Source organism: Pelophylax lessonae (genome assembly GCF_965119305.1).
Source record: "Pelophylax lessonae genome assembly, chromosome: 2".
NCBI classification, from domain to species: Eukaryota; Metazoa; Chordata; class Amphibia; order Anura; family Ranidae; genus Pelophylax; species Pelophylax lessonae.
In genome coordinates, this window is record NC_138769.1 from 316,824,189 (window position 1) to 316,896,277 (window position 72,089).

General features: G+C 43.6%; 2 protein-coding genes across 2 annotated transcripts; one reads left to right on the top strand and one right to left on the bottom strand.

The window, feature by feature from the left end:
* The first annotated feature begins 13,500 nt into the window (after positions 1-13,500).
* On the top strand, positions 13,501-14,783 carry FAM110D (family with sequence similarity 110 member D). The gene has a single exon (XM_082248402.1). The coding sequence runs from the start codon at positions 13,559-13,561 to the stop codon at positions 14,696-14,698; it is 1,140 nt and encodes a 379-aa protein (XP_082104528.1). The 5' UTR covers positions 13,501-13,558; the 3' UTR covers positions 14,699-14,783.
* A 4,295-nt stretch (positions 14,784-19,078) lies between these two features.
* LOC309548606 (uncharacterized protein C1orf232) lies at positions 19,079-48,961 on the bottom strand. Its single transcript, XM_082248580.1, has 5 exons — positions 48,932-48,961; positions 48,354-48,436; positions 46,343-46,423; positions 30,573-30,679; positions 19,079-19,579 (listed from the first exon to the last, which is right to left on the bottom strand). The coding sequence occupies exons 1-5, from the start codon at positions 48,954-48,956 to the stop codon at positions 19,351-19,353; spliced, it is 525 nt and encodes a 174-aa protein (XP_082104706.1). The 5' UTR covers positions 48,957-48,961; the 3' UTR covers positions 19,079-19,350.
* Between the last annotated feature and the right edge of the window lie 23,128 nt (positions 48,962-72,089).

Consider the following 72,089-nt stretch of genomic DNA (forward strand, 5'->3'; position numbering starts at 1 on the left):
TCAGTGGGGAATCGATCTGCCAATCCCCTCTGAGCAGGCGGATGACAGGTCAGTCCCTGCTCACTGTGCAGAGACAGAGCTGTCAGAGCCTCGCTTTCCTCTATGGGAGATTGGATGAAAACGGACCGCCTGTCCATTTTCATCCGATCAGATCCTCCAGATAGATGGAAAATAGCGTTACCAACTGTCTGGATTTCACAGACAGGATCGGATCGGATAGCAGTGGGCGTCAGCGGACATGTCACCGCTGACATCTGCTGCTCCATAGGGGTGCATGGAGTGTCTGATCAGGTCCGCCTGAAAAACTGAGTTTCTTTAGTTTTGGAATGAGTTGAGATGGATTAGACTGCCTGTCAGCATTTATGTGCCCCGGTTAAGGAGATTTATCCTCTCTCTATATATGCGTTTATCGCTATCATTGAAAGTGAAAGTAAAAGAATATACCAACTTTTGGGTTGTCCCCAGAAAAGAATTAGAGGGGAAATCTTCCAATGGATAGCTGAACATCCGATCTGTCCTTCTGTCACATAGTCACCTCCCCCCCCCCACACGTCAGTAAGCACCAGGCATACATTAACCCCTCCCTCTCCAATAAAATTAACCCCTTCACTGCCAGTGTCATTTTTACAGTAACAGTGCATATTTATAGCACTGATTACTGCAGTAATGTCACTGGTACCCCCAAAAGTGTCAAAAATGTCAGTCAAGGGTCTGATCTGTCCGCCGCAATGTCGCAGTCCCGCAAAAAAAATCGCAGATCGCCGCCATTACGCGTTAAAAAAAAAAACACCAAAAATGACATAAATCTTTCCCTTAGTTAGTAAACGCAATAACTTTTGCGCAAACCAATCAAAATACGCTTATCGTGATTTTTTTTACCAAACATAGGTAGCAGAAAACAAATTGGCCAAAAATATTAAAAAAATTTGATTTTTACATTTTTTTGGGGGGAAATTTCATATAAAAAAATGTTAAAAATATTGTTATTTTTTCAAAATAAACGCTCTTTTTTTGTTTATAGCGCAAAAAGTAAAAAGCGCACAGATGATCAAATACCACCAAAAAAAGGCTCTGTTTGTGGGAAAAAAAGGACGTAAATTTTGTTTGGGTACGGCGTCGCACGACCGCGCAATTGTCAGTTAAAATCGTACAGTGCCGAATCGCAAAAAGTGGCCTGGACGTAAGACAGCAAAATCCTCCGGTGGTAAAGTGGTTAAACTGCATGCCTGGTGCACTGTTCACTCTACTTTACACTATTCTTCTCTTCCAGCAACTTCTCTTTTCCCCATTTGCCTCATCCTTTACCCCCTATTCTTCTTCTGCCTGCTCCTTCTTTTTATCACTTTCTAAATTCTTCCTCTTACTTCACAATTAGAAATGAGCCAATGGTTTGCTCCAAACGCTTGAACTTTTGCCTTGTGTGTGCCCCCTTTTTCCATGGAAGGTTTAAGCCCTGTGAGGTCTAAAATAAATTCCAGCTTCTCAGCCACCTCCAACACCCAAAGTTTTTCCTGTCCATTCCTAGGGTCAGCTCCACCCCTTCTAGGAAATCCAATTACAGAAAGGCAGTGCAAGTTCAGGCCCCAGACCCAGGCCTTTCTTGAACAGCACAAGTGGCCTCCTTAAGCAGCAGGCCTGGGAGGTCAGAAACAACAGTACACATACAGTATTGCCCAAGCAAAAGAGATTCTACAAGGTTCCTCAAAATATTTATGCCAGCCCCAGCATGCACCACTGGCAAGAATCCACCTGATATATAAAGCAGACTTTGCATTTGGCTGCAAGATCTGCCTTAAGCTATTGATGACATTAATAGTCAATGACCACAAGCTTGATGAAGATTTCTACTAACTACAACAATCCCCTTCTAACTTATGTTTATTTTTACTATATAACTCTTGAAAATCAATAAAGTATACTTGTTAAAATAAGGGGATTCCCAGATCATCAGACAATTGATAAAAGAAAGTGAGGTGGCTTTGTGAACAAGGGGCATTAAAGTCATACTGGGACTTTTGAGTTTAAATAATAAAACAACAAATTCAAGAAGTGGAAACTGCATTTATTTTTCGACATACTCCCCTGCTACACTTATACACTCACCCCAGCATTTAAGTAATGCCTGGAAAGCTTCAGCATAGAAAGATTTGTCAGTATGCTTGAACCATCCTAGGACAGCCTGCTTCACTTCGTCATCAGATAGATTAGTCCCTTGTGCAATTTCATGACAGGTTATGTGTCGATTATCCAGGATTAGGCGTTCCATGCGCTTAATGTTCTCAGGAATGACTGCTGTGGGTTGGGAACCACCATGGCTTTGACATACGGCCATCTTTGAAAGGTTTACAGCATTTAAATGTCTTACTGCGGCTGAGTGTCTCATCACAATACTGTGCTTGGAGTCTTCTGTAGACATCTACGGGTTTTATACCTTCATTCACAAGAAACTTGATCACCACACACTGTTCCATTCACGCACTAACATTGTTGTCTGCCAACTTAATTAACGGTCTCTAGACTGGCTTGCAACATGTGTGCCACCTATCAATAATAGGACACACTTGCCACTCACTACTGCATGTATTACTGCCACACTAGCATCCCTTTTTATACCTGTAAAAGTCTGAGAATGCCCCTTGTACTACAGCTGTGCATAGTTAAAAGTAGCCCGCACCCCATGTGCACATTTAAATCATTTTTTTTTATATTTTTCAATGTTGGTGGATCTTGGCTCCCATTCGTACCTTAGCAATTTGCCGCTACTTTTTCTGAAGCTCAAAAACACTCAACATGAAGATTTCCATTATATTCATTAGTTGCCTATTACCTCCCGAGCATTGTGCTGCTGCTTGTCACGCAAAAAAGTGAGCTTTCTTTGGGCAGAATTGCATATTTTTTACCCCTGGAGACTTCAACTGGAGCGCCTGAAAATGTGTGAAAATAATGTGCTTTATTATTTTTTTTTGCGCCTAACAACCGGTCTCCTCCTAGTAACCTCTGGCCTGGGAACAAAATTGAGGATTCAGGACTGCCCATGCTGTATGTGAAGACTTTCACCTGCTTGTTGAGCGCTCACAAGAACCTTTGCGACCCCACTGATGTCCATTACATGAACTGTGGCAAGTGGCACAAAGGGTTTGGGAAGAAATTGACATAGCAGACATGGCTCAAGAGCTCCAATAGCACAATACATCACAACACCACACAGAAAAAACAAGGAGTGGATAAAAGATGAAGACGGCATATGATGATACTGCTATTGGCCATAACTATATTCCTGACGCTTGCATGTGTAGCCCTGCCCCCTTGAGGGTGCCTGGATTTCTCACCTTTTCGGGTCCCCTTGGTTACTGATAGCAACTGCATGCAGAATTTTAGCACTTTACCTTCTTGGCTCAGTAAATGAACAGTCTAGGGGTTGTTGTTGTTTTATTTTATATGGGGATGGGAGAAGGGATGAATGGGATACTCCAACACTTGAACTATTCACAATGCTGAGGACTTCTATCTGAGAATGTGACAAGGCCGCAGCTTCCTCCTGCCACTAGATGGATCTGAAGTAATGTTCTTTAGCACTTATCTTCAGGGCACTTGCCTAGTACCCCCTTTCTATCCACCAGCTGACACCCGTCCTCTGACTACTCTACTCCGGAGTGGCCCCCTTCCTGGTCAGGCCCGTAAACACGATCCCCTGTACTCGTGATACTGCTTTTCAGGTTCTCCAGTGTCTCAACTCCTCCTAGTCAGCTCTCCTGGACCTCTGGGTTCAGCTCCACACTTCTGACTCACCAGGCCGACTGCCTGTGACCATACACCAACCACTGCAGAAGAGAAGGCAGCCGCCACCCCCCTTCCGGCACTCTGCTCACTAGCCAAAGACCTTGAGCACATGTGCTCCTGGCTTTTTATACTACACCCCACAATGCACCGAGACAGCAGTCTGTGCCAATCACTGGGGCTGTATCAAAGCCTGTGTGCCATTGGTCAGGTTTCCTCCACTATCCAATGTGCCTCCCCATTGGATCAGTGGGGACACTCCATCAGATTACATGAATCACACACTGAGCACATTGAGCAGACCTAACTCACAGATCCTGCTCCCTGTTAAGCAGAGAGAAATATAGTATTTACCTGCTGCTCCTCTGATAGGCAGACAGAGCCAAAAATTATACTTACTCTCTAGCACCTACCTAGGAGGGTACTACACGTGAAAAATACTTGGTATTTTCAGTAAGCTTCAAATCTTCTAAAAATGCTCATTCCTAATTGTGAATGAGGGCTTACCACTTCATACTGTGTGATCTACTAGCTGCAGCAGGCGCTTGCAGGCTGACACTATACCAGCGGCCACCAGCCAGTGGCCCTATGGACCATTGATGGTCCACGAGAAAATTGTAATGGTCCCCAGGGGTTCTGCTGCACATTAACATGGTGGCGGATGTATAGCGCCCAATGTTGTCTCCAGTGTTGTTCTCAATGCGTGCTGACTGTACCGTACTGATACCCGATGCCTGCTCTGTATTTCTAGCTCCTGTGAACTCAGATGGAGGCATTGTGAGTAGTGCAAAGAGCAGCAGATGAAAAAGGAGGAGACTTCCAATGGCAGTGCTGATCACAGACTGTGGGAGGGAGCATGGAGCGCAAGCACATGGCTGGATAAGGAGGTGAGATCTAATGATGAGTCTGTAATGCAGCAATGTAATGCAGAGTGTGGCAGAGAGCCAAAGCATTGTGTATATAAGGCAACAGTGTGAACCAGGAGGAGGAGAGAGGGGGGGGGGGGTGCAGAGGGCCAGAGCATTGAGTCTATAAGGCATGTAGAATTTATGTAAGTGGTCTATAGGTTTCAAAATTGTGAGTTCAGTGGTCAGTGAGGTCCAAAAGGTGGTGACCACTGCACTATATAACTTCACAGGATTAGCAGTCTGTTAAATGCTTTACAATACTCTTTGAGAAGATATGTATAAATGGCTTGAACTCATTGTACCACTTTATGACTATCAGATCAATATCAAAGTCCCTGAATAAAAATTTCCAGCACATTAGTCACATGTAAATAAGAGTCATACAAAACAACACTTCAGTTACAAGCAACCTTGAAAAGAACTATTTACTAGGTAAGAAAAAAAAGTTTGAAGGAAACAAATTTAGCAATCTTTCCCTGGAAACCTACACGCACAGTAAGAGCAACACCCAGGTTTGACTGACTGACTTTATATGTTTATTCATCTGTTTTGCCCTACCCTGAACAGACTTTGCCATCTGCTATCTGCAGTTGGGATATCATGAATCATCTGGTACGGCAATAACTGTAGTCTCACCCACAACAATGGCTTGACTTCCTCATCCTTCCACCATCCTCGAAATACTATAAATACTATTTAGCTAGCATTTTTCAAATGCATACAATGGAAGGACTATACCTACATTTAACCACAGGGATAATTTCAGTGTGGAAACGATAAACTTGCAACAAATAGTAGATGTATAGATAAGATTAAAGCCTAGTACACACAATGAGCTGATTGGACGAATGATTGTCTGTTTTTTTTTTTTTTTTTTGCACGCTAGTCCCATATGGAAAATGAAGAGGTTCCTAAAGTTACGAAAATTCTCGTAAGACAGAATAAAAATTTGGAAGTGTTGTAATGTATTGCATTGTAGTTGTATTGTATTTTTGTGCGAAAACTTTACTGAAAAACGTACAATCTGGTATCGTATGAGAAAAAATTTAATGTTTGACCCTTCGGATAATTTAGAATGAACTGTCGTGATTGGCTCTCGAAAGCTGTGTACAGATTATTGTACGATCGCTTCGAAAGCTGTGTTTTTCATCCGATTTTGTGATTGCGCATACATTTATGCATTTAATAAACAGTTGTGCAAGTATTTTGCAACATGAAAAAAATGCAACTACCATCATTTTACTCTAAAGAGTCTCTGCTTTCAGAAAAACTGAAAATTGTATACTCACCTTTCTGCAATTTTCCTTTCCTGGTGCATCTTCATGGCAGCATACAATGGGGGTTGTGGCTCCGCCCCCATTGTGTGTCGCCATGATGCATCAGGAAAACTGAAAATTGGATACTCACCTTTCCATATTTTCCTTTCCTGGTGCATCTTCATGGCAGCACACAATGGGGGTTGTGTCTCCGCCCCCATTGTGTGTTGGCATGCTGCGCCAGGAAAAAGGAAAATTGTATACTCACCTTTCCGTAATTTTCCTTTCCTGGTCCGTCTTCTTGGCAGCATACAATGGGGGTTGTGTCTCCGCCCCCATTGTGTGTTGGCATGCTGCGCCAGGAAAAAGGAAAATTGTATACTCGCCTTTCCGTAATTTTCCTTTCCTGGTCCGTCTTCTTGGCAGCATACAATGGGGGTTGTGTCTCCGCCCCCATTGTGTGTTGCCATGCTGCGCCAGGAAAAAGGAAAATTGTATACTCGCCTTTCCGTAATTTTCCTTTCCTGGTCCGTCTTCTTGGCAGCATACAATGAGGGTTGTGTCTCCGCCCCCATTGTGTGTTGCCATGCTGCGTCAGGAAAAAGGAAAATTGTATACTCGCCTTTCCGTAATTTTCCTTTCCTGGTGCATCTTCATGGCAGCATACAATGGGGGTGGGGCCACAATCCCCCTTGTATGCTATCATGATGCGCCAGGAAATATATACGGTATTTGTTTGGGGGTTTATGGTAATTTCCAGCACAAAATGCAAATTTTTACCATTTGTGCGAAAAATTGACCAGGTAGACAAGTGGTTAAAGTAGAACTAAAGCCAAAACTTTATTTTAGTTTTGGATACAGAGGGGAAGAGTTATAACCCCTGTCAGTTTTAATTTTGTCCCACTGGGGAGATTTCCCTTCACTTCCTATCCCATAGTCGCAAATAGTGAAATAGTGAGAGCAATTATATATAAAGTAAGGGAAAGTCCCTGGTTATCACCAGGCTTACCAGAACTAGTGTCTCCATTGGAGGATGCTACCTCTATTCCTGTTTTGGTGACAACTTATAATTTGGGCTTTTCCTTCACTTTCACTCTCCACCATGATAGGACAAATAGAGTTAATCTCCCAAACGGGGACACAGACAGCAATAAAAACTTCACATTGTATTCTAATCCCTCTCCACTCTATCCAAAACTAAAAAAAAAAAAAAAAAAAAATGCCTCTGGTTATACTTTAAGTTAGGCGTTAATACTGTTGTAGCTCGATTATTGTTAAAACAGGTGAGAGTAAAAAGACAAGAATAACAGCTGACAAGTTAATTGCAGAGGAGCGGAGCACGCGTGGATGGAAAATGAGGAGTTAATGTAAAGAACAGTCAGCAAATGGATAATGAGAAGGGAGACTGTCTGGAAAGGGTGGAGATTTCCTTGTTTGTCAAGCGCACACACTCACACTTTACACTGCACTGTGACACAGTTCCTTACTTATTGCACCATCTCACGCACTCATACTGTACGTACGGTTATCTTCTACACCCTCACCAGCAACCAGCATATTCTTCAATCTCGCACCTTTGCTCACTCTTATCACATACTTGCACTGATCCATACTTTGCCACATGTTGCACAATCGGATTCCTTGATGTTAAGACGCACACTACAGCAACTGGTTCAGGTAAGTTATATACAGTATATATACTGTATATATATATATATATATACACACACACAGTCTCAGTCTAGTTTATTGGTATGAAATAAATAGTATGTATCTTCTTATTTGTAGGGAAGATTTCTTACTTATGGTGACTGTTTTCTATAAAAAAAAAAAAAATGTAATTGTATTATATGCGTTATCTATTGCATACTATAGAATGAAATAATTGAAACATTTGCTTTATATTTACTCTTACATTCTTTACCTTACTACTGTGCGTTCTGTCATTTGTAATGAATATATTATGAATCTTATGAATTTTTATGCCTACCGGATTTAAATTGTATTTGTTTGTATACGTTTGTTTTTGCTGTCTCAAAAGTCTAATTTTTTTTTTGCATATTATCCTTTCTTTTCTCTTAAACTTAAACACAAATCTTTTCCTTTTTTTTTTTTCATTTCTTTCTCTCTAATCTTAGTTCCTCACTTATAATTAGCTGGTTTTGGTTTGGCTTCTTTTTTGTTTCTGAACTAAGTTACTGCCTTCTATGCAGACTGAGGCTATTTCAGGCTGGTCTCAGATGTCTGTATTTTTAGACTATTGGGTTGTCGGTTAGAAGAGGATGCAGACGGTATGTATGCACGTACAGTATGTATGTGTATTTCCAGCTCGCTAGAACATCCTAACAATTTAGAATACAATATAAGCTACAGACCTTTGCATCTGCATGTATTGATTTCTATTCTTTATTTCCCTTCTATGTAGTTTTAATACGTTTGGCTACTTGATAGGACAATATTCTATTATCAATAAAGAGGAAGCTCTGCTTTATCCCCCCCCCCCTTCTTTCTATTTTTGGAACTTTTTTTTGGATGGGAGGAGTGGGTACCTAGTTTTGGTGGGCACCCACTCACACTTCCGGTTGGATCGCCTAGGCTTCCACCAGACCTTCAGCACCCCCCTCCCTGCCTGTAGCCTTCTGGGAAGTGTCACAGGTCCCAGCAGGCTATGGACCTTTCACACGGTGCAGTGTGGCTCGCGCATGCGCAGTGTAAAGGCCCACATAGTCACAGCTGGCTTCCCACACTAAATATGCCAGCGAAGAACTAGCACGGGTGTGAGAACTGTGCTGGATCCTTGGACAGGGAAGTGTCCTTTTTATAAAAGTCAGCAGCTACAGTATCTGTAGCACTGTAGACATAAACAAAAAGAAAGGCGCACCAGCCTAGCGCATTATCCTCAGTAAGTTTTATATTGATAAAATATTTAAAAAATGGCTACTCACAAACATGCGACGTAAACCAGCATATCAACTCCATTGAACAACTTCCATGATGTAAGAGTCCAATATCTCATGAAAGTGAAAGAGCCATTTTTAAAATATTTTATCAATAAAAAGCTTACTGAGGATAATGCGCTAGGCTGGTGTGCCCCTCTTTTTGTTTATGTCTACAGTGCTTTGTCGACCACCCCAGGCGTAGAGGGCAGCAAGGCTTAGCCATTAGTGGAAGCCAAGTGAGAGTCCCGAGATAGAGGCCGTCTGAGAACCTGATTCTGAGCACAGGAGCAAGGCGCCAAGCATCGCAAATTTCTTTTTACAGTATCTCTAGCTGCTGACTTTTCATTTTTTCCAGAGTGAAGAACTGTTTAAGTCCCCGTTCACACTGGGGCGACCTGTGAGGCGACCTGGTCGCCTCACAGGTCACCGTAGGTCGCCTTCCATAGGGAAGCTGCGGACCCGTTCTAATAGGATCGACACAAGTGGCTCCGACTTAGAAAAAGGGTCCGGAGCTTCTTTGGGGCGACCCGGAGCGACCGTCATAGACTTCAATGTTATGAAGTCCGTGCCGGCCGCTCCGAGGTCGCGGCGCGCTGCTCGCACCGCGACCTCGGAGGTCGCCCCTGGAAGTCGGATCACCCCAGTGTGAACAGGGCCTTAAAGTGTATGTTTACTAAAAGAAAAATGTATCAGTACATTTATGTAATACATACATATTTCCCCAATGTTTTGTCTCTTTTAAAGCACTGCAAGCACATAAAATTACCAGTTGATCTGACAGATATCCAGTCAGTGTCTAACATCTTGTGGTGGGTTGACAACACTGTTTCTGCTGCACTGAAATCAGTGGCGGCTGGTGCTCAAAATTTTTGGGGGGGCGCAAAAAGAAAAATGTAATAGGTATTGCTTCGCGTCAAAAAACGCAGTAAAAAATTGCGTGACTTTGAAGTCATGGTACAGGCATGGCACAGGTGATGGTATAGGCATGGCACAGATATGGTATAGGCATGGCACAGGTCATGGTACAGGAGATGGTATATGCCCCCTTTCAATGCAGTGACCAGCGTACATGCCCCCTTTCAATGCAGAGACCAGTGTACATGCCCCCTTCAATGCAGAGTTCAGCGTGCGTGCCCCCTTCAATGCAATGAACATTGTGCTATGCCCCCTTCAATGCAATGAACACTGTGTTATGCCCCCTTCAATGCAATAAACACTGTGCTGTGCCCCCACAATGCAGAGTTCAGCGTGCATGCCCCCTTCAATGCAACTGTGCTGTGCCCCCTTCAATGCAATGAACAATGTGCTGTGCCCCCTTCAATGCAATAAACACTGTGCTGTGCCCCCTTCAATGCAATGAACACTGTGCTATGCCCCCTTCAATGCAATGAACACTGTGCTGTGCCCCAACAATGCAGAGTTCAGCGTGCATGCCCCCTTCAATGCAATAAACACTGTGCTGTGCCCCCTTCAATGCAATAAACACTGTGCTGTGCCCCCTTCAATGCAATAAACACTGTGCTGTGCCCCCTTCAATGCAATGAACACTGTGCTGTGCCCCCACAATGCAATGAACATAGTGCTGTGCCCCCTTCAATGCAATAAACACTGTGCTGTGCCCCCTTCAATGCAATAAACACTGTGCCCCCTTCAATGCAATGAACTCTGTACTGTGCCCCAACAATGCAGAGTTCATCGTGCATGCCCCCTTCAATGCAACTGTGCTGTGCCCCCTTCAATGCAATGAACACTGTGCTGTGCCCCCACAATGCAGAGTTCAGCGTGCATGCCCCCTTCAATGCAACTGTGCTGTGCCCCCTTCAATGCAATAAACACTGTGCAGAGTTCAGCGTGCGTGCCCCCTTCAATGCAACTGTTCCGTGCCCCCATCAATGCAGAGTTCAGCGTGCGAGCCCCTTTCAATGCAGAGCGCCACAGCATTGTCCCCAATCACTGCAGAGCGCCACAGCATTGTACCCCAATGATTGCAGAGCGCCACAGCATTGTCCCCCAATGATTGCAGAGCGCCACAGCATTGTCCCCCAATGATTGCAGAGTGCCACAGCATTGTCCCCCAATGATTGCAGAGCGCCACAGCATTGTACCCCAATGATTGCAGAGCGCCACAGCATTGTCCCCCAATGATTGCAGAGTGCCAGCATTGTCCCCCAATGATTGCAGAGCGCCACAGCATTGTCCCCCAATGATTGCAGAGCGCCACAGCATTGTCCCCCAATGATTGCAGAGCGCCACAGCATTGTCCCCAATGATTGCAGAGCGCCACAGCATTGTCCCACAATGATTGCAGAGCACCACAGCATTGTCCCCCAATGATTGCAGAGCGCCACAGCATTGTCCCCCAATGATTGCAGAGTGCCACAGCATTGTCCCCCAATGATTGCAGAGCGCCACAGCATTGTCCCCAATGATTGCAGAGCGCCACAGCATTGTCCCCCAATGATTGCAGAGCGCCACAGCATTGTCCCCCAATGATTGCAGAGCGCCAGCTTTGTCCCCCAATGATTGCAGAGTGCCACAGCATTGTCCCCCAATGTTTGCAGAGTGCCAGCATTGTCCCCCAATGATTGCAGAGTGCCAGCATTGTCCCCCAACGATTGCAGAGTGCCAGCATTGTCCCCCAATGATTGCAGAGCGCCAGCATTGTCCCCCAATGATTGCAGAGCGCCAGCATTGTCCCCCAATGATTGCAGAGTGCCAGCATTGTCCCCCAATGATTGCAGAGCGCCACAGCATTGTCCCCCAATGATTGCAGAGCGCGAGCATTGTCCCCCAATGATTGCAGAGTGCCAGCATTGTCCCCCAATGATTGCAGAGTGCCAGCATTGTCCCCCAATGATTGCAGAGCGCCACAGCATTGTCCCCCAATCGATGCAGAGTGCCAGCGTGCGTGCTCCGTTCAAACTTACCTGGCGGCGGGGCGGCTCAGCTTCCTCCTCTTCTGCGGCGGGTCCTTCTCCCTCGTCTCGGCGGCGGGAACCGGCGGGCGGCCTGCTCCGTTCAAACTTACCTGGCGGCGGCGCGGCTCAGCTTCTTCCTCCTCTTCTGCGGCGGGTCCTCCTCCCTCGTGTCGGCGGCGGGAACCGGGGGGCGGCCTCTCCTTTTCTCTGAGCGGCGGTGACGGTGAGTGACTGACGCACGCACCGGCACCGCCCCCATTGCAACGTCAGCGATATCCTGGATGATGATTGGTCCAGGCTGTAGACTGGACCAATCACAGCCAGGATATCAGAAAGTGGGGGTGTCCAACCGCAAAGACTTGCGCCCAGGATACCCCCCTACCCCCCCAGAAGGCAGCCAATCGGCGCCTCTTCTGGGACGTAACCCCACCCCCCCCTAGCCACCAGTTCCTTGGGTTCAGGCCGGCGAACCCAATTTTTTTTTTTATACAACTTTATTTGTTCGTTTTGTTTTTTTTGTTTTTTCATTTTTTTTAGGGGTAGGGGGGCGGCGCCCTGGCGCCCCCTATGCATGGGCCGCCACTGACTGAAATCCTAACCAGAGTTGTCAGCCTAGCCCGAGTTCTCTGTTGCTCAACTACAGAAAACCTCCCCCTAGTTTTCGTAACATACGGAGGAGATGTTTTGTAATCCAACAGGAGAGAACTCCAGGGCTCATAACACTTCTTGGGATTACAGTGCAGCAAAGGCAGAATTGACAGCACACAGCAGGAAAATAGGAGCTCACTGGATTTCTGCAGAATTTATAGACCACATATAGGGAAATGTGTTTGTAATGCAGAGATATAATTTTTTTACTTTGTCAAGACACACATTTAGTCCCAGTTCACACATATGCGATGCGGGAACCCTGCAAATCCACTGCGGGTTCCAGCATCGCATTCAACTCGCAGATAGTTCACACTGCCATATGCGAATCGCTGGGGATGTCAATACAAAGTTAACGACACCTCCAGATCAGTTTGCATTTGGCAGTGTGAACTGTTAGTTCGGACATGAATTGGATCGACAATCTGTATGGGTGAATTCGCATTGCATAGACATCGCATGTGATTTGCAGAGCAGTGCGCTGTGAATCACATGCGATGTCTGTCATCGCATATATGTGAACCGACACCTAAGCTATTATTTTTACCTTTTCCCCATTCCTATTTTTATTTCCTTCAAAATAGGTTATATTTTATTAACATTGTAACCTTTTTTCAGCCAGTTTCATGTATTAAAATTAGGTTTTTGCTAAATAAATGTGTTAATAATTTAATTTAGTTATTTTTACAATTTCTAATGGTTTCTGTGCCTCCTTTGGGAAGATTTCCCTTCCCTGTTGCTTCAGTGGCACAGGAAGTGAAGATAATCCCACCATTTGGGAATGAAACTGCAATAAAAGTTTATATTCATGTAGTGGAGAAGACTTGTAACTTCTCAAGAGATTTTATTACTTACTAGGTTTCACAGGACAGGAAGTAAGGGTAAACATCCCCAACCAGGAAACAGCAAAAATATAAAGCTGTGGTTCTAACCTTTCCACTCCTCCAAAAACCCCAAAAAAAAGTTTTAACCAGGTTCCGTTTTTACTAAATAATCAAATTTTCTAATTTATCCTCATTCTGTTTTGCAGCTACCGGTAATTTTACCCAGTGAAGTCCATCTTATAAATTGGACATGATCCTCTGGCATTCCCTGACAAGCTTATTGTTGCAATGACACCTATCAATCATCCTTTATCTCCTCTTATGAGCAGACCTAGGGTGACTGCATCTGATCGACTGGAGGCAGATAAGGCCAAGTATGTGAAATCTCCACAGGTTATCCATCGCAGGCAAAACCCAGCCATTGGTACCCTTCTGAGTCCTGTGTTAGCAAGGAAACAGAGCCCATCGCTTTACAGTGCTAGTTCACCAACTGAATCCAGCTCAACAACGGAGTATGATTTTACAAGTCAATTTAGCTCTGCAAAACGAGGGCTATCATCACAAAAAAATGACTTTAATGATTGTCTACATCTTGCAGCTGAAAAATCAGGTCCTCAGTCACCAGTATATACATTTCAACCAGCAACTATCTTCTCCCACTCTAGTAACCTCTCTCCCAGCCTAAGAAAGGAAGAAAATCACAGTGAAGGATACAAAGATAACACACTTACTCCCAGCAGGAAACAAGGCATATCCCACGGTTTCCTCACATCAAACCAAGGAAATGACCCACAGCCTCCCCCTAACTGCTCAACAGTCAGTCCCCTCTGTCGGAAGCGATTCAGCGGCAGAAGGTTGAACCGACCCGATTCTCTCATTATGTATAGACAAAAGCGGGATGGGGCATCAGCCAGCAAGGAAAATGATAACGTGGAAGCTGGCCTTGTGGTTCGATTTCTTCAAGGGACACCTCTATTAAGGAGAAGCACAAGATTTTCACAGAATCCACCTCAACCATGTACAGGGAATGTGCCAGTTTCACCTAAATTACAAAAAAGCATAGAGGAACCTGTGGTATGCCAGACCAACTACACCAGGGCCTCTGATGCACAGGAAATTGCAGTCAATGACAAACTGACTTTTGCTGATGCACAAAAATTTTTTGAGAGCTGTGGGCTTGAGGGCAGTTTGTTGAACTTGCTTGATATGTACCAAAAGGGAGAGGAGCACACACCATTTGGCAGCATGGAATCCATGGATAGAGTGAGCTGTGGGTTTGCTGCTGTTGAAGAAGAGAAAGCAGAAAGAATCCCAGTATCTGTAATTGAGAGGAATGCCCGTGTTATAAAATGGATTTATAGTTGTCAGCGAGCGCGGACCAATGGGAGCCATGAACATAAACAAACAACAAAGGAATCTACAGTATGACATGTAATCTATAAGGACCAATCACTGGGAAAATATGCATTGTCACAGTGAAAAAATGGCTAATGAATCCTTTTTTTTTTTTTTTTGCATAACGTTTTGTAAGATATCGGGAAAGCACTAATAAATCAGTTTTTTTTTTTTTCTTTTTAATTCTCCAAAATGATTTCTGAATACTTTGGGCAATGTTAGCCATTTATGGCTATTTATTTCATTGTTATAGCCACAGCATAGTGTTTGAGTAGTTGCTCAGGAACCACATTATCTTTTCAGGTCAGGTGTTGATTGAAATAACAGCTTTTTAGTATATACGGTATGTATCTGTATACCTGCTCCATTACAGACATCTAATAAGGCCGGCCATTGATAAAGCGAAATTTCTGTCCTGAAACCACTTGAATCCTCCATCAACACAGACAGTGTTGACAGGGAAATCCCTGCTGTGGAAACATTGTGTTCTCTCGGCGAGGGGGCGGGTAAAGCCATCCCTGCTGGGAGAACACAGCGATTATTGCTACTGCCTATAACAGCCGCTGGCAATTATTGCATGTAAAACCCAGCAGGCTGGTTGTACCCAAGCTGATCAATGGATGAACTTGGGTGCATTCAGCCTGCCCATACGTGGTTCTAATCACTGAACCAGCCGAGATCCGAACCGTCTATGGCCGGCCTAATAAACAAAGGGTAACTTAATTTATGTGATTCAATTAAATGTTCAGTATTGTTGCTCAAAAATGTTTTTTTGAAAGCTGCATTTAAATGAGCTCCACAAACAGAAAAAAGATAAGTAACTTGTGCTGTATCTAATGTCTGGTACACACATTCAGTTTTTTTTTTTTTTTTTAGAAATTGGGTGGAGAGTAATTATCTATCAAGGGAGAATACCAGCACAATCCCCTGTAAATGAAATCTCAAGAGTAAACCAAGTCTCAGAGGCAAAACCCTGTAGACAAGGAAGATGAGGATTTTTATGTGCTCAATAAAAACAGTTCAATAAAATAAAAATAAAAAATTATATGAATTTTATTAAAGACAATCTAGTAAAAACAGCACATGAAAATACAATATGTAAAAGGTGTATTGTAGCACATCCTATAATGAAATGGATCAATGCGTTTCACCCATACTTTGGGCTTCCTCAGGATCCTTATGTGTAGCACACTTTCTCAAAGAGTATGCATATACCCTCGGCCAACCAGCATGTTGTCAGCATGGATGCTGAAGGTTGGGATTTCTTTCCATAATGATATGTTTTTTTTCCTTCTATTGGACATGTAGTTTTAAACTACAGAGGATATTTGGTAGCTATAGATTCTCTGTACCCTGTGATACTCACACTTATGGTTGAATTGTATTATCTTTGTCTGGGTATTCCTGTTTGTAGGGGCCTGTGAGCTTCTTCTTACTGCGTACATGTTGTGTACACTCTTAAGCATATCATTATAGGTTCTGTGGCATGGCTGATGAATTTATACTTTGGTGTTTTTGTTAAGGGTGTATGTATACTCTTTGAGAAAGCGTGCTACACATCTATACCCTGAGGAAGCCCAAAGTATTGGTGAAACGCGTTGATCCATTACATTATAGGATGTGCTGCAATACACCTTTTACATTTTGTATTTTTAGGTGCTGTTTTTACTAGATTATCTTTAATAAAATTCATATCATTTTTATTTTTATTTTATTGAACTGTTATTATTGGGCATATGAAAATCCCCATCTTCCTTGTCTACAGGGTTTTGCCTGTGAGACTTGGTTTACTCTTGTCGGTTTTTTTTGTTTAATCCAGCGGCTGAATGAAAAAAAAAAAAACATTGCTTGTGTACCAACACAAGCAATGTTAGTGCAGCGATCTCTACTGCTGTGAATTTGTGTTCTGACAGAGGGACTCCCCCCTTGCCAAAACACACTAATCCAATGGCTGCCAGCGCTGATCAGAGGCTGGTTTTCCAGCATGTCCTTTCAACAAAAGCTGGTCCTTAGCCTGGCTTTTGTCGGAAAGGACAGCTGTCCACATGGTTCAAATGTCGGCTGGTTTCTGCTAAACCGGGCAATATTCATACCGTGTGTACCCAGCTAAAGCTATACACAATTTTGGCTTGAATGCAAATTGTACCATCTATAACAGATTTTAATGCCAGTGATTGCATTCAATGCCCAACCAAGCTTCTGGATCAAATGGCAAAAAATGTTGACCACGTATATACAGAGGTGCAGTCATCCAAAAACCGTATAGTTCATCCTATTTATTCAGGATTTATGTGAGTTTATCTTCTAGCCTTCTAAGACATCAGTGCTTCATACACAACCCAATTATTAGCAGCAACCTAATCTATCTCATAATGGTTTCATGTACACATGAATTTATTTAACAACAATGCAAACATGTACATTCCATGTAATTAAAAATTAAATCAACATCAACAACCTCAGTGAACAAAACTGTGTGTTTATATCCCTTTCACATGAACTATATGCTGGTTTTTGTTATCAGATACTGGGAACTATTAAGAATTACAATATTTATAACATACAAAGACACAACCCAGAATAATTTTACTAATTGGAATATCATATAAAGTTAGATAGAAACGTAATTCCCATTATCTAATAGCTGCTATTTTATCAGGTTTAAATAATAGCAAGTTTGTTAGGGACAGTGAATGAGCGTCCTTGTAGATCAATAGTTTAATCACCCAGGCTGGAATTTGACAGCTAATAACATGTTGTTTTTATTTCCATTTAAGGCTGAAGTCTACTGAAAATAATTTTTATTTATAAGTTCCATGTACACTGGCTTAAAAAACGCCAGTGCTCTTGGTAGAAAAAAATGCAAATTTTGAGCAATTTTTGTACCAGTGTTTAGCATCGTTTAGTGTTTTTTTTTTTCTGCCAGAAAACCACTTTTAGAAATGCAAACCAGCAGGGTTTTTTTTTTCCTAGCTCTAAGCGCTGAGCTTAAAATATGCCTCTAAACGACCTAATATGCATAGACACATAGGATAACAGTAGGTGCTTCTACAGGCATGGACCCAAAAACAGCACTAGGGGCAGTACTTACAATGAATGCCCCTTGTTCTGATGGCTGCTGTGCTCGGTTGAAAAATCGGAGGTCCTCTGCCCCTGGATAGCTGTGATTTTCTAGTGCTGTCAGGGTTAATATGAGTGTCTGCATCTGTGACCGACACATCTCAAGTACCAACTATGCATGCCACCTTCGCTCCTGTGCTCTAATCTTTTAAATGTGATAGTACAGCTTCTATGAATGGAGTACAAGGGTGGAAAGAGTGGCCAGAATCGGCACTTGACTAGTACCTATCACAGGTACAGCTTCTCATATATAACCCTGCAGAAGAAGAAGATCAAAGGGTATCTGGGGCAGAGGAATTCCAAGCAAACACAACAGACACCAACACGAGACACTTTTAATTTTTAGTAAGCGCAGTTGCCGGTGCTGCTTTTTTTTGTTTTTTTTTCATCTCCAGCTTTAAAGTGTTTGTAAACCCTTATATATACCCAGTGAAAAGAATGTCCTCAGGTGATACACAGATATTAAACATTACATCTGTAATATCTGATATCTGTCTATCTGCAATCTTCTCTTCTCTACATCTGTTCAAACTCCAGAATTTATAAGCTTGTCAGAGTGTTCAGAAAAAAGGGGGCATGGAGCTGAAGTTACACTCTGCAGAGCTCAGTGAGGAGAGCTCGGAGAGCTGATTGGAGATAAGAGACAAACCCCCTTCACACAGCACACAGGAACAGAACTGAGGCTGTGCATCTGCTGGAGGTCCCTCCCCGTTACCATGTTTCTCTTGGAGTCAGGAAAATGTGACACTTACTGCTCTTAAATGAGACATGTGCACACTATAGAAGGATATGCAGAGTGCCCAGTTCCCCATACCTTTCACATCAGAGTTCTCAATCCACCCTTCCACATTTCATGTCTAAGGTTTACAACCACTGTAAGCCATACTTGTTAAAGTACATTAAAATGATGTAGGATAGGCCAGGATCATGTTGGTTTAGCCAAGTCAAAAAAGCTTTCACTATTTAATTCTTAAAAAAATTTTATCTGCTGCCTAAGGTGTATGAATATTTTAGAAATGAGAAATGTATGCAAGGGAAGATGGATATTGTGTAATATGGGGTTCTGGCTTTGGGCTAGTAATGTTTCTGTATCCCTGTCCATTTCAGATTGCCAAGAGAACTGAAACCAGTTTGCATTACACCACAGCTGTGTGACTTTTTGATAGAACTGTCTGAGGTCATTGGGGGGTTGTCATTTGCATCTCTTCCTATTATTTTTACTTTTAAATCCAGTCTAACATTTTCTTTTTTTTTATATTGGTGTCACCTTTCCTATAGGTAGAGGCCTAATGTGTATACAGCAGTACATCTATTCATGGCATGAACTATATACCATTTATATTACAACAGAAGCCTAGGATAAACAATAAATTAACCTCCAGGAGATGAAAACTAGAGTTTTAACAGAATCTTTACCCGCTTGATATTTATGTCACATATATATGGACTATTGGTAGTTTCCAGTTGTGCTTGTGTCCAACATTTTCACTAAGGCACAAGGTTGCTTGGTCACACAGTTCCTTGGAGAAACTGCCTTCAGTCATTTTCTTACTAGGGTGTAGTCTTTAATCACTCTTGCTTCTCAGCTCTGCTAATTTGGTGGTGAGAAAACTCCATTTGAAGGGTGTCTCCTCAACATGATGGGCTTCATTTTCCTCTGCTGGAGGATCTGCCAGCACCCCTTTTGCCTCAGAGTGCTCAGCAGTTTTTTGCTGCCACCGGCTACTAAAGACATCCCAGAGAGCGGATGATCGCTTTTCCGAAGGGTGATCTAAAGAGCGTGATGGAGGAGCTCTACGGAAAAAAAAAAAGACTGTAAGTTTTTTATTTTCTCATGAAAAGAGTGGTGTTTGAAGGTCATGTTTGTACAAAGCACTGTTTCACTGGTAAAGACCAAAGAGAGAATGCAGTTTATCATATAACTTCATATTTGGTGAGACTAGAACATTTCCCTTTGGGTTGCCTACAGTATATACTTTGCTAGGATTTTTATAAACCTTTCTGTAGATTGATACCTTTCCGTGTGACTAATTGGGTGGTTCAGCCTTCGACTGTTGCAATCCCAGTGTTGAAATGAGAAAAGGTGTAGAGCAGGGTTCCTCAAACTACAGCTCTCCAGCTGTTGAGGAACTACACATCCCATGAGGCATTGTAAAACTCTGACATTCACAGACATGACTAGGCATGGGAATTGTAGTTCCTGAACAACTGGAGGGCCATAGTTTGAAGACCCCTGGTGTAGAGTCTGCATCTTTTTAGGAGAGACTTGAGAGTATCTCAGTAAATAAAAAAACTCCTATTGCACGGGATGCCAGAAATGTAATTTTTTATGTCAAAGTAGATGTCTAAGAAAAGAAATGAGTCAATCACTCAAGCAACAATGACATTTCTTAACGCTCCTCTTATGTTAGCTTTCTGTTACTATCCATGATGTTAACGGGTCGGTTTTGACCCGTGTCTTAAATCAGCCATAAAATACCCTCTGAACAATTATTTATCATCCAATTTGTTTCTTACCTCTTGGTTACCTTGTTAGGCTTCTTTATCCTTGAAAAGATTGGTTTTAATATTTTTGGTGTGACCCCTTAGACTTTTTTTTTGATAGCATACCTCTCATTTTCAAATTTAAAAAATAGTAAAATAAACCAGCAACTCTGAAATGTATTGGTCCTATGTTTCTTTACTTTATTTAGAGAAGCAGACAAGCAGGCAAAGAGATAGGCCCATCCCTAACTACAGCTCACAGGGTTAAGAGATGATTGGCTGTCAGTGTTACTAAGCAGAGAGAGTGTTTATGATTTCAGTTTTGGCACTTATTAGTGTCCTAAAATACTATATTATAACTGGGTCAGAATTGACCCTAACACCATGAACGTCTTAATTTTCACCACAGTATTTTATAATTTAGTGAAAAGGATTATTTTTCTATTACATTGTTTAAATAGAGGTTCCTGACAAAGTAAAAAAATCTTGATGCAATAAACAAATTTATGTGATACTTATAGACATTCAAAACCTGAAAACAGATCGGTTCTGACCCTAACACAAGAGGAGGGTTAAAGGTTTCTGTATAGTAATGGTTTACAGAGCACCTCCAGATTGCCATATTAAAAAGAGAGTGCCATTTGAGTGGTTTGTATTACCATTAATTGCTGTATATGTTATATAATCGTTTTAGGGAAGTACAGTGTTCTTTGAAATATGTGTGTGCTACTGTTTCTCCTTTTTTTTTCCAACAGAGAAAGGAAGAGTAAAAACAGAATGGTAACAGGAATGGCAGCGGAAAAAGGGTAGAATCTTCTAGGCATTAATTGCTATAAATTATAAATAAACCTCGTGCTAGATGATGTTGAAATAGGACTGCTGCAACTAAATTCTGAATACTGGATTAAAGTCACAGTGAAAAAAAAGAGTGTGCTATCCCTTTATATCTGATAACTAAACCAGTGCAACAAAATATTATATATATAAATTGTATACAAAAATATACATAAGTTCATGTGCATTACTAAAATTCATATACGTGCAAAATAAACAGCAATACAATGAATAAAAGTCCATTATTGGTGAGTTCATATTAAATCATGATATATCCAAGTGCTTTCAAAGTGCTCAGTGCTCCAAACATATGTGAAGTGCTCCAGTGCAAATAAGGTGCTTTTTAAAAACGTATGTTTGGCCTCTTACCAGACAGGGGGGATCTCAAATTATGGAAGCCAGCAGCGCTAAAACATCACTCCTGGATAGCCAACGCTCTCACTATCAGGCATCCGGTTAGTTAAGTCACCCTGTCAATAAGATATAACTACAGTGTCTCCACTGCTGGAGTGTATGCCTGGTATCTTACTCGACATCCACACAATCAGTAGCCATGCACTGATCCTGGGATACAGAAGATGAGGACAGAGCTCTGGATCCTGGGATCAGTGGATGGCTACTGATTGTCCAATTTATATGGGTCTAGCACGTTGCTCTTTTACAAGTCTAACACCTGTATATTGAACCAGGAAGTGTGTTACAGGTCATATGGTGATAAGTTATATGTGTGCGGTTCACATTAGGACTCTCACACATAGATTTTTCACAATAAAACGGATGTGCTTTTCTGCAGCAAAATCCATTTTATGTGTTTCCATCATCGCACTGTATTCCAGCATTTTCCAAAACTTTGTGTGTTTAATTTTATACTGAAGTAAAACTGTGGGAATAAAAATACGGTAGCAGACACTGGTGACATATTGTTTTAAAGAACCAGGCTTTGAGGTACCACCCTGTTCCTCGCTTCACTATCTAGTGAGTCACATTGGTGAGTTCATATTAAATCATGAAATATCCAAGTGCTTCCAAAGTGCTCAGTGCTCCAAACATATGTTCAATTAGGCTACATTCACACCTGAGCGTAGCGTTTTTCGCGCGGTTTTTACCGCGATTTTACCGCGATTTTTGCGGCGTTTTTTACCGCGATTTTACCGCGATTTTTACCGCGATTTTTGTGCAGGCGTTTTTAGATTGAATAGAGATCAATGGAAAACGCCTGTAATCTGCCCAAAAAGAAGCTCATGTACTTTTTTGAGCGTTGGGCGTTTTGTATACAGCGTCAAAACGCTCAGATGTGAACAGGGGCCATTGAAATGAATAGGATTTGTCTTGTTGGGCGTTTTGAGAGCTGATCCTAGAGCAGAAAAACGCCCCAAAAACGCCCCAAAACGCCTAGATGTGAACGGAGCCATAAGTTCAAATAAGGTGCTCTTTAAAAACGTATATTTGGCCTCTTACCAGACAGAGGGATCTCAAATTATAGAAACCAACAGCGCTAAAACATCACTCCTGAATAGCCGTTGCTCTCACCATCAGGCATCTGGTTAGTTAAGTCACCCTGTCAATAAGATATAGCTCCACCCTGATCCTCGCTTCACTATCCTATCTAGTGAGTCCCTTACCATGAACAAGCTTGCAGCCTCTGAAGTCTTAACCGCTGTCCTGCATATACTGGTTTTGTGTAGCCAAGGCAGCAATCCCTTCTCCCTTGTATGTCTAGCCTCAACAGTTCTCTTTACCCACTTGACCTCCAGAAGATTTACTCACCTTCATAACCAGGCCATTTTTTGTGATACAGCACTGCGTTACTTTAAAGTGATTGCAAAAGTCTAATTTTTTTGTGTTTTTTTTAACCACTTAAGCCCCGTAGGATTTGGCTGCTCAAAGACCAGGGCCTATTTTGCGATTCGGCACTGCGTGATTTTAACGGACAATTGCGCGGTCGTGCGACGCTGTACCCAAATGAAATTGATGTCCTTTTTTTTCCCCACAAACAGGGCTTTCTTTTGGTGGTATTTGATCACCTGTGCAATTTTTATTTTTTGCGTTATAAACAAAAAAAGAGCGTTCATTTTGAAAAAATAACAATATTTTTCACATTTTTTATATGAAATTATATAAAAAAAAATGTAAAAATCTAAATTTTTTAACATTTTAGGCCAATTTGTTTTCTGCTACATATTTTTGGTAAAAAAAAAATCAAAATAAGCGTATTTTGATTGGTTTGTGCAAACGTTATTGCGTTTACTAACTAAGGGAAAGATTTATGTAATTTTTATTGTTTTTTTTTTAAACTAATAATGGCGGCGATCTGCGATTTTTTTTTTTTGCGGGACTGTGACATTGCGGCTGACAGATCGGACCCCTGACTAACATTTTTGACACTTTTGGGGGTACCAGTGACATTACTACAGTAATCAGTGCTATACATATGCACTGTTACTGTAAAAATGACACTGGCAGGGAAGGGGCATGGCTTTTGATGTAACCACAGAAACATACCATCCTACATAGCAGGATCGTATGATCTCTGCAGTTACACCAGGGAGAATGACAGGCGGCTTTGTTTACATTAGCCGCCTGCCTTTCTCCCTCTCCAGCGGGAGATCGCGAGTGGCTGGCAGACATCGGAGTCGCCGGTCACTCGCGCGGGGATCCCAGTGAACAAGCGGGGGACTGATGATCAGTGCCCTGATTACTTGTCCTGGACTCCCCTTCGAGGAGGAGCCGCTGATTGGCTTTCCTTGCCAAACACTCTGACACTGACTGAGGCGAGGAGCGCCGATAAACGGCACTTCCACATTTACTTGTTACTGGCTGGGATTGGACACAGCCAATCACATGGGTAAAGAGCCACTTCATTGGCTCTTTACCAAGACCGGGGTCGCGCCATGTCCTAGGCACATGGTGCAGCCGTAATCGGCGCGCAAGAGCGGCCATTCTAGGGCGCCGTCATATGACGTCTTCCCAGAACGAGAGCCGCATTGCTCCACCGTCATTTGACGGTGGGCGGGCGGCAAGTGGTTAAATAACAAACATGTTATACTTACCTCCTCTCTGCAGTGGTTTTGCACAGAGCAGCCTGGATCCTCCTCCTCTCAGGTCCCTCTTTGCTGCTCCTGGCCTCTCCCTCCTGTCGAGTGCCCCTACAGCAAGCAGCTTGCTATGGAGGCACCCGAGTCTACCCACAGCTCTGTGAGTCTATTCAGACACAGAGCTGTGGTTTGGCCCCGCACCCTCTCTCTCCTGATTGGCTAACTGATGTTGATTGACAGCCGCGGGAGCCAATGGCACTGTGGCTGTGTCTCAACCAATCAGGAGGGATAGTTCCGGATGGCTGAGGAACTCATGGACATTGCTTGACAGAGATGGGGCTCAGGAAGTATTAGGGCGTGCTGCTTTACACAGAAGACTTTTTATCTTAATGTATTAAATGCATTAAGATAAAAAACCTTCTGCATTTACAACTCCTTTAACTGACAATTGTGATGCTATACCCAAATAAAATTGATGTCCTTTTTTTCCCACAAGTGGAGCTTTCTTTTGGTGGTATTTGATCATCACTGTGTTTTTTATTTTTTGCACTATAAATTTAAAAAAAGACCGACAATTAAAAAAAAAAATAATAATAATAATAATTTTTTTATTTGCTGTGTTAAAACCTATCCAATAAAAAAATGCGGGAAAAAAAATCAAATTTATACATCAATTTAGGCCAATATGTATTCTGCTACATAGTTTTGGTAAAAAAAAATCCCAAAAAGGGTATATTGATTGTTTTGCGCAAAGGTTTTAGCATCTACAAACTCTGGAATAGTTATATTCATATTTATTTATATTTACTAGTAATGGCCGCAATCAGCGACTTATAGCTGGACTGCGATATTGCAATGGACATTTGGACACTAACTGACAATTTTTGAGGACCAGTGACACTAATGCAGTGGTTAATGCTAAAAAACATGCACTGTCACTATACTAATGACACTGGCAGGGGAGGGGTTAACTGTGTGTCTAGCCTGTGTTTTACTACAGTGTGGGAGGTGATTTTACTAGGGGAAGACATGGATCTTTGTCCCTGCTTAGCAAAGACACAGGATACATGCCTTCCCTCCTGTCAAAATGGCAATCTGCCTTCTTTACATAGGCAAACCGCATTTCTGCAGAATGATCGGTGGGTGTCGGCGGACATCGAGTCCGCGGTACCTGCTGATCGGCTCCTGTTGTGTATAATCACAGCTGGAGCAAGCCGCCGGCAGCGTGCATTCGCACCCACTACTATATATATATATATATATATATATATATATATATATACATATATGGGTATACCCACATATATATATATATATATATATATATATATATATATATATATATATATATATATATACATATATATATATATATATATATATATATATATATATATATACATATATGGGTATACCCACATATATATATATATATATATATATATATATATGTGTGTATACCCATATATATATATATATATAAATATATTGTGTATACCCACACATATATATGTGATCTATCGCACAGCTGCTGCCCTGTAGCAGTAAAACTGCTTTAAAGCAGTCAGCAAGTGGTTAAGGAAGGCTCAATACCCCCTTTTTATGCTGACCCCATTTTGTTGGGCAATCCTTCCTTTTTTGCCCTGGAGAAATTAGATAAAACATCTCTCCTTTTCCATAGTTGTTACTTTAACAAGTGTCCCCAGTGTTCAACTGACAACTGTAAAATGCTGCATTTCTCTTCTCTTTCTGTCACAGTGACAATGGTCCCCTGAACCTATAGGGAAGTGCACCCCCCCCCCCCCCCCCAGCAGCAACAGAGAATTATAAAAACCTTCTACATTCTATCCAAAACTATAAAAAGTTTGGGATTTACAAATAAATACATGGTTATACTTTCTCATTTGGCTCCAAGCTCTACTTTATAGAAGCCATTGCTTCCATACGCTGCACTGCTAATGGCCCAAAAAAAGGCCTGAAACAGCTGTATGCAGTTTGAATTTGTTGGTTATGTATTATGAGGCTATACTGTATATGCACTATACCCTGGCGGTTCATAATCCACATTTGGCCATTGCAGCATAAAGGAATGATTTTCATGGCTTGACACTCTATCCTAAACTGAGACATAGTCCTATTTTTGGGATATGTGATAAAATTAGATATGTGAATACCCTCAATTCTAAGAAGGCTCTACTGTGGTATGCACTGATTTGGTTGGAGAGCTTTTTACTTTCTTTAGTCCCTTTTCCAAACTTTATTTAGGTAAAGGAAGAAAAGATACAATTAACTAAAAGGCAAGTATAACCTTTGCTTCAACAGGCCAGGATATTAAGTGATGGTTACACTTAGGCAATATATCAAGCTTCTTTTGAAATTTTTAGTTGAGGAAGATTCAACAATAAGTGAAAAAGAGGATCAGTAGGCTCACAGTAATGTCAATGGTCCTAACTTGGGTTTGTACAATAAAGTGAGGGAGGATCTAGGTAAAGAGGATAAGGCAGGATTTGGATAGAATATTTTTTTAGAGATAGTTAAAAAAGGAGGGAGGAGAAAAGGGTAAAAATGGTTTGAGGAAAGGGAGGGATAGAGCAGGTCTAGGGTAGGGGGGCAGAAGTGATGAGGGTACGATTTATAGAGGGGGGGGGGACTTGATGTATGGGGGGAATTACAGGTAGACCATTTAAAGTAGAGAGATATTGCTTTATCAATGCTTTTATGTGTAGAGGTATGTTTTTTCTATTTGCTCTCTCCCTGCACAACTCTCAACCCCTGCTCTGCAAGAAAAATTTCTACTGGGCCAAAGGTTCCCAAAAATAGGCCAATCCGAACTAAATACATAGGTGTATCAGAAAAGTTGATAAAACAAAAATCTTGTGAGCAACCTTCAAGTAATATACTGTATATATTTCAACATCGGCTGCAAGCACTTCTCACATTCCCATAAATGTGTTTACAACATATTATCCATCAATGTGCCATGCTAACTAATCAAAACAAATCCACAGTGATGTGCCAATAATAAATAAACTTTCCTTCAAAATTACATTTGTGCAAAATAATATAAGCAAATTATCACTATCCCTGCAAATAATGATATTACTGCCAGTACAAAATAAAAAATAAATAAAAGCTACATTAGAAATATAAAAAACAGGTGCAGTCCATTATTGTGCTTGTGTGAAAAAATCACCGCCCTGTAGCTTTGCTGGTGATCACCACCACTCCTCTTAGAGTTGCTTAAAGTTCTCAAAGGTTACCCCCTACTTGTGTTCGTTCCCCTGTTGGGTGTATTATCACCTAAATTCCAGTGACCTCACAGTTAAGTTTGGTCAAATTGCGATCTTAAGTCTCATCCAGACTTTGTAATGTGTGTGTCCTGATCTTCTTGTGTCTCCTTCATAGCATCACTCCCTGAGAATTCTTCCCACCCGTGTATATAAAAAGGAAATTTCCAGTAGTGTTTTATCTTTAAAACCAGATGACGTTTATTAAAAATGTAACAATTGGGTTCTGAGAATTCCCCCTGAGGAAGCCACATCACTCTGTGGCGTAACGCGTAGGGGAGGAACAAGAGGATGACACAGCGGCTATTCCTGTAGATAGACACCTTGTATGCCTAGTGGCTAATGCTCGATCAGGGAGACAGGAGACTAAACTTATTTTAAAAGCAGTAAGTGTGTGGTGCACTACAAGCACCCTATAAATTGAGTACACAATTGTTATATTTTTAATAAACGTCACCTGGTTTTTTCGTTCCAATAGTTTTTTATTACAAATTTAAAGCATTATACAGAAGTTTATGCTTAAACAATTATCAGAAAGTTATCATAACAAGGATGCATTTTCCAATATGATTAGAGGCATTGACCAGTTAAACATAGAAAAACGACATAAAAAAAGATTTAGGCCCAACAATCTGGCTCTATTCATTAGCATGACCATTTGTCTATGGGCTATGAGCCCATATGTCTCAGCAACTAGGCATCAAGAAACATCAACAGGTAATAATAATAATAAAGTAACAGTACAGTAAACTGGTGATCACCCATAGCTCCAGAATATGGGAGATGTAAAAGCAATGTCAACTAGAGCTGGTCCTGGTGCCTAAAATCACGTGGTCTTGATCTTGAAAAAATAGAACAATTGGGGAGACTATGGTGTTCTAGCAGCATCCTACCAAAAATGATTATTATGGTATAACAGAACCAATAACAGGAAAAATGAAGGATGAAAAAGAAAAAGAGAAAAAAGGATCAGAATAGAGTAGAGTAGGTCCCATCAGCCCGGGCCTCCCCTCACAAAATGGTTCAGGGAACCTGAAGATAAATAATCTAGGGATTCCATACTTTTTCAAACCTAGCTTGCTTATCTCTTTGAATACTGGTCAGTTTTTCATTAATCATAATTCAGGATATTTTATGTTTCACCAACATAACATTGATCATGGGTGATTTCCTTGCACATGCTATGGTTATTTTAGCTGCTAAATATGAGAGCTCGTAGATGCCTAGGGATCAGTAAACAGCACAGTTTTGGTGCCTGTGGGTGCATTCTGTCCCGTGTAGATCATGTTGAACATCCTGATCCAGAAGCACCGGACCTTCGGGCAGGACCACCAGACATCATGCATATCACCTTCCTGTCCACATCCCTGAAAACATAGGGGTGAGGTACCAGGGTAAATATTTGCCAGCCTTGTCGGGTTGCCTCCACCAAGGAAGTGTTAAGTATGCCCTTGTGCACCATGGTCAACCTATTTGTCCACACCTCCTCCTCAACTCTCTCCCCCTGAGGTCTGATTCCCATGCTGTTTGGTAGGAAGGCTTGTTTCCTCCCCGTGGTTTGGGCCCACATGTGCACCTGTTCTCAAATAGGGTCCTCGTAGTTATGTCAACCTGATCCCTTATTAGGATTTGCATGAAAAGGATATTTTGGCATGGACAATACGCCTCCGCAGGGGGCATTTGTATTGTGTCCCTGAAGTAGCTGGGTTGTCTTATCCCCTTATAGTCTATAAAGTGTGCTATTCTGTAAAGACCCTTGTTGCCCCCCATGTGAATTGATTAATCTGTTGAAATAGGGATTATTGAAAAGGGGAGCCACCGGTGAGCGGGGGGATTTGAAAGGGTACAACTTGCATGCCATGTCCCAACAACGCGGAGTGGGATAAGGAAGGGCTCAATACTGACGTTCCTTCGCAGGGAGCCACATTAGGGGATTGAGGGGGAGAGTTGGGCAAGCCTGCGCCTCGAAGTAGAAAGGTCACCTAGTTTAAAGATAAAACACTATCGGAGATATACCTTTTCATATACAAGGATTGGGAGGAGATCACGGAATTCTCAGGCAGTGATACTATGAAGGAGACACAAGGAGATCAGGACACACACAGCACAAAGTCTGGATGAGACTTAAGAGCGCAATTTGACCCAACTTAACTGTGAGGTCACTAGTATTGAGGTGAGAATACACCCAAAAGGGGAGCATGAGTGGGGTGTATACTTTTAGCACTTTAAGCAACTCTAAGAGTAGTGGTGGCGATCACCAGCAAAGCTTTAAGGCAGTGATATTTTCACAGAAGCACATTAATGGACTGCACCTGTTTTTTATATTTCTAATGTATCTTTTTTTTATTTTTAATTGTGCACTGGCAGTAATATCATTATTTGCGCAAGTGATAATTTGCTTATATTTTGCACAAATGTAATTTTGAAGGAACGTTTATTTATTATTGGCATATTACTGTGGATTTATTTAGATTATTTAGCGTGGCACATGGATTGGATTATATCAGAAATACGTTTCCATTACTGTAGGATAATTAGTTAAATTAGTGGAACTTCCGCTCATCTGTTTCCTCCCCCCATCTGGTGCCACATTTGGCGCCTTTCAGGGGGGAGGGGGAGAACGGGTACCTGTTTTTGATAAGTATCCTTCCTCACTTCCGGAAGACAGCGACCTGCTACTGAGCCAATTAGAATGCATAGCGCGCTTCGCGCATGCGCAGCAGGGAACCGGCTCTGAAGCCGAAAGGCTTCATTGCCGGTTTTCCGTAGAACGAATGGCGGCGGCAGCACCTGGCAGCCGATCCGAAAATCGGCTGTGATGCTCACATTGCGGGCTCCATGGACAGCTAAATATCTATATATTAAAAATCAGCAGCTACAGTATTTGTAGCTGTTGACTTTAATTTTTTTTTTTCCCAGCTGGAACAACGCTTTAACTATTGGGTTTCCAGGGCTTATTGGAAAGTATGCCATTTAAACACTTTCCAGTTAGCCCATGTAGCTATATTTTGATCTTTGCTGTTAAGTTTTCCTCCCCTATTCTGTATAATGTATGAGTAGAAATTTTGCATTACACATATAAGTTCAGGCAAAATCACAAGAAATGCAAATATGTATGAAATTACTCTTGTGCAAATTCCTACTTACTGTTCTGGCGCCTGCTCTGCCATTTGCTCAACATCCTGATCTGTTCTGTGGTCTTCATCTTTAGAGAACAATGAGGTAACACTTCTCCAACCAAAAGCTCCTTGGACCTGTGAATAGGTAACATATGAACACTCAAACACAGTTAAAATGGAGAGGAAGCATTCATCTATAGAAGTACACTATTACTTTTTTAAGACTTAAAGCAGTATTAAAATCAAAACAAAAGAACCATATATTGCAGCTTGCAAAATCTTAGATGTGTTGGCTAGGTTTGTTTTCCTTTTTTTTTTTTTTAGGAATTATTTCTTTAATTTTACCTGGTGATCTGGCCAAAAAGGCTGTTGTTTTTCAAAAGAACAAGCTGTACTGCAGATGTAGCAGTCAGAAGGTTGAGACAAACCATTTAACATGGGACAGAGGTGTTTACAATATAATCAGCTTTTATTCATTTATGTAAAATCTTTATGCCAAAAGAAACAAAGCTGTTGTTGTAACTACAGTATAAATTATTATAAAGTGTTAGTTTTACTTAAATTCGTATATGTATCTGAATCTGCTAGTGCATCCAACACTACCCTCCCCCAGACTGACAATGCTGCTGTCCAAAGGTGTCCCTGTTGCTCCTCCATTCAGAGTACAGCCACCCCAAGACAAGAAGTGTGTAAAAAGAAAACTAATGCAGGCACTACATTTATAGATTGGTAAGCTGCAATATATTGCATTTTTGTTTTCAAGTTTAATAATGCTTTTAATGTCTTAGAGCAGGGATGTCAAATTTTAATTTTACCACAGGCAGCATCGGCATTATGGTTGCCCTCAAGGGGCTGGTTGTATCAGCAGGACTATATACATTTACCTAGGGCTTTTTTCCTCATTGAATAGGAGCAGAAACTCAATGCCCCCCCCCCCTCCCCACCACCACCACCACCAAACTGCATCTAATAGTGGGTGTGGCCAAATTGCACTGGCAGTGGGGGAATCTAAAAGGGGCAATAAACTCTATGAGTACATTATGTGTGACGTACAGAGTTTAGTGGTGCGCTGTGTACAGACTGCAGGGTTTAGGAGTGCACTACATACAGAGTGCAGGGTTTAGGGGTGTGCTGTGCACAGTGTGCAGGGTTCAGCTGTCCAAATCTCACTTCCACCTCTCCTCAAGCCCTGTTGTCTACAGCATCCCCCTCCTCTGCAAACATCTCCTTCGACAGGCCTCATCTCTACCCCTCCCCAAAAGTTTCCTCTCATCTCACCTACCTAGCCCGGCTCTAGTACCTCCTGGCAGTGTAGGCAGCTTCGCCTTTCTCTCACCTGTAGGGAGATCATTGGTTGGCATTTGTGCACCTGAGCACAGATGGTGATCACAGTGCAGCTTACCACATAAGGCCTCATCCCACACCGCACTTGCATTTCTCTTGTCTCCAATGTGAGTGCAGGGCAGGCAGGGATCTGTGAGAGACGCCGAGAGGAAAGCTATTCCACAGAAGGCCTATTTGTTTACAAGTGACAGTGGTGAGCGGAGGGCTCCAGCTGAGAAAAGCCCTGAGTGCGAGGACCACATGAAGTGGCCTGGAGACCTAGATTTGGCCTGTCGGCCCTGTGTTTGACAAATGTGGCTTAGCGCGAAGTAGCCAAACTTTCAAACAAAACTCTACTCGTAACAATTGATAAAAAAAATAAAGTTCTTTAGGAAGGAACATACATTCCACATTTATAATTATGCAACCAAAATTAGCGTGTGCTGTAAATTGCTTCCAGCATTGCTCCTGTTTCTTCTTGCCGGAGGCTGCCATTTTGTTGAAGCCCAGAGTCCTGAACAGCATTTAAAACAGAACTAAGCCCTCTTATCCTTTTCAGCCAAGGAAGCTGCCCCCAACTGCCATGATGCCGCACATGTGATGAGTTATGACTCCAGCCATTTGATGGTTTGACAGTTTGGTTGCGAACACAAGCAAATGTGACAGCATTTACATCCTGGCATGCTGGGAATGTAACAGTTTTTTTTTTAAACTGTTAAATTGATGGGTTTAGTTCTGCTTTAATCTTAGGCTGTCAGCAGATCGTCCTCTACAAATTCGGCATTGTCGAAAAAAAGAGAGCAACTGAGCATGTGCAGAGCAGGGTGAGACAGTGTATTACTGGATTTTTAATGTTTTACAAAGCTATACCTGCAAAAGGGGCCAGCCTTAAGGGATCTATCAAGAATACATTTCCTGACAGACTCCATGGCAGCATACGTTCGGGTAGGCTCCGCCTCCTCTCCTACCTCATAGGACCCCACTCCCATAAATCTTTGCTCCCTTTCAGCATCAGTGTTCCTTTTTCGTCCTCCTCATACATATGTCTGATGTTCCTACTATCTGGTCCTGTATATCGGTGGCAGACTGAGTTTCGGAGTCTCCGATAAGCCCTGGCTCTTAGCGGGGTATGGAGGGGGCAATGGAAGAGACCCTTAGCTGGAGCTATGTGGTTTGACCGAGAGAGCCCTGCTGCTGCGGGAGGCCCTTTATTGCCTGAAGACACAAGCCGGTGTTGTGTCTCCTGGACTCGGTTATGCTATCGGAGGGTGGTAAGCCCTTATATGGGACCATTTCTTTTTCCTCATTTTCATGCTTATCTTCCTTGTATATTGCCCTTTTTATCTATGCTCGTGTCTAGGGTGTTTTCTTATCGGTTATCGCTCTAGTGTTGCTAAGTTTTTCGGTTTAAACTTACTTGCGGTGCTTCATGGCCGCCGCCACGGTCCTTTCCGCTACTTCCGGGTTGTCCGGCGCGTCTGGGCATGCGCAGTACACCGCCGAGTATTGGAATCATTGCGCATGCGCAGTAGTGCGGTTGACGTCACGCGCGGTTGCTCAATACGGCGCGTCGCGGTCCGGCGCTCTATTTAAGCCTGCGATCAGACCGGAGCTGGTGGGAAGGTCGGTATATCGGTAGCCTCCCCCAGACTCCGGTCCTGTGGTTAAGGTAAGAAGATTCCTTCTCCTGGGGGTCTTGTGTTTAGGTAATGGGACTGATGGTTATATCCTCTTCCTATTAGATTACTTATCCCTACCTTGTTGCACCATTGAGATTTCTCCAGCTATGGAATCATCGCCGCCCCCTAGTGGCCAGCCTGCTCTTTCTAGGTATGTGCTGGTTCTGACAGTTTTATGCCTTGTGTCTCTTTCATCTTTTCTTATGGCTTGCCTGTATGTGTCTGTCTCAGCTCCCTTAGGTCTAATCAACAGCCCCGCACACGCAGCGAAGACAGTCATTCAAATACGCAGCACCAGCGCTCCTCATCTAAATCTAAGCGCAGCTCCTCTCATGGCAGGGGACGTGAGGGCCAGTCTTCCTCGCACCATGGCAGCTCAGAACGCCCGCAGGGGAAAAAATGCTGGGGTTGCCGTACCCTAATACCAGATGGTTCCTCCTTGTGCAAACCCTGTTATACCCAAGCTACGGGTGAAAGGGAAAAAACGGACCAACATATTGAGGAGGTGGTGCGTAGAGTTTTAAAGGACTCTCTTGCTGAGTTGCATAAGCCAAGCACTTCTGCAGGTCCGTCACGCTCTCCTGACAGAGATTTGTCGGTTCAGGATCCGTTTGAGTCTTCCCAACCCAGCCATCCATCTATTCTCCCGTCAGAGTCCGATTCCGATTCGGATGACTCCGGTACTGGATTCGAGTTTGCCCTCGTATCTTCGTTAGTTAAAGCGGTAAGAGAGGCCCTTGATTGGGAGGATCCTGCTGTCTCTTCTCCTAAGCAGAAGAAATATTTCAAGCAATTATGCAAAGAGCGCTTGAATTTCCCATTTCTAGAGGAACTGGAAGACATAATGTCTGAAGAGTGGAGCAAAGTGGAAAGGAAAAATTCCATGACCACTAAAGTATCGAAGCTCTATCCTTTTAAACAAGAAAAGGTGAAATATTTGGAGTCATCTCCTAGTGTGGATGCCGCAGTGATGCGTCTGGCGAAACACGTCACTCTCCCAATGGAGGATACAGCATCATTTAGAGATCCTTTGGATCGGAGGATTGACGCTGATCTTAAGTGAGCATACCTATCAGCTGGCATGGCCTGTAAGCCAGCAATGGCTTTGGCTACAATTTCCAAGGCCATGGAGGTTTGGGTTAATGCCCTCGAAGATACTCTTGGAGGAGTTTCGGAGGAAGTGCTCCAAAGTTCTCCTATTCAGGAGCTGAAGATGGTTGCGGGCTTCTTGGGGGAGGCTTCTTTGGACACCATTCGCCTCTTGGCCCGGGTTATGCTGGCCTCCGTTACGGCCAAACGTGCCCTTTGGCTTCGGCCTTGGGTTGCTGATGCTGCCTCTAAACAGGCTTGGTGTAGGATTCCCTTTGAGGGTTCTTCCCTCTTTGGGAATAAACTAGATGCAGCCATAGCCACGGGCGGAAAATCTGGGTTCCTTCCTCAGGACAAACGCCCAAGCGCTCAGAAGCGCTCTTTCCCAAGGAGACAAAATGCTAATCGCTCTAGGGAAGAGCGCAGCTACAGACCAGGGAAATCCTATGGGAGAAGCTGGAAGTCAAGACAGTCCTCTTTTCAGAAAGGTCCTAAGGGCCCTTCGTCAGGTGACCGGGAGGCCACCAAATCCTTTTGAGGTTGGGCCCGTCCAGTCGGTTCCGGTAGGGGCCAGGTTGCTCCAATTTCGGGACGTCTGGGCGGCCTCGATCCAGGATCCCTGGGTTCTAAATGTTGTGTCCCGAGGGCACTCCTGGGCGTTCAACAACGTTCCCAAGCCCAGGTTCATTGCAACTTCCCTTCCTCCTACAGCAGAAAAGAAGAAGGTTCTTCTCAGTTATGTGGATACCCTACTGGATCAACGAGCTGTAGTACTAGTTCCCGAAGAGGAAAGGGGTCAGGGAGTGTATTCACCTCTCTTCCTCGTTCAGAAAAAGAACGGCACATGGCGCCCGGTAATAGATCTCACTTATCTAAACAGATCTATTCGTCGAGAGAGGTTCAAGATGGAGTCCCTAATTACAATACAACATTCGGTTCTCCCAGGAGATTGGTTGGCATCAATAGACCTAAAAGATGCGTACTTCCACGTTCCAGTGGCAAAAGAGTATCATCAATTCCTCCGGTTTGCTGTCAATCATGTCCACATGCAATTTACATGTCTTCCCTTTGGGCTCTCGACTTCGCCTCGCACCTTCTCCAAGACGTTGTTGGCAATCGTGGCTCTCATCAGAACCAGAGGTATCAGATTACATCATTACCTGGACGATCTCCTTCTTCTGTCCCAGGACAGGGCCCAGTTACTGATACATCTGGAGCAGGTGATCCTTACTCTTCAGGAGTTCGGGTGGATTCTCAATTTGGAGAAGAGCCATCTGGTGCCCACGCAGTCCCTGGTATTTCTCGGAGCACTGTTCAACACGTTGAATTGCACCATATCTCTACCAGAGAAAATTCCTGTAGTCCAGAGCAGGGTGGCTCTCGCTCTCGCTGCCACCCATCTCACTGCTTGTCAGTGTCTAAAGGTGGTAGGGACTCTAGTGGCTACCTCGCCCATGGTGAAGTGGGCTCCGTGGAGGCTGAGGCCCTTTCAGAAGGGGTTTCTCCATCAGTGGACGACAGAGAACCTGTCTCAGATTATTTATCTAACACCATTCATGAAAGGGTGTCTTCCTTGGTGGTTACGCCGTGCGAACCTAACCAACTGCCACTCAATTGCTCCAATTTCCTGGGTGACGATAACCTCCGACGCCAGCAGTACCGGCTGGGGAGCTCACTGCCGGTCAGAAGTGGCACAAGGCAGGTGGAACTTCTCCAGTCACGGAGTGGTGTCCAACATCCTAGATCTACGAGCCGCCTTCAAAGCCCTCCAGGCTTTTCACCATCTGACTCAAGGGGCCTCAGTGTTACTCAGGATGGACAACACCACGGCAGTGGCATACGTCAAGAGGCAGGGTGGAACCCGCAGCATGACTCTTCTCCAGGAAACAGATCCAATAATGTCTTGGGCCCAGCAACACCTGGCCAACCTCCCAGCGGTCTTTGTTACGGGGGTGCTGAATACGGAAGCAGACTTCCTGTCCAGATTTCAATTGGACAACAACGAGTGGTTCCTCCATCAGGAGGTGTTCAATTGGGTTCTGTCTCTGGGAGTCTCACCGGAGGTGGATCTCTTTGCGAGTCCACACAACAAAAAACTTTGAAAGTATTATACGAGGTTCAGGGATCCTCGAGCCTTCGGAGTGGATGCCCTCACGGACATATGGAACTTCCAGGTTGCCTATGCCTTTCCACCGGTGCCTATAGTACTCCAATTCCTTCGGAGACTGAAGATGGAGGAAGTAGAGGTCATTGCGATAATTCCCTTCTGGCCCAACAGGCCTTGGTTTCCTCTGCTGTCCCTTCTCAGCTTCAGGGATCCAATCCCTCTGCCTCTCAGGCCAGACCTTCTATCGCAGGGGCCTACTCTACATCTATGCCCTGCGCGTCTACACCTCAAGGTCTGGTTCTTGAGAGGGAGAGGCTGGAGGCATTCAGATGTCCAGAAGAAGTGATTCCCACTCTTATGAGCTCAAGAAGAGCTGGTACCAACAGAGTGTATGAGAGAATCTGGGCAAGGTTTTTGAGTCATCAAGTCCAGGGTTTGGGTCCGGCAGGTGCGCCTACCATTCAACAAATCTTGAGTTTCTTGCAGTCTGGTTTAGATCTGTCCCTCTCGGTTAGTTCTCTCCGAGTGCAAGTTTCTGCCATCTCAGCTTTCACCGGAATTCAGTGGGCAAGACATCAACTGATCCAACAGTTTTTTAAGGGCGCAGTCAGGCTCAGGCCTCAGAGGAAACCTAGATTCCCGAAATGGGATCTTCTGTTGGTCCTAGACTTCTTTGCTTCAAAAGAGGTTGCTTCCATGTCCATCAGGGAGCTTACGTTGAAGACGGTATTTCTGGTGGCTATCACTTCTGCTAAAAGGGTCTCGGAGATACACAATTTGGGCTGCAAAGAGCCTTTTCTGACCTTCTTTCAGGACAGAGTGGTCCTAATCCCTATGTTGGGGTCAAACCCTAAAGTAACATCTGTCTTCCACGAAAATTCTGAGATAGTTCTGCCCACCTTCAGAACAAATGAAGAATCCTTAGTCCATCCTTTAGATGTGGGTGACACTTTGAGTAAATACTTAGAAGCCACATCCTCCTTCCGTCAATCGGATTTCCTGTTTGTTCTTCTCCATGGGAATAAGAAAGGAATGCGTGCTTCTTCAAGAGCGGTGGCTGCATGGATTGTCCAGGCTATACAATGGGCATATAGAGCAAAAGGCTTGGCTCCTCCAGAGGCGATTACAGCTCATTCTACCAGAAGCATTGCTACATCCTGGGCAGTGTCTAAACACGTCGCGCCTAATGTGATCTGCAAAGCAGCTGCTTGGTCATCTGTGAATACCTTTCTTACACATTACTGTGTTGAACCTGCTGCTTTATCTTCAGTTAACTTTGGCGTTCAAGTTTTGTCAGTTGACAGTGCCAATTAAAGTTTTCTTTGTTCAGCATCTTCCCACCCGGGAGTGTATAGCGAGTTATTTCCCGAACGTATGCTGCCATGGAGTCTGTCAGGAAAACGGAAAATTGATATCAAATACTTACCTTAATTTTCCTTTCCTGATGGACTCCATGGCAGCAGGAGTCCCCTCCGAATTCCTGAGTAGGCTATTTACAGAACACTGATGCTGAAAGGGAGCAAAGATTTATGGGAGTGGGGTCCTATGAGGTAGGAGAGGAGGCGGAGCCTACCCGAACGTATGCTGCCATGGAGTCCATCAGGAAAGGAAAATTACGGTAAGTATTTGATATCAATTTTCCATTTTTCTGGCTAAAGCTACACTTTAACCACTTTTGGACTGGAAGGTTTTACCCCCTTAATGACCAGGCCATTTTTTGCGATACAGCACTGCGGTATTTTAACTGACAATTGCGCGGCCATGCAATGATGTACACAAATAAAAAGTATGTCCTTTTTTTTCCCCACAAATTATTATTATTATTATACAGGATTTATATAGCGCCAACAGTTTGCGCAGCGCTTTACAATGTGAGGGAAGACAATATAGGTACAATACAATTCAAAACAGGAGGAACTAGAGAGCCCTGCTCGTTAGAGCTTACAATCTAGAAGTTGGTGGTATTTGATCACCTCTGCGGTTTTTATTTTCTGCACTATGAACAAAAAAAGACAGACAATTCTGAAAAAAGATATATATTTTTTACTTTCTGCTATAAAACATTGCCAATAAAGAAATTTAAAAAATATATTTTTTTCATCAGTTTAGGCCAATATGTATTCTGCTACATGTTTTTGGTAAAATAAAAAAAAAAAAAAATCCCAATAAGTGTATATTGATTGGTTTGTGCAAAATGTTTAGCTTCTACAAACGATGCAATATTTTTATGGAATTTTTATTTTTTTTACGAGTGTAGTACCCTCCAAGGTAGGTGCTAGGTAAAATATAGTGGGGCCTTGTCTGCTTATCAGCAGGGCCATGTTTTCAGCTAGGCTGGCATGTGTTCCCAGGTGTGCCTGTTGTGTTGGGGAGTCTCCCCACTGTATCCCAATGAGGGCTCTCATTGGGCAGTGGAGGAAACCTGACCAATAGCACACCAGGGCTTGTATCCATCCTTGAAGGGCAGATTCTGCCACACAGCACTCTGGGAGAGGATATAAGTCTGTGGGGAGCACATGACAGGGTGTCTTTGGTGGGAAGCAGAGTCCCAGGGGGGAGGTCTCCTCTTGTCAGGAAGAATCAGGAAGAATCAGGTGTCCCAGGCGGCTGGCCTGAGTAGATTCAGGGCTGAGCTGAGCTGCAGAGAAGGATCCAGGTGTGCTGAGGACCAGTGGAGCGTTGGGGTCGAGTTTCAGGAAAGCATTCTGAGTCGTGAGTACTGCAAACTGCCCCTGTGGGTCTGCCTAGCAGAGGGGACAACTCTAGAGAAGGTCAAAGGGATCCAGGAGTTAGCTAGCCGGTACAGGAACATAGTAAAGGGGGTGCCAGAGATTATCCTGAAGAGTAAAGGGGGTGCCAGCGGTTGGGCCCTGAAGTGTAAAGTGTTAAGTGTTGCAGCATCATTGCTAGTGGCTACCTTAGTCAGAGAAGACTACAGGGAGCAGTGTACAGGACTTTTGAGCTGTGAGGAAGCATCAGAAGTCAAGTTTCAGTTCACAGACAGCAAGTCAGATTTACAAGCGCCAGTAAGCGTTGGTCGTCATTCAGCCGGCGCTAAGACAATTCTGTAACTAGTTGAGCCAGAGGAGTATCCCACTCATTCCCTTCTCTTATCCAAGTTCCTACAATAAAACTAAAAACCAAAGATGCCGGACTGTTGATTGTCTCAGATCTCACACTTGGGCAACAAGCTTAAATGTGCTGTTGGTGTTAACGGTAACCATGGCAGACCCATATCCAGCACTGATGCTGGAAACACTGCTACACAAATAATGGCAGCGATCAGTGATTTTTAGCAGAACTGCGACATTGGGGTGGATAAATTGGACACCTAACTGACACTTTTGACACTTTTTGGGACAAGTGACACCAATACAGTGATCAGTGCTAAACAAAATGTACTGTTCCTGTACTAATGACACTGGCAGGGAAGGGGTAACATCAGCGACAATCAAAGGGTTAAGTGTGTCAAAAGGGAGTGCTTACTAACTGATTGGGGGAAGACAGAGATCTGGGTTCCTGCTTAGCAGGAACACAAGATCTCCATCTTGTCCCCTTGCAGAACAGCGACCTGCCTTGTTTACATAGGCACAGGGGAGGACTAAGCCAGGGAGCAGGGGGGCAATTGCCCCCTGGGCCGTTCTGATGCCTCGTAAAAAAGGTTGCACCACTTCTGCCACAGACATGCCTAAAGGATTCCTGGTGAAGAAAAGTAAAAAGTCCCCACCGCTGACCTACTGAGTGCTGGATGAAGACAAGAACAGAGCGCAGACCACCCCCCTAACATGGATGGTGTAAACTGTGTCTGAGCTGAGGCCGGTTTAATGCCCCACTGGAGACTCTCCTCCCCCAGGCAGCCCCGACTGAGCTGTCCCAGCTCCACCCTGGTAGCCAGGTCAGGAACCTGGATTTGGCCAGTGAGTAGAGAGTACCTGGAGTGGAACTTCAGCCTGGAATGGGGGTCAGGAGTAGGCCAGGAAGAGGGAGAGTGGGAAGAGGCACCATGGGCCTCTGGTTTGTACTTGCCCCCTGGGCCAAAAGTTGCCAGTCAGCTCCTGCATAGGCAGATTGCCTTTTTGCCTCTCCCGGGGATGATCGCAAGAGACCGGCGGACAAACCAGTCTGCTGGCCCTGTTGATTGACTTCCCCGCTAGCCAATCACGACACGATCATGCCTCCGGCGGTGCGATGGCACCATCTAGTGGCTATTGAACGAAACAACCTACAGGTGCATCATTTCGCGCAATAACACCAATTTGCCGCAGTATATACACAGCAGCTGGTCAGCAAGTGGTAAATGTCAGTATCATTTTGGTAAGTATACTACTCAAAAATGGATGTAAAGATACTAGAATTATTATAGAGGTAATGTATACATCATATGGCTGTTGCGGTTGTGCATACTTGCCTATGAAATATTTCTATTTGTTTTCTTATTTCGTTTTAAATAATTTTGAGCAGGGCACCTAAGGGGGTCAGAGGTCCTGTAAAGTCTGAATATTCACACTTTGTCAACTGTTTGAACTCACTTAAATTTTCAAAAGCTGGGAAAACAGTGTGCAAAACAGTGTGTGAACTGAAGCAATTGACAGGCAGCAACTCGGGTGACTTTGGATGCCTGAATTGCAAGCTAATGTGTAAGACTTTAGAGTAAGAAAAGATTTAAAAAAATCTTCCTTTGTTAACCTGACAAATTATAATAAGCTAAGATTAACATTTACATTTTTTTCATAAACCCAATCATCTATATGTATTTCTATTATTATTATTATTATTATTAATAGGTGTTGTCAAGTCAATGTCAGTCTCCTGATAGCTGTATGGCTAGTTTCTCCAGAAGGATTCATCCTCTGTTTGGGTCTTAGGTTTTATATAGTTTTTATTAATTATGTTAAAGGATAGTAAAGACAGAAGGTTTTTTTTTATCTTGAAGGAGATCTATGGGATTCAGTTTTTTCCCCTAATTATACTTACCTAGGTGGATGCAGCATCGGTTCGATGCTGCATCTGTCCTCTGGTGCCTCTGAACTGAGAACCGAGTGATCAAACACTGCTGATCGCTCAGTTCTGACAGCTCCACAAGCAGAGAGCTGCTGACTGACAGTCAGCAGCTCTCTGGTCTGCCCCCTCCTCGCTCATTGGAGCCGTGGGCTGTGGAGGGACGGAGAGCGGCCAGCTCAGGCTCTCAGAGGCTAGCTGAGAGGATGAGTGGGGTGTTGGTCCAGGCACCTGGCGGATCCCGACTCCGTGGCCATGAAGAGGCGGTGCCTAAACCGACTTCTGCGACGTCAGAAGAGAGCGGACTTTAGCTCGCTCTCTGCTGAAAATGGGTCACAAGAGCGCATAACGAACTCCACTCCTGTGATACATAGGAGATTTACAGCCAAATGAGCTTTGGCTGTACATCTCCTTTAATGCATTCTATGCATTAAGATAAAAAAACTTCTGTGTGCAGCAGCCCCCCTAAGCAACAATACTTTCCTGAGAGCCATCTCTATCCAGTGATGTTGCAAAAGAGACTCCGCTGCCCGGGACTCTCCTCCTCATTGGCTGAGACAGCAATGAAGTGCCATTGGCTCCCACTGCTGTCCATCAAAGTAAGTGAGCCAATGAGAAGAGAGAGGGGGCAGGGCCTAGCCGGGGCTCCATGTCTGAATGGACACACAGAGCTTTGGCTCGGCTCGGGTGCAAGCTGCTTGCTGTGTGGGCACTCGGCAGGAGAGAGGGGCTAGGAGAGCTGAAGAGAGACCCGGGAAGAGGAGGATCTGGGCTGCTCTATTCAAAACCACTACACAGAGCAGGTAAGTATAACATATTTGTTATTTTTAACAAAGTCCAGGAGGCGGGACTCTGTTTGACAGCAGCTGGCATTTTTAGATCCAAGCTGTGTCACAGAAGGATTTCCCCTCTCTGTGTGATCTGGCCGGCTCTCCTCCTTTTCTCTTCTCCACAGATCCCTGGCCGATTACTGTTGGCAGAAGCGGTGCAGCCTTTTTATGGGGCATCAGAGACTGGGGCGGAGGCTGGGAGGAGAATCGGCTCCTGTTCAACTCTGCCTGCCCCCCTCCAATGCGGCTCCACACTCTCCCTCAGCTTTATTTCCATTTGCCTGTGAGCAGGAGAGTGGACATTTTGAGGGCTGTACTAGTCCATGCACTTGCAGGTACAGAGTGTCATTGTTCAGTACTTTTCTCTTAATTGTACTACTGTGCTGTCACCCTGTCACATGTGTTCCTCATAGAGACTGCTAGAGGTCATGCCAACAAACATTGTGTGGTTCACCATTGTCACTTTTAGGAAGTCAGCCCAAAGCAATGATGTGCAGTCAATGCTGAAGTAAGCACATGAATACAAGAAGTGACTGGAGGAGATCAGCACTGATTGCACTGAGATCCAAAAAAAGGGTGAAAAAACAGTGAATGCAGTACTTTAGGGGAAAAAATGGCAATTGATACACAAGGCTTTAGCAACTTGTTACCCAGTTAGGATTTACATATGCAGCTTTTAAAAAATAAACATGCAAAAGTAGCATATATATTAATAAAAAAGAAAGTTTGGTCATGTGTTACATTTAGTGAGCAGCAAATCTAACAAAAGGTGATTCCTAAAATATACATTTTCGGAAATCAAAATGCAGGAAAAGTTTTGAGTTTCCTTTATATTGGTGTTGCAGTATGATACTCAATAGGCAAAGGTTAGGATCGAGGGGAAAATATATACAGAGTACAAAAAAAAAAAGGAAAGAGGAGGACTGGCAATTTTTTAACATTCCTAAGATGGCTGGAAGGTTGTATCCCTCCTGTGGGAGAATGTCTTGGGTACTCTTCTCCCGTAGTGGTAAAAAATGTCCTTCAACAGGAGGCTGATCAGCAAGAGACTGTGTTTAATTTCATGGCATTCAGCTACCTAGGTGGTAGGATTAGATTATCACAGTGTTAATACTTTCCTGGCAACCCCTGCGTAGGAAACAGTTGGTACCAGTCCAGTCTGAGAGTGTTGGAAATTATTCAAACATTTTTATGTTAAGAAAGTCTTTGTGAAAGATTTTGCTGATCCTAAATATGAAAACTCTCAACCAATTGATCTGCCTCAAGTAGTTTGTATGGATTCCATGATTTTAGCAATATCCCCACTGGTGTCCCAATGGCTTGCATCAATCTCTGGGGCACATAACTTTAGTCAAAATCATTGTGTACTTCCCACTCATAGCAGTTGATTTACTTCCACATCTTATGGAGGAGTACAAGTCTTTCTTTCCAACATTTTAATAACCTGCTTTCTAGTCACTAAACCATTAATTAATTCATTTTCTTTTCATCTTGCATGTGAAAAAACAATAAGAATAGTCCATATGTTCCATCAGTGTTTGGCACAAAAGACTAATGCCTTGTACACACGTGCAGATTGTCGGCCGAAAAGATTCGGCCGCCGAACGATCGGCCGATTGTAGGCTTGTTAGTATGATGCTTCCGACAGCCGACAGCGCACTTTCGGCCGAAAATAATCTGTCGTGCAAGCATTAAAATTTTTGTATGCCGACACCAGAGCGGCCGATTGTTCGCCAGTCAATACAGAATTCGGCCGACAGACAGCAGATTTGCAAGACTGAGCATGCTCAGAAAAGAAAAAGCACACGGAAAGTTAACCATCACATGACATCACTTCTGCAGTTGGCTGTAGTCGGCGGACAAAATTTGTGTGCAGTCTTTTGCACTTTTCAGCGGACACGACAGCCCGGGGACAAAAGACGGCCGATCGGTCGGCCAACAATCTGCACGTGTGTACGGGGCATAACAGAACCACTGTCCAGAACTAATAGTTCAGTCCAGTATTATCAATGAATACTAATCTGCTTGTTCACCCCTAGGTTTCTAGGTTTGTGTAGTTGTTTTATTCCAGACCTATGCCTCTATTCCTAAACTTCTCTTTTTAGTGGAATTTTATAGATAGGTTCTATAGGTTTGTTTCCTAAGTTGAATTTGTATGTAAGTTAGAACATGTACATTTCTAAATGTAACTCCTCCAAAAAAAAAAAAAAAGTTAGTTTTTTGACAGCATAAGGAAGAGTTAACACCCCCTGTGATATTTGTTTTGCTGTCTGTGCCCCTGTTCAGAGGATTTCACTTTACTTTCTGTCTCAGTGACAATTGTGAATTTGAAAAATTTGGGTTGATGTGGAAACAAGGATTGGTTATAAAACTTCAGTTGATAACTCTTACAGGGGTGAATTTCCCTTCCTAGGGGTAGACTTCCTCTTACTTCCTGTTGTCTCTCTCCATTTGTAAGTATGAGTTGCATGTAAGGTGGATGTTTGGAACTCAGGGACTGCCTGTACTGGTTATCAAGGTTTGACAAGTCTCTATTTAAAAAAACAACAATATCTCTCCTGCGCTCAAGTGGTATGCGGGAAGGGGAATCTTTGAGGCAGTTTTATGACACAAAAGAAGTGGTCTTGCTGCCCCCCCTCAGGACCAAGGGTATCCAAAAGGCACTACAAGAAAACAACAAGAGAAGGGCGCACCGACCTTGTGCATTACCACTTAAAAGTTTATTTTTACTTTTGCAGTATGAATGCTGCATACTCACATCCAAATGTGTGCACGGTGCATCAGTGCACCACAGAAGCCCATAGGAAAAGGTACTCACAAGGGAGCCTTGGATGCTGCTGGGTGAGGATTTCCCTGACATCGGTGGGTACTTGAGAATCAAGGAGCGAATTCAGGAGGGTCTATATAACTTCCTAGGAGTGCATGGTGGGTCAGTGGCGATTTTGGCTCTGAGGAAGAGGGTCCTCCCTCGAAACGCGTAAGCGACATCAGGTTTTGAGGACACCATCATGCTATCCAGCAGTAGAGAAGTGTCCTGGAAGCGAGCGGTGCCCATTTCCTATATGCTTGTTCATATGCTACGTTTGTGAGTATATTGTACGCTACCCTTCTTTGATTTTAATAAACTTTTAAGTGGTAATGCACAAGGTCGGTGCGCCCTTCTCTTGTTGTTTTCTTGAAGTCTCTATTTAAACCTTTTTTGTCTTTGCCTTGAAAGAAATTACCGGGACACCCTCACTTTCATGGGCTGGTCTAGAAGGTCCCTGGGCACAAAATTCCCCACTATCTCCATAGACATGTCATCATGTCATTACGCACCCAATGAACACTAAACACAGTTCAATGTTTTTACTGTCATAGGACAGCACTCACAATGTGGAACAGTGGGGAAAGAGGATGAGCATTCCCAGTCTTGCCAACTGTCTTTAAGTTAATATTTGTTTTCCTTCAGAAATCATCCCCTACTATTTTTTTCTGACATGAAACTGGAAACTGTGATAAAAAAGGACAAATATTCCAACAGACATAGGAAAGTGTTGTATGAGTGGCGCCTAAAATTGAGTTTTTTCTTACTTCTACCTCACTTCACAAAGTAAAGCTTTTCTAGCTGAAAGTCATCTGATCTATATGGGTAAGGGAACTTTGTGGTAAAGTTAATGCAAATCACATAAACTTGCCTGCAAAATTAGCTGGAACAGCCCTGTGCCTTATACCTGCACACATGAACTTATACAAAATGTTTCTTTTTATGAGTCTGTACTGAAATTTGTACCTTTCTTGCGAGCTGTGACATATTTAGCCCATCTTCTTCATCTTCCTGGTTTTCAGTTTCAAGTACCTCTGAAGTGTTGCTCTGTAATAAACAATACAAATATAACCTTGTTTTACATCTGTAAGCTCCAAGATACCAGAGTTTTCTCTAAATTGAGTAATTAAATAAAATTAATTAAATAAAAACTATTAAGCATCTATCTGATATTAAAGAGAGGACAATAACACTTAACACTAGTTTTTCTCAGGAGTGCAATGCTCAATGTACATAATGGGGCATATAAAAGGCTCCCAATACGGCCAATCATTAAACCACTGCATCTTCAGCTTCTTTACCATACCAGCTTCACAGCAAAGACTGTCTCCCGGTCAAAAAATACTTTCCCACTGTAAGAACAGTTTAAAAAAAACAATTAGAGGTCCTGTTTTTACCAATATATTATTGCAATACACATAGTTTTTATTAAGTTGGAAAATATATTAAAATTAATCTACATGAAAATATAAGAATTTTGCCCACAATTCCATAGGTTGCTACACTGATTTGGTGGCTCATTTCTCAATTTGGGTCACAGTGCAACATTATAATCCACCCTTTGACACACCAGGTAACAGCCTACCTGTTTCAACCACCTATTTTGATCTATAATGGCCGAGGTGGTCATCGGATCCCTGGTTCCTTCTTCTGTTACAATTTTCTTTGTTTCATGGTTCTACATCAATGTATATATTTCCCAAAAACCTCAACGCAAATCGTTAGAAACATAATGCTTTATAACGGTGTGGTTGATGGCCTCTACTCTGTCACAGTTTATTCTCATCTGGGGTGGAATGGTAGATTTGGTCATTGACCTTCACCTAATGCCTAATTTGCGGAATAGACATAATCTAATAAGTGTTTATATAATAGGAATATTTTTGTTGTATCTCCCCTCTCCCCTGATTACTCCTCTCCTAGTTTTTTCTTTTTACAAAATTTTGTTTTTATTGTTTATTCGGACTTCTTGAATGTACATTGCATGTTACCAATTACGATACCTGATGTCCGATATTGTTGTATCTTCTATAAAAAAACTTAAATAAATCATATGGAAAAAAAAAAGAAAACATAAGAATTTTATAGAATATGCCTATATTGAGTTACCCCAGCTAAAAAACATTAAAAGCCACCAAATCAGGTCAAAGTGCCAAAAAAACATTTTTTTAAACCTCCTTCAACTGAATTGTTCAATTAGAGCTAATGCTACTATCATCGTATGCAACAAGTCATAGCAACCAGTTTCCAGATAAATATATTATGTGTATTGCTATGGTTTAATGCGCTTTGCAGTTTATTTCTTGCCAATTTCAAAAATGTATAACAGCCAAGACTAATGCTGGACATGTATTATACAATTTTCTTGTATAATATAAAAATGGTTTATTGCGCTTTGCAGTTTATTCTTTGCCATTTGTGTAACAACCAAGACTAAGCCTGGCCATACATTATAAACATTTTTTGCACACTTTTACTTTAGATTTACCGAAACCATATAATATGAGGTCAAACCTGAACACTTTTAACTTGTATACAATCAGGTATACAATTAGTATACAATCAGGTAGGCCCTTGCACTACATAGTTGAAGGTAAATCTAAAGGAAATTGAACAAGAAAAATGTATAATGTATGGCCAGCTTTATTTACCAGTGCCCACAAACTCCACCATAAAATTTAGTTACCAACATACTCTGTGGTGCAAAACTGCTTATTATCCTATTTTTTGCCTTTCATCAGTATAGGGCAACTAATACAATAGTATTAATGTAGTTAGACATAGACTAACTAGCAAACCAATTCAAGTTTTTTTGCTTTGGCTGAATATTGTTACAATTTTTAGCCACATTAATGTTCTTTGCATGCTTTAAATAAATACAAATTCATGCAAATTAATGAATTAGTCATATATGTTCTTCTCTAATTCTTACTGTATCTACTTCAAGATACTTGGCTTAAGTGCACGCTGTGCTTACCTCTTCAAGTGTTTCTCCATCTTGTTCTGTACCAAATGTTTGTAAAACTTTTGCTTTATATACCTTCCAGAGACTCATGGTGCCTGAAACAGCAATTGACGGAGAAGCGACTGTTTGGGCTGCCTATGTGTGGTTCAGCGTTGCAAAGCTTTTTGTAGCACAGCCGGGGTAAAATGGCAAAAAGGTTCCCACTCTGGGTTACCTAGATTAGAGCATTGAGCTGCCGTCTTGAAATATGCACCAGGTCTCCTAATGTGTAATCCTTCTTCAACATTAGACAAGTGTCTAACGCTGTGCTACAATAATTTGTGTGTGCAGAGCATCTCACAATACGCAGACCATCTCAGGTACACGGCTCTTTGGCCTAATTGGCTCTGACACACATGGGTCTTGTGACCTCATTAAAGTTGCAGGAAGATCTTCATACAGAAGAAATTTAATAGGCAGCATGTAAAAGGCTAGGGACTAAACTTATGTATGACTAGGAAGTAAATTACAGACAAATGCTTTGTGTATGTTAGCAGATCCCCTGCATTGCAAGTGAGTGTGAATGTTGTTTATCTGACAACAGTATGTACCTGCTGCGGCCTTTTTACATCTCATTGACTCATCCATGTATCTGTTTTATGTTTGTCATCAGTGAGTCCCTATTTAACACCAGCAAACACCTGTTACTTGGCATTGCCCAGTTATACATCTGTCATCAACATGTGGTGCAATCATTTACAATAGTTCCGTGCTAAAGGACACAACATCTCCTTGTATGATACAGCCTGTTTTTTAGGCTCGGTTTCCACTAGTGCGGCTACGAAGTCGTGCTACTTCTAGCACGACTTCGTAGCGAAAGTAAACTGCGGCTTCAGTGAAACTTGTCCCTCATATATAGAGGGAAGTCGCACTGAAGACGGCTCAAAAGTAGTGCACGATCTACTTTTGAAGTCGCCGCAACTGAAGCCGCGGCAGTGGAAACGGGCCCCATTGAAAACAATGGGTTTTGACTTGCTGTGCGACTTGACATGTGTCAAGTCGCACTGCAAGTCACACTAGCGGAAACCGAGCCTTAATGGATAACATCTGCTAATGCGTTTACAAACAAGTGTAAACCTATGTGAAGATTTCTGAGATGCTCTAATAGTAGCCTAATTTAATTTAAGGCCCCTTTTACACGGGCCGATCTGTTTTCACGGACTCCGCTAGCTGATCCCCACTGAGCAGGAGGATGACAGGTCTGTCTCTGTGCACTGTGCAGAGACGGACCTGTCAGAGTCCCGCTCTCCTCTATGGGGAGATCACATGAAAATGGATGTTTGTTTTCATCCGATCCCATCCAATCAGACCCGCTGGACGGATGGCAAACGTATCGCCATCCGTCTGTTTTCAGTGGATCTTGTCAGATCGGATGCCAGACAGGTATCAGCGGCAAGGCTGCTGTTAGAAATCACAGGGCCCCATACAGCCTACCTGATGGGGCCCCCATCCGAAAGTGACTGAGGACATAGATTTATCAGTCCCTTTCTCTGTAGCCTCAGCTGCACAGATGAATGAATAGGGAGCACTCTGAGGCTTCCTGCTCATTCACAAACTGAAGCATAGTAAACACAGTTTACTATGCTTCAGCAATGAATGGACACAGGCGTGATTGGTACAGATCGCTCACTGTGTTCATTCAGGAAAGGAAGGGGCCAGTAAATGTCATATTTACTGGCCCCTTCCCCTGCTCTACATCATGAAACATCCCCTGGGTGACTTCAGCAGCTGCAGGTGGGAGAGGAGAGGAAAGAAGCTGGCAGCGCTGTGAGGGAAAGATGCACACAGTGGAACCCGGACACCAGATGGAAGGGACACATGTGCTAGAACCAATTCCCCTGCTGTGCAGCCAGAGGGGGAAAGAAGAGGAAAAGCTGACAGCAGTGCAGGGGGAGGCAGAAGAGGATCGGTGTCTGAAATAGGACAGTACTGCCAGACCTCCTGCTCAACTGGTGTCCAGGCCCCACTTTTGAACTGATGGGTCTTGGGCCCCGTACAGGAGGGCTGGCTGTACTGCCTTATCAGTGGCCCTGGTCAGTGGACACATCTCCGCTGACAACTGCCTCTCCATATAGGAGAATGGGTGGCCCAATCAGGTCCGCCTGAAAAACGGACAGGCGTCCTGACCGGTCTGATCGTGTGAAAGGGGCCTAAGGCGGGGTTCACATTATTGCGATGTAGGAACCAGCGGGATTCCAGTGTGGGTTCCCGCATCGCATGTCTCTGGCAGGCAGTTCACACTGTGAAAAAATAAATAAATCTAGTGCGCTTCAAAATACTATGAGAACAATAAGATCTCTCAATAAATTACAAATAATTATAAAAAATGTGTAAAGATGTATAAATACATAAATAACAATGTATTATAACTGTGCAACATCACCAGCAAAAAGTGATATGGTGCAACAAAAGATATGGTGTACACAAAGTGAAAAAAGTCCACAAATTAAATTAGGTGACAATGTCATGTATTACAGTATTCCACTAAAAAGTTCAAAAGTGACGGTGAGCTGGTTCTGAGAACTCAACAATTTGAACGTCCCATACGGTGCAACTTGTCCCCACACACCAGAGTGAGATGGCTCCTTACCAGATGTCCAATAACAAGGGGCATAAAACATAAATCCAATCGATGAAAAAGGATTCCCGAGCTACGATCGCACCACCACACACAGTGTATCACCACTAAGGATGATCGAACTTTTGAAAAGTTCGGTTCGACCAGAACACCCGAATTTTCCAAAAGTTCGGCCCGGATTTCAGAACCCCATTGAAATCAATGGGACCCGAACTTCGGTAATCAAAAAACACCATTTTGAAGCCCTAAAACCCAATAAATGCCCCTAAAAAGTGCCTAGGGTTCTGGGTCATGCCCCATTAACTATTAATCACACAAAAAAAAGTTCTTAAAAATTGTCATTTTTGATAAAAAAGCCAATTATTGAAAAAAAAAAGAGAGATTTTTTGATTTTTACTTTGGATTTAGTATCTGGGGGGTCTAAAAGGTGTGCATGTGAAGTTTCAGCTCTGTAGCATGTCCAGAACCATGAAAAAAAAAGAAGATAATTTTTCAGTAGAACAGGGATGTGGGTCGGGACCCTCCTTTAACTTTAACACCTATATGATCTTTTTTTCTGGTTCTGGACATGCTACAGAGCTGAAACTTCACAGGTACACCTTTTAGACCCCCCCCCAGACACAAAATCACACAAAAAAAGTTCTTAAAAATTGTCATTTTTGATAAAAAAAGCCAATTATTGAAAAATTAAAAAAAAAAAAAAAGATTTTTTTAAAAATCTATGCTTGAAATATATGCTTGCGCTAATGAAATCATTTACAGTAATATATTTCTGCTACTGTCACACCTATATATGTCTAGGTGTGTAGATAAATATATGGATGTGTGTTTTTACACCACTATACACAAGTTCAGATGTTTTGCCTGCCTCAAAAGAACCCCAAAAAATGCCAAAAAAAAACGCTAGCGTCAAAAAAAATGCCCAGGTGTGTTTTTGCTGGCATTTTTTGGGGGGTTTTGGAGGCAGGCAAAACATCAGAACTTGTGCACAGTACCACTATACACAAGTTCAGATGTTTTTCCTGACTGCAAAGAACTCAAAAAAATGCCTTCTATTAAACCGGCAAGGTGTTACAGCAGCGAAGCCATATTCCTGTCAAAAAGTTTTCTAATACAAACAATCTTTTTTTTTCTGGTTCTGGACATGCTACAGAGCTGAAACTTCACATGTACACCTTTTAGACCCCCCAGATACTAAATCCAAAAATCTCTTTTTTTTTTAATTTTTTTTAATTTTTTCAATAATTGGCTTTTTTTATCAAAAATGACAATTTTTAAGAACTTTTTTTGTGTGATTTTGTGTCTGGGGGGTCTAAAAGGTGTACCTGTGAAGTTTCAGCTCTGTAGCATGTCCAGAACCAGAAAAAAAGATCATATAGGTGTTAAAGTTAAAGGAGGGTCCCGACCCACATCCCTGTTCTACTGAAAAATTATCTTTTATTTTATGGTTCTGGACATGCTACAGAGCTGAAACTTCACATGCACACCTTTTAGACCCCCCAGATACTAAATCCAAAGTAAAAATCAAAAAATCTCTCTTTTTTTTTTTTAATTTTTCAATAATTGGCTTTTTTATCAAAAATGACAATTTTTAAGAACTTTTTTTGTGTGATTTTGTGTCTGGGGGGTCTAAAAGGTGTACCTGTGAAGTTTCAGCTCTGTATCATGTCCAGAACCAGAAAAAAAAGGATTGTTTGTATTAGAAAACTTTCTGACAGGGGGATAGCTTCTCTCCTCGGTTTTCACACCTTGCCAGTTTAATAGAAGGCATTTTTTTGGGATCTTTGCAGTCAGGAAAAACATCTGAACTTGTGTATAGTGGTACTGTGCACAAGTTCTGATGTTTTGCCTGCCTCCAAAAACCCCCAAAAAATGCCAGCAAAAACACACCTGGGCATTCTTTTTTTGGACGCTAGCGTTTTTTTGGCATTTTTTTGGGTTCTTTTGAGGCAGGCAAAACATCTGAACTTGTGTATAGTGGTACTGTGCACAAGTTCAGATGTTTTGCCTGCCTCCAAAACCCCCCAAAAAATGCCAGCAAAAACACACCTGGGCATTTTTTTTTTTGGACGCTAGCGTTTTTTTGGCATTTTTTTGGGTTCTTTTGAGGCAGGCAAAACATCTGAACATGTGTATAGGGGGTATATATAGACATATATGTCTGAATATATACCCCTAGACATATATAGGTGTGATAGTAGCAGAAATATATTACTGTAAATGATTTCATTAGCGCAAGCATTTATTTCTGCTACTATCACACCTATATATGTCTAGGGGTATATATTCAGACATATATGTCTATATATACCCCCTATACACATGTTCAGATGTCATGTCTGACATCAAACATGTCCTCAAAAAAGCACTGGCAGTGGCAGCCCCTGCAGCATAAAAAATGCTTGGCTGGTGAGAAGCCATATTCCTGTCCCGAAGCAATTCAGAGAAATTATCATTTCTCTATAGCGGTCACCCTGCTATGGAAGGGTTTTGTCACCCTGCCATAGCAGTCACTGCCAGTTAACCCTACACTACGGTCCCCTGACACTTAACACTTTCCCTACAGAAACTCAATTTTTGAAGCTAACTAAAGTGTAAAGGAGCACTCTAACTACACTAGATATCCCTTTCCTCACACTAATAAATGCTAAATTACACTTTTAAAGTAAAATTCACAGAACTGCTTCCACTCTCTTCCATGTCCAGTATAACAATGCTAGGAATATGGCGGGGGCGATCTTATATACTGGGGGGTGTATTCACTAATGATTGGTCTAGGGACCCCCTAGTCACTCCAATCACATTCCTAGCATTCTCCTGCCCCCTCAATTGGCTTTTGCTAATGGTTCTGGTCCAATCAGAAGCATTGCATTGTGGGCGGTTCTGGTTGCCGAATTCCGAACTTTTTGGGCAAAAAGTTCTAAATTCGGCCGAACCTCAAACACCCAATGTTCGGGCCGAACCGATGGTGGACCTGAACCGTTCGATCATCCCTAATCACCATGTGGAAAATGGATAAATTGGTCTCTTACCATATAGCCATAGAAAATAGCCACAAATCTTTCCTCAATGGAACACCAGGGAACAACAGAGGCAGATGGTGTTAAATGCTGGTTTCCACATAGATGGTATATGGGAACTCTCTTATGTATGTAGGTACTGTTCCTTAAAGACCTTCCCTGGCACTTAGGCTGGGGACGGAGATCAGCGCTGCACGCTCACCATGACAGATACGCTCTGATTGTTCGCACTGCCCTATGCGAACCGCTGCGGGTGTCAGCACAAAGTTAATAAGACCCCCAGATTGGTTCGCAGATCACAGTGCGAACTGTGAAATAGTGCAGGAATCAGATCGCATAGGTTCTGATTCCAGTGCGGACCAATAAAAGGGTCCTGCACCATTTTGGTGCAAATGTGATGCAAATTCATCCATACAATCTGTATGGCTGAATTTGCATTGCACAGACATTGCATGTGATGTAAATCACATGCGATGTCTAGCATCGCATCGATGTCTAACATCGCAATTGTGTGAACCAAGCATAAAGGTATATCAGAATATCGTATTATATACAGTGGGTAAAATGAGTATTGAACACTTCACCATTTTTCTAGGTAAATATGTTTCTAAACTCTTGTTCACACTGAGGGTTGAGCAGAAGCTGATCTCGCAAGATTTCAAACCGGCATTTCAGTCCAACTTCGAGGGTGATTTGAGAGACACCTGTGCGGGTTCATTCACAAATGTCTATTGAAATCGCCCCCGAAGTTGCCAAAAGTAGTGCAGACACTACTTCTGGGAATCGGTGCGGCGCCACAAAGTTGGCGTCGCACCGATTTGGACAATGCTGTTGCCGGCAATATGATTTGGCATGTCATTTGACATGTCAAATCGGCTCGATGTGAACGGGGGCCTCTTCTATGAACTCTGATCTTTAGTTCTTTCCATAGATGTTCTATTGGTTTCATGGCAGGTGATTGGCTAGGTCATTCTAGCAGCTTTTTTTTTCTTTCATTGAAACCAATAAAGAGTTTCCTTGGCTTTGTGTTTGGAATCATTGTCTGCTGAAATGTCCATCCTCGTTTCATCGTTATCATCCTGGTAGATCGCGGCAGATTTTTATCAAAAATGTCTTGGTACATTTTTTATTCATCCTTCAATGATATGAAGTTTGCCTGTACTGTATGCTAAAAAACAGCCCCACACCATGATGTTCCTATCTCCAAACTCCACTGTTGGTATGGGGGTGTTTTTGGGGAGGTGTGCAGTGCCATTTGACCTCTAAACATGGTGTGTATTATGCAATCCAAAGAGTTTAACCACTTAAGCCCCGGAAGATTTGGCTGCTAAAAGACCAGGGGGTATTTTGCGATTCGGCACTGCGTGACTTTAACGGAAAATTGCGCGGTCGTGCGATGCTGTACCTAAACTAATTTGACGTCCTTTTTTTCCCACAAACAGAGCTTTCTTTTGGTGGTATTTGATCACCTGTGCGATTTTTTGATCATGCGCTATAAACAAAAAAAGAGCGTCAATTTTGCAAAAATAACAATATTTTTCACATTTTTTTTATATGAAATTCCCCCCAAAAAAAATCAAAATTTTTTAACATTTTTGGCCAATTTGTTTTATGCTACATATATTTGGTAAAAAAAAATCGCAAAAAGCGTATTTTTATTGGTTTTCACAAAAGTTATTGCATTTACTAACAAAGGGAAAGATTTTTTTCATTTTTGTTGTTTTTTTTAACGCGTAATGGCGGCGATCTGTGATTTTTTTCGGTACTGCGACATTGCGGCGGACAGATCGGACCCTTGACTGACATTTTTGACACTTTTGGGGTTACCAGTGACATTTCTACAGTAATCAGTGCTATACATATGCACTGTTACTGTAAAAATACACTGGTAGTGAAGGGGTTAACTTTATTTGAGAGGGAGGGGCTGTGTGTGTCCCTAGGGGCGTGATTCTTACTGTGATTGACTGTGGCTTGAGCTGTAGGAACACTGACCAACGGTCCTACATTGTAGAACCGTGTGATCAGTGTTTCTACACCGGGGAGAATGACAGGTGGCTTGTTTACACAAGCCGCCTGACTTTCTCCCTCTCCCCCGACGATCGCCTAGTGACCAGCGGACATCGGGTCCGCCGGTCACATGCGCGGGGGGGTCCGTGACCGCGCGGGAGCGGGAGCGCGCCTCCGCGGGCGAGCACTCGCTCCCCAGAGCCTCACAGGCTAGCGACGTAGACCTACGTCGCTCTACCTGTGAGGGGCTGACTCCCGCAGTAAATATACTGTGAGCAGTCGGCAAGCGGTTCATTTTGGTCTCGTTTGACCAGTCTATATTCTCCCAGTATTCCACAGGCTTGTCTAAATGTTGTACAGCACACTTTAAAAGATCTTTAACATGCTTTTACTTCAGCAATGGTGTCTTGTGTGGTGAGTGTGCATACAGGCCAAGGTGGTTGAGTGCATTACCTATTGTTTTCTTTGAAACAATTGTACCAGCTAATTCCAGGTCTTTCTGAAGCTCTCCACAAGTGGTCATTGGCTATTAGACAACTCTTCTAATAATTCTTTTCACTCCTCTGTTGGAAATCTTGGGAGGAGCACCTGGTCGTGGCCGGCTTATGGTAAAATTATGTTCTTTCTTCTTCTGGATTATGGCCCCAACAGTGCTCACTGGAACATTCAAAAGTTTAGAAATCCTTCTGTAACCAATGCCATCAGTATGTTTTTAAACAATAAGGTTGAGAAAGGTCTTTGGAGAGCTCTTTGCTTTTACCCATCATGAGATGTTTCTTGTGTGACACCTTGGTAATGAGACATCTTTTTATAGGCCATCAGTTGAGACTGAACCAGCTGATATCAATTTGCACTGGCAAGGGGCAAGACAGCATTTTTTATGTCACCCCACAAGTTTTTTATTGGTTAAGGTCCGGGGATTGGGCTGGTCACTCAATAACGTTAATCTTGTTGGTCTGGAACCAAGATGCTGCTTGCTTACTGGTGTGTTTGGGGCCGTTGTCTTGTTGAAGCACCCATTTCAAGGGCATTTCCTCTTCATCATAAAGCAACATGACCTCTTCAATTATTTTGATGTATTCAAACTGATCCATGATCCCTGGTATGTGATAAACAGGCCCAACACCATTGTATGAGAAACATCCCCATATCATGATGCTTGGGCCACCATTCTTCACTGTCTTCACAGCAGGGCCGGAGTGGGACTTCGTGATTAGCCCTGGAGTTTCATGCCTTAAACCGGCCCACTTTAGTTCACGACTGACTATATTAAAATAATGTAATTAAAACCTCAGAATATAAGTTTGCAATGGCGCACTGTTCTATACAACCTTGTAATTCATTGTATATTTCAAAAAATATCATCATTTACAATTCAGTGAAAATACAGTAGCCTACATCTGTTCCCCTCTGTACCCTCCCACAAATTTGTTCTCCTCTGTATCCTCGACCCCCCCCCGCCCCCCCCTGCACATCTGTTCCCCCCCTGTACCCCCCCCCCCCCACACACAAATCTGTTCTCCTCTGTACCACCAACCCCCCTTGCACATCTGTTCTCCTCTGTACCCCCAAGCCCATCCCCCCACACCTGTTCCCCTCTGTACCCCCAAACCCCCTTTTGCACATCTGTTCCCCTCTGTACCCCAAGCCCATCCCCCCATATCTGTTCCCCTCTGTACCCCCAAACCCCCTTCTGCACATCTGTTCCCCTCTATACCCCCAAGCCCACCCCCCACATCTGTTCCCCTCTGTACCTCCAAACCCCCTTCTGCACATCTGTTCCCCTCTGTACCCCCAAGCCCACCCCCCTACATCTGTTCCCCTCTGTACCCCCAAACTCCCTTCTGCACATCGGTTCCCCGCTGTACCCTCCCACAAATCTGTTCTCCTCTGTACCCTCAACCCCCTGCACATCTGTTTCCCTCTGTACCCCCTTCTGCACATCTGTTTCCCTCTGTACCCCCAACACTCCCCCCTGCACATCTGTTACCCGGTGTACCCCCAAACCCCTCTGCACACAATCATGCACTATAAACTTGACAGCAGATTCAAAGTTTTTTTTTTTTTTACTTCAGGTGACTAGACTGGGTGCAGCACTGAGTGTGCTGCGGGTTCTTCCACTACCTGAGCCATGAACGGGAAAAGCGGCACTGCTGCCTATCCTTATACTACAGATCCTCGACGGTCCAGAAGGAGGAGGGAGGGGAAATCGCTGCAGGCTCAGACTTACATGCAGCTCTAAAGCCCACGTGGGATCTACCTCCAGCTAGCAGATCACTTCCTTGTGTACAGTGGAGAGGGGAGGGGCCTCTGACCCCAGCTACTAATCGGCTTCAGTGTACAAGTGAATTGCTTTGATTGTACACTGAAGAGAGAAGCTGATTAGCTGCTTGGGTCAGAGCCCCCTCTCCACTGTACACAAGGAAGTGACCTGCTAGCCAGAGGGAGATGCCGCAGCATGTTTTCACAGCCGGAAACTTCGGCTATCAGTGTATCAGTGACCTGACAGCGTGCCCAGCCAGAGAACACGGGGACAAAGCCATGACAACGGCCTTCGTGGCCAAAAAAAACGACAAGCACACCGGGAGTTCTCCCGGTGCTCCCGATTAGCCAATCCGGGCCTGCTTCACAGTGTACTGTGGCTTGAATTCATTGTTTGGGGGTCATCTAAAAAGCTGTCTGCAGCCCCTAGACCCAAAAAGAACAATATTGCTTTCATCAGTCTACAAATGTTTGGGCAATTTCTCTTTAGGCCAGTCAATGTGTTCTTTGGCAAATTGTAACCTCTTCAGCACATGCCGTTTTTTAACAATGGGACCTGGCTTCACATAAGCGTCTTCTTATTGTTACAGTACTCACAGGTAACTTAAGACATTCTTCGATCACCCTGGAGCTGATCATTGGCTGAGTCTTTGTCAATTTGGCTAATCTTTTATCCATTTGAATGGTAGTTTTACATTTTCTTCCATGTCTTTCTGCCTTTGGTTGTCATTTAAAGCATTTGAAATGATTTTAGCTGAGCAGCCTATCAGTTTCTGCACATCTTTATATGTTTTCCTCTCTCCCATCAACTTTAATCAAAGTACACTGTTCTTCTGAACAATGTCTGGAATGACCCATTTTACTCAGAGAGAAATGCACTATACCCGGCATGTACAACATTTGCTGCCTTTGTCCTTAAAGTTATACTAAAGTCTTTTTTTTTTGTTTAAAAATAACAAACCTGTTATACTTACCTGCTCTGTGCAGTTAGTTTTGCACAGAGCAGCCCAGATCCTCCTCGTTTCTGGTCCCTCTTCGGCTCTCCTGACCCTTCCCTTCTGCTGAGTTCCCCCACAGCAAGCAGCTTGCTATATGGGCACCCAAGCCAAGCGACGGCTCTGTGTGTCCATTTAGACATGGAGATTTGGCTCTGCCTCGCCCCTCTCTCTGGCTCATGGGCCCACTGACTTTGATTTACAGCAGCGGGGCTAATGGTGCCCGCTGCTGTGTCTCAGCCAATCAGGAGGGATACTGGACAGCCGAGTCTCTCATTCAACTTCACTGGATCGAGATGAGGCTCAGATAAGTATTAGACTGAATGACTTTACTAATTGAACTCCACACTGCTATTATTTTGAACACGCCCCTTTCAATTAATGATTGAATTACACAGAATCAGTAGCATGCATGTCATGAATGTTGGGTCTGTTGGTTTTCTATTACTCTGCTACACCTACTAGTAAATTGTTTGCCATGTAGAAATATAATTTATACCAAAAACCAGTAATTTATACCACAGTGATTTATACCACAATGATTTATCTGGTTAGTGATGTTGGACTGCTATTATTTTGAACACAACTGTACCACTGGCAACACAAAAGAATCACTTGTCACTTAAATATCACAGAATAAATCAAGAAACAGAACTCCTGCCTGATGTAATTCCACCACCTATAGGTAAATGCCTAAAGAAATGTAGTATTTAGGTGTAGGAGGGTCCCACCACCATTGCAATCTTGCCATATGTGTTCCACAGGCAGTGGCATCGGGAGGGGGGGCTGACCGGGTTTATAGCCCCGAGTGGGCCCCCAAAAAGCCCCAGGTCTCCTGTGGATTGTTTACTGTTATTAGCCCGAGTGTCCACTGTCCAATATGCTCTTCCTCCTCCTCTCCTGTCACGTACCTGGTAGGTGAGCCTGACGTGTAGAGGAGGGCCTCTCATACAACTCCGGCTCGTGGGCCTCTGATAGTGAGACAGCGGCCACAGGAGCACGGTGACGTAGGAGTGCCTGTAATTAGTCCAGTAGTAGCGTGGCCGCAGTGAGCGGGCTGGTATGAGACTGCTAGGAGCGAGCTTGCTGGGCTGGAGTTGTAGCAGGCCGGATGAGCAGGGTTCAGGGTCAAACAAGCCGGGTAGGTAATGGTCGGGCAGGAAGGACATAGATGATAGGCAGCAGAGTAATCGGGTCACAAGCTGGGTCGGTACCAGGAGAGCAGCAATGCATGAACAACAGGCAGGAGCGAAATCCAGAAGACAAGCCAGGGTCAGGGTAGGAAGCAGACAAGCACAGGTTAGAGACAACAAGCCGGATCAAGATCAGAAGTCACATGGAGTCAGGAACAGTACACAGGAAGCTGCAGACCAAACAGCAATGAATCCATGCAGAGAGTCAGTTTAAATAGCCAGCTTGGCGCCATCTAATGGCGGGAAGTTCTAACTACCTTATGGACCAGACTTCTCTGACATTGCCCCCTCCCAATGGGCAACCTCCGGGTGCCTGACTGGCTCTTCTTCTGGGGATGGCTGCGAAAGAAGGCACAAATCAAGTCTGTGGCGTGCACATTATGTGCAGGTTCCCAGGAATTTTCCTCTGGACCATACCCCTTCCATTTGATCAGATACTGTATCTGACCCCTTCTCTTCCTACAGTCTAGGATAGCCTCGATCTCAAATTCCTCATCCCAGTTAACAATTACAGGTGCAGGGGGTCCTGATCTGCGATCAGGAAAGAGAAAAACAGGCGAAGCGCCTCTAAGTGCAGTAGATTTATTAAATTTTGGCACACAAGTAAAAAGCTACTCACAAGAGAGTAGATGACAATCGGCTCATTCAGAGGTCAAGCGGTGAGTGGACAATCCAAGGAAGCCAATTCCAAGAGGAAGGAGAGGGTGGAAGAGTCCTTTCCGGTGGATGGCAATGGAGGACAGAAGGAAGCCGGCTGCTGTCTTCCGGGACCGGTGGTTCTCTCGTGGCTTGCTGGAACACAGCGTCCGCCGCGTGACGTCAGGGGGTCAAGGAGTACACGACACGTTTCAGAGCATGTGCCAAGCTCATGTTAGTACAGAGACCTCTCTGAGCCTGAAGTTTATATGGACGTAATTGACAGATGGGAGTGTACATAAAACTAGCAGCCAATAGAACTGGATCACGGCCATGTTAGAAAAGGAGCCAAACGCATATGGACTGCAATATGATAATGGGGACATGGTGTATGCTCACAATGAAGAAGTAATTTATATATTTATGAAATAAAAACCTGTTGTGTATTAACCACTTTACCACTAGAGCATTTTGCTGTCTTACGTCTGGGCCACTTTTTGCGATTCGGCACTGTGCGACTTTAACTGACAATTGCGCGGTCATGCGTCACCGTACCCAAACAAAATTTACGTCCTTTTTTTCCCACAAACAGAGCTGGTGGTATTTGATCACCTGTGCGATTTTTACAAACAAAAAAAGAGCGTTTATTTTGAAAAAATAACAATATTTTTAACATTTTTTTTATATGAAATTTCCCCCAAAAAAGATGTAAAAACCAATTTTTTTTTAAATTTTTGGCCAATTTGTTTTCTGCTACCCATGTTTGGTAAAAAAAATCACAATAAGCGTATTTTGATTGGTTTGCGCAAAAGTTATTGCGTTTAGTAACAAAGGGAAAGATTTCTGTCATTTTTTGGTGTTTTTTTTTTAACGAGTAATGGCGACGATCTGCGATTTTTTTTTGCGGGACTGCGACATTGCGGCGGACAGATCGGACCCTTGACTGACATTTTTGACACTTTTGGGGGTACCAGTGACATTACTGCAGTAATCAGTGCTATAAATATGCACTGTTACTGTAAAAATGACACTGGCAGGGAAGGGGTTAATTTTATTGGAGAGGGAGGGGTTAATGTATGCCTGGTGCTTACTGACGTGTGGGGGGGGGGGAGGTGACTGTGTGAGACAGGGACAGATCAGATGTCCAGCTATGCTGAACACTCCGATCTGTCACTCCCTGTCACTGAGGAGATCCGTCCGCTCTGTTTACACAGGCGGGCGGATCTCCAAACTGGATTCCCCGACGATCAGGGCAGAGCAGCGGCGATCGCCGCTGCTCCTCCCCTGGCCCGACTCCCGCTGTGAATGAAAACAGCAGGAGCGCGCCTCCGGCGGCGCGCGAGCGCCGCCTACAGGGGGAGGAGTCTGGCAACGTAGGTCTACGTCGTCAGACCTACAAGAGCCACTTTGCCGCAGTAGTACTCCGGTACATAGCGGTAAAGTGGTTAATAACATACAGCACTGGTTTCTCAGTGGATTATTAATAATAAAAAGAAGATCTGAAGAGAAAGGAGAAGAAGGAATGAAAAGAAATAATATACGGAATAGACATGAGATGACAATAAACTGTCAGCAGATTAGGATATTCACGAGATTAAGGACACACAACATAGACTCAAAGAGAACATACTGTGCGTATGCCTACTAAGAAGTAAAAAAAGAATTAAAAAAACATTTTTAAAAAATTTTTTTTTTAAAAAAGGGCCATAATACCAGGATATGGAAAAAATGGCTAAAAGCTTACAAAATGTGTATAATATAAAAACCATATATATATATAAATATATATATATTTATATAAACCATATATATAAACCATATGTATATATAAATATATATATATATATATATATATATATATATATACAATTTAAAAATGTTAAAAATTTAAAAAATATAAAAAAAAATATATAAAAGATATGAGAAGATAATGGCTAAAGGTTAAATGTGATATGTTTATAAAATGGTACTAATTTCGAGTTCCTCGTTTAGGCCACGAGGCTTTAAAGTATTCAAGGTAAAAATCCAAAATGTCTCACGCTGGCAGAGTCTGGAGAAGCGTTGAGCCTCTGGCAATTTGTCGGATATAGCCTCAATAATCCAAACTCGTAGCCCCTCAGTGGATCTGTTGTGAACCTCTAAAAAATGTCTAGGGACACTGTGCTTATCAGAACCTTCCTCTATAAGCCAACGGCGTTTGCCAAAACGTTGGCGAAGGGGACATATGGTACGGCCCACGTATAATAATTTGCATGGGCAAGTCAAACAGTATACCACATGATCTGTGGAACAATTATAAAAATTATCCAATAGATATGTTTGGCTATTATGGGAAAAAGATTTTTTTTTCCATAAGTAATAAAGTTGCATGTTTTGCAAAGTTTTTTTCTACACGGGTACATACCCTTGAGGGGGATAAGGTGTAAAGGCTGGGCTTCTCGGTTCTCAGGTAGTTTGCTCGGAGCAATCTTATTTTTCAGTGTAGGTGCTCGCCGATAGGTAACTTTGGGGCGTGAGTTTAAAACAGTCTTAAGGTGTGGGTCTTATAATAGCATTTTCCAATGCCTATTTAGTATCTCCTCCATGTTTCTATACTTAGTGTGAAATCTCGTAATGAACCTGGCTGGAGGGTCCACTTCTGTCTTTTTAGTCTTAGTGGGTTTCACCACCGGTCCCGGAAGTCAGCAGCCGGCTTCCTTCTGTCCTCCATTGCCATCCACCGGAAAGGACTCTTCCACCCTCTCCTTCCTCTCGGAATTGGCTTCCTTGGATTGTCCGCTCACCGCTTGACCTCTGAATGAGCCGATTGTCATCTACTCTCTTGTGAGTAGCTTTTTACTTGTGTGCCAAAATTTAATAAATCTACTGCACTTAGAGGCGCTTCGCCTGGTTTTCTCTTTCTTGCATCATTCACAGATTTGACTTCCTGTGGAGAAGCTAGCCCTTTGTTTTGCAGACTTTTTATCCGTTATCCCAGCCTCGTCACCTTTATTTGTTATTTACCTGTGGACTTCATGTGATTCGCTGCAGCATGTCACATAGGTAACTTAGCTTTATTGTACTGTTGACACCAATATACTTTATATCTTAACATTGACCGTACCACATCAGACCAGAGCGCCAGTTAACCCTTATTTGATCTGCGATCAGGGAAGGGATCTGGCACTGCAGGTTTTAACAACGATACATGGAACACTGGGTTTATTCTAAAGGACTCTGGTAAGGTTAGCTCATAGGAAACATCATTAATTTTTCTCCTTACCTGAAATGGTCCTACGAACTTCGGTGCCAGCTTCTTTGAGGGACATGCCCTTCAGGTTTGTTGTAGCGAGCCATACTTGGTCTCCTGGCCGTAGGAGTAGCTCTCCCCTTCTTTTCTTATCAAACACCCTCTTGCTGTCCTCTTGTGCCTTTGTGATGGTTTCCAGTAACAACAAGTTATTAAGGGAGAAAAAACCAGCGTACTCTGGACGGCTGGAACAGAGGATTCTGGAACAAGATCAGGTAAGAAGGTAGGGTGAAATCCATAATTAGCGAAAAATGGGGACTGCTTGGTGGCGGAATGACTGGCATTGTTATAGGCAAACTCTGCTAGCGGCAACAGCGATACCCAGTCGTCTTGGACAAAGGAGGTAAAGCATCTGATGTACTGTTCCAGAGTTTGGTTAGTCCGCTCTGTTTGTCCATTAGTCTGTGGGTGATAAGCTGAAGATAAGGAAAGTTCAATTTTTAAAGTTCCGCACAAAGCTTTCCAGAATCTGGATGTAAACTGGACACCCCGGTCTGATACAATGTTTGCAGGGACTCCATGGAGCCTGACAATTTCTTTGACAAAAACCCGAGCAGTCTCAGCAGCAGATGGAGTACTCTTCAGGGGTAAGAAATGAGCCATCTTTGATAGGCGATCCACTACCACAAAGATAGCGGTACAGCCTTCAGACGGTGGAAGTTCGACTATAAAATCCATGGAAATCATCTTCCAGGGTCTGTCAGGTACGGGCAAGGGTCTGAGTAACCCCCAGGCCTTATTACGAGTAGTCTTACTCTGGATGCAAGTTGTACATGCATTTACATAGGCCTTGCAATCTTTCTCTAATCCCGGCCACCAGAATGTGCGTTGCACCAGCTCAGAAGTCTTGTGAATCCCGAAATGGCCTGCCAAAGGATGATGATGACAAATTCCTAGGACAACTACCCGAATTCTTTCTAGTACAAAAATCCGTTCCCCTTTCCATAACAGTCCATTCCTTGCCTGTAACATGACCCCTGGAGGGCTGTGTGTTCCTGCAGAAGACTGCTGTAGTTGTGACAGAAGGTCAGATTGCAAAAAAAGAAAGTTCCCGGCTGGTAAAATAGTGTCTGGAACTGGTAAGTCTCTAGGGTCCTCAAACATGCGGGACAAGGCGTCGGGCTTGGTGTTTTTTGACCCTGGTCTGTAAGTGATGTGGAATATAAATCTTGAAAAAAAAAGTGCCCAGCGGGCTTGGCGTGGCTTGAGGCGTTTTGCTGATCGCAGATACTCTAAGTTCTTATGGTCTGTGTAAATCAGTATCGGGTGGGTGGCTCCTTCCAACAAATACCTCCATTCTTCAAAATTCTCGATCATAATTTCTTTCTGCTGGGGTGAGTTTCCTTGAAAAAAATGCAACCAGATGGACCACATCCTTGAGGCCTTGACGCTGTGATAGAACTGCTCCCACTGCGCTTTCTGATGCATCCACCCCCACGATAAAGGGTAAGGATGAATCTGGATAACTTAGGACAGGAGCAGTGGTGAAACGTTTCTTTAATGTTTTGCTGGACTACTGTGCCTCAGTAGTCCAGCAAAAATGAATACTCTGCTTGGTGAGACATGTGATAGGAGAGATGATGGCTGAAAAGTTCCTGATGAATTTGCGGTAGAAATTGATGAATCCTACAAATCGTTGGATCCCTTTCTTGTCCGCGGGAGCTGGCCAGTCAAGGATCGCTGAAACTTTCTGTGGGTCCATCTTGATTCCGTCAGTGGAAAGAATTAAGCCCAAAAACTGGATGCTTCGTTGCTCAAAGTCGCATTTTTCGGCTTTGGCATAGAGTCCATGCTGGCGCAGCCGGCATAGCACATCTTTAACATGTCTACGGTGCACCTCTAGGGAAACAGAAAATATCAGGATGTCATCCAGGTAGACAACGACAAAGATATCAAGGAAGTCCCTAAAAATGTCATTGATGAAGTGCTGGAGCTGGTGCGTTGCATAAACCGAAGGGCATAACTAAGTATTCAAAGTGCCCGAATCGAGTTCGGAATGCAATCTTCCATTCATCCCCTTTCCGGATACGGACCAAGTTGTAGGCCCCTCTCAAGTCCAATTTTGTAAAGACCTTGGCAGATTTTAGCCTTTGAAACAGTTCAGGAACCAAGGGAAGAGGATAGCGATTTTAATCTTATTTAAGTCGCGGTAATCTATACATGGTCTCAAGGAATGATCTTTTTTCTCTACAAAGAATATACCTGCACCGGCCAGTGATGTAGAAGGCCGGATAAACCCCTTCAGCAGGTTTCCATCGATGTAGTCCTTCAAGGCCACTAGCTCCCGTTCGGACAAGGGGAAGATGCGTCCAAAAGGGATTTCGGCTCCGGGAAGCAGCTCGATGGGGCAATCATAGGGTCTGTGTGGATGAAGAGCATCTGCTCCCCGTTTGCTGAAAACATCTAAGTATTCATGGTAGGGCTTAGGAACCACTTGGCACAATTCTGCGTCTGAGTCAACGCACAACAAGGTAGTTGATTATGGAACTGACGCTGTTACGCAATGTTCTTGGCAATATGGTGACAAAAACTGGACATTTCCAGAGTTCCAATCAATCTGAGGGTTGTGCGCCTGTAGCCAGGGTAGGCCCAAGATGACAGGAAATAACGGTGAAGAAATTGCATCAAGACGCAGTAGTTCCTGATGGTTATTGGAAGTGATGGTCAGGATTGGTGGGGTCTCTTTGGTTACAAGTCCTGATTTAATGCAAGACCCATCAGCCAGGAACACGGTGAGGCCTTGTCCTCTGGTTTGCAGTGGAATATGTTGTTGAGCTGCAAAGGACAGGTCGATGAAACAGCTACAAGCTCCTGAGTCAATAATAGCGGTCACGGACACAGTCCTACCAGGAAGCTGGAAAGAGATGGGCAGAGCTATGTGAGCTGAGCTGGCAGGTAACGGTGACTGGTTAACTGAAGAAACGGAGAGATACTTACGCCACTTAGCTGGGAAGGTGCGAACATAGTGAACGGCTTCTCTGCAGTACAAGCAAAGGTTATTTACACGTCGGCGTTGACGTTCTTCTGGAGTCAATGAAGGGCGGATCAGACCTAACTGCATGGGTTCAGGTGATTCTGGACCAGGTGGAGCAGAATTTCTGAAGACTGGGTTGGAAGGGAAAGAATTCCTATGTAACATCCATTCCGGGCGGAACTGTTGTGTAGATCTTTCAGATCTGCGTTCACGTAAGCGGCGATCAATCTGAATTGAGAGAGTGATTAACTCTTCCAAGGAACTTGGCACTCCAACCTGGGCAAGCTCATCCTTAAGACTTTCTGAGAGACCCAAACGAAACTGGTGACGCAGGGCTGCATCGTTCCAAGCGGTATCTGCACTCCAGCGTCGAAAGTCAGTGACATAGTCTATCAACTGCTCTACGGCCTTGCTGGAGAGCATGTAGAGCTGCCTCAGCGGTGGTGGTCCGCTGTGGGTCGTCATATAGCCGTGACATGGCGTCAAAGAATAATTGCATGGTATTGAGTTGTGCGTTATTCTCTTCTAACAGCTGGTGGGCCCAGGACTGTGGTTCATCTTGAAGCAGAGAGATGATGAATCCTACCTTAGTGGATTCCAGGGAAAAAGTCCGTGGCTGCAGAGCAAAGTATAGTTGACATGCGTTTCGGAACGCTCTAAACTTACTCCGGTCACCGGAGAACCTCTCAGGGGTTGGTACTTGAGGTTCAGGGGATAACATCATTACCGTAGGATTGGTTACAGTCCCCGCTTGAATAGCAGATGGGGCAGAGGTGGGAACTGAGGCAGGGATAGTTGTTGGTGTAGTCCAGGACAGAACACATTCCTCCAGATGAACATATCCTTCCTGTAGCGTCTTAACTGCTTCAGAAAGCGCAGCGAGGTGCTGACAGATTTCATCCACTGGAGAGGGTCCTCTTGCAGGCTCAGTCATGGCTGTTTGGTACTGTCACATACCTGGTAGGTGAGCCTGACGTGTAGAGGAGGGCCTCTCGTACAACTCCGGCTCGTGGGCCTCTGATAGTGAGACAGCGGCCACAGGAGCACGGTGACGTAGGAGTGCCTGTAATTAGTCCAGTAGTAGCGTGGCCGCAGTGAGCGGGCTGGTATGAGACTGCTAGGAGCGAGCTTGCTGGGCTGGAGTTGTAGCAGGCCGGATGAGCAGGGTGCAGGGTCAAACAAGCCGGGTAGTTAATGGTCGGGCAGGAAGGACATAGACGATAGGCAGCAGAGTAATCAGGTCACAAGCCGGGTCGGTACCAGGAGAGCAGCAATGCAGGATCAACAGGCAGGAGCGAAATCCAGAAGACAAGCCAGGGTCAGGGTAGGAAGCAGACAAGCACAGGTTAGAGACAACAAGCCAGATCAAGATCAGAAGTCACATGGAGTCAGGAACAATACACAGGAAGCTGCAGACCAAACAGCAATGAATCCATGCAGAGAGTCAGTTTAAATAGCCATCTAATGGCGGGAAGTTCTAACTACCTTATGGACCAGACTTCTCTGACATCTCCGTATGGCCTCTACTGCCTGGCCTGCCACATTTCAAATTCCTCCTCGGCGTCTAGAATTGGCTTTGCCTCCACCCACCTCCCTCTTCTTTGGGCTGCAGTTCAGAGGCGGCGGCAGCAGAGGGAAGAAGGTGAGTGCCCGAGCAAGTCTCCCTATGTGACTGGATAGGAGGGACGGTGGGGCAGCTGCATATAGAGGAACTGATCTTTCCATATTCCTCCTGCAGCTGCTAGATGCCTGATTCTCCTTCTCTCCCTTCTGCAGGCATTCAGCAGCTGCAGGAGGAATATGGAAAGATCAAATCCTCTATATGTTGCTGCCCCACCGCCCCTCCTATACATGTGTGGTACAATAGGCAGCGCTAAAAAAACACTAATAACAACATAAATAACAACATAAATCATTAAGGGAGAAAATCAGAGTCCATGCACAAAGCCCGTGATGAGAAGTGAACACACTTTCTGGCAGGATCAACAGGTGCTCTAAGTGTTAGAATCCACCACCGAGTGAAATGGCCTCTCACCTTAGGCTTATTGGATATAAGCATATGACTCAAAAACTCTTATAGCGATCTCCCCTTGGTGGATGGGATGTACTCCTTCTTGTACTTCACCTCCAAGAGACCTCACACTGAACAGAAGCAACACCACAAAGTTCCCAAAGCGGCCTATGTTCTGCTCACAGATAGGCTTCAACCAGCAACTCCCCTTGAAACCATGGAATAGGGAAAAACACCGGGCAAGCCCATAGCGTGATACTGATAAACTTTATTCAAAATGAAATTAAAAGACAGCCTCTTACTTGTATAAAAAGGTGAAATCGCATCAAACAATCATGCCGACGGGTCCCGTAGGTACCTCACCGGATCTCCAGACAGCAGTGGGCAACGCCTGTAAGCTCCTCATAAACCAAAATCAACAGCGCAATGTAAAATATGGGGTTTGGGGTGCTCCCCAGATATGGAGGAACCACCACCGCTTCACCCATTCACTTCTCTGGTCTGCCTTGTAGCCACCTGTGGCTACAAGGCAGACCAGAGAAGTGAATGGGTGAAGCGGTGGTGGTTCCTCCATATCTGGGGAGCACCCCAAACCCCATATTTTACATTGCGCTGTTGATTTTGGTTTATGAGGAGCTTACAGGCGTTGCCCACTGCTGTCTGGAGATCCGGTGAGGTACCTACGGGACCCGTCGGCATGATTGTTTGATGCGATTTCACCTTTTTATACAAGTAAGAGGCTGTCTTTTAATTTCATTTTGAATAAAGTTTATCAGTATCACGCTATGGGCTTGCCCGGTGTTTTTCCCTATTCCATGGTTTCAAGGGGAGTTGCTGGTTGAAGCCTATCTGTGAGCAGAACATAGTCCGCTTTGGGAACTTTGTGGTGTTGCTTCTGTTCAGTGTGAGGTCTCTTGGAGGTGAAGTACAAGAAGGAGTACATCCCATCCACCAAGGGGAGATCGCTATAAGAGTTTTTGAGTCATATGCTTATATCCAATAAGCCTAAGGTGAGAGGCCATTTCACTCGGTGGTGGATTCTAACACTTAGAGCACCTGTTGATCCTGCCAGAAAGTGTGTTCACTTCTCATCACGGGCTTTGTGCATGGACTCTGATTTTCTCCCTTAATGATTTATGTTGTTATTTATGTTGTTATTAGTGTTTTTTTAGCGCTGCCTATTGTACCACACATTATTTACACAGGAATTGTATTTTGACCTGAGGAGTGCAGCTGCTTTTCGATTTGATATTGTCCTTCTGCGCCGATATTATTTTCTCTCATATTTTTGGCCCCTCCTATACAACTTCTTTTGCTGGCCCCCCAGTGCTGTTTAGCACCCCCCCACTTTCCAACACCCCCCCAGTGATCTACAGCCCCCCTCTCTCCCGCCCCCCCAGTGCTCTTTAGCCCCCCTCCCCCAGGGCTCTTCAGCTCCCCACCGTGCTTTTCAGCTCCCCCCATGCTCTCTGGCTCCCCCAGTGCTCCCTGGCTCCCCCCTCAGTGATCTACAGTTCCCCACAGTGCTCTCCAGTCCCCCCTCCCCCTGTTCTCTCTGTCCCCCTGGGTTTCCCTGCCCCCCCCCAGTACTCCCTGCCCCCCCACCCCAGTGCTCTCCAACCCCGCGCTTTTCTTTTTTTTATATATTTATCACTTTATTTTTAATTTCAAGGAAAATCAATACAAAACATTATAGTATATAAAACAAATGAGGTATATAGAGCACAAAGACAATAGCAACCTCACCTGAAGCTGAAGAAGGCCCCTGGACCGGACGGTTTTACGCTCCAATATTTTCAAGTTTTTCTTTCTATCTTGGGCCCATACCTAGTCAGATTCTATCACTCTGCGAAGGAAGGGGTCAACTTGCTTAGGGACACCTTAGCGGCACATATTACTGTTATCTTGAAAGAAGGAAAGGACCCTACATCTTGTGGCAGCTATAGGCCTATTTCATTACTTAATATCGATTTGAAAATTTTCACGAAAATACTGGCTAATCGATTAGCCCCACATTTCCTTGACCTAGTTCACCTTGACCAGGTGGGTTTTGTTCCTAGCCGAGAGGCTAGGGACAACACTACTAAAGTTCTAAATCTGATCCACGTGGCTAATAGTTCCCGAATCCCGAGCGTTTTTATTAATACTGACGCAGAAAAGGCCTTTGATAGGGTGAATTGGCGTTTTATGTTTACGGTCCTTAAATATATAGGCTTGGGAAGTAATATGCTGCACTGGATCACTAGTATATACTCAAATCCCACCGCACAGGTCAAGATGAACGGTTGTCTATCTGATCCTTTTCCTATTAATAATGGTACGTGGCAGGGCTGCCCTTTGTCCCCTCTATTATTTGCTCTTTCGTTGGAACCCCTCCTTTGCACTATACGCCTGAACCCAGATATCCAGGGATTGAAGGTTGGGGGAAGTCATTACAAGATATCTGCCTATGCTGATGATCTTATGTTTTCATTGACGAACCCGACCATCTCCCTTCCTAATTTAACACAGGAACTGACTAGGTATGGATCCCTTTCGAACTTTAAAATTAATTTTAGTAAATCAGAGGTGATGGGAGTGGGGGTTCATCCTCCTCTCCTAAGCACACTACAAACAAGTTTTGGTTTTCAATGGACCGATAGGGCCTTACACTATCTTGGTACCTTTATTCCAGCATGTCTGTCTAGGGTCTATGAATTGAATTCCCCCCCCCTGATCAGAGAGACACGCTCCCTCTTGGACAA

Coding starts and splice junctions, on each gene's coding strand:
- LOC309548606 (XM_082248580.1), bottom strand. CDS start 48,956: ATGAGATGTAAAAAGGCCGCAGCAG. Junction 30,680..46,342: donor TGTCACAGCTCGCAAGAAAG/GTACAAATTTCA, acceptor ACCTATTCACAG/GTCCAAGGAGCTTTTGGTTG. Junction 19,580..30,572: donor GCAGAGCAGGCGCCAGAACA/GTAAGTAGGAAT, acceptor TTTTTTCCGTAG/AGCTCCTCCATCACGCTCTT.
- FAM110D (XM_082248402.1), top strand. CDS start 13,559: ATGACACCTATCAATCATCCTTTATCTCCTCTTATGAGCAGACCTAGG.